The sequence below is a fragment of the Pongo abelii genome, chromosome 3, assembly GCF_028885655.2.
Source record: "Pongo abelii isolate AG06213 chromosome 3, NHGRI_mPonAbe1-v2.0_pri, whole genome shotgun sequence".
Classification (NCBI taxonomy): domain Eukaryota; kingdom Metazoa; phylum Chordata; class Mammalia; order Primates; family Hominidae; genus Pongo; species Pongo abelii.
The window spans coordinates 53,688,334-53,760,422 of record NC_071988.2 but is presented as its reverse complement, the minus strand read 5'-3'; the positions used below and the strand labels follow the sequence as shown (position 1 = coordinate 53,760,422).

The 72,089-nt window shown below is 34.9% G+C and overlaps 1 long non-coding RNA gene across 11 annotated transcripts; it reads right to left on the bottom strand.

Annotated features, from left to right (window-relative positions):
- Nucleotides 1-17,743: 17,743 nt before the first annotated feature.
- On the bottom strand, nucleotides 17,744-68,571 carry LOC134761271 (uncharacterized). Of its 11 annotated transcripts, none has more exons than XR_010139680.1 (9): nucleotides 68,414-68,559; nucleotides 49,227-49,328; nucleotides 47,334-47,543; nucleotides 32,503-32,639; nucleotides 28,496-28,640; nucleotides 25,965-26,060; nucleotides 23,826-23,952; nucleotides 23,334-23,454; nucleotides 17,744-20,847 (listed from the first exon to the last, which is right to left on the bottom strand). It is a non-coding gene; the product is annotated as an uncharacterized LOC134761271 (long non-coding RNA). The 11 variants fall into 11 exon arrangements; XR_010139673.1 differs by lacking the exon at nucleotides 25,965-26,060 and adding an exon at nucleotides 42,354-42,648 and having other exon boundaries at nucleotides 47,334-47,405; XR_010139676.1 differs by having other exon boundaries at nucleotides 47,334-47,405.
- Nucleotides 68,572-72,089: the final 3,518 nt, after the last annotated feature.

The window sequence follows — 72,089 nt, the reverse complement described above, 5'->3', positions numbered from 1 at the left end:
ATTTTATGAACTTTTTATCTTGCTTTAATATTTATATTTTAGAAATACTTCAGCTGAATGCTTTAAGATATGGAGAAAAGAAATTTAGGTTTTTTTTTTCTTTCCAAGTTTTTTGTTGTTTTTGTTTTCTTTTAGAACCAAGATCTCATTCTGTTACCTGGCTGGAGTGCAATGGCTTGGTTATGGCTCACTGAAGCCTTGAACTCCTGGGCTCGAGTAACCCTCCTGCCACCTCAGCTTCCAGAATCACTGGGATTACAAGCATGAGCCACCACACTAGACAAGATTACAATTTTTTAATATTGATTTTTGGTAATTTGTATTCAGAAAATTTTCCTTGGCATGTTGTTTGCCTTTCAGCTCAGGTATTTATTTTTCTCTAATTAAAATTTTGATTATTACTTTCCTACTATTTCTTTAAGATTATTATTCATTAATGCCTCATAATTGAGAATTACATTTCTACTTTGTATATACATATTATTATCACTCATAATTCCGATTACTTTGTCATTTTCTATTGTATCAATATCCATCTTCGGTTTGACTTTTAAAATACAGATTGCATATTCTTTTGTGTCAAATTTGCTTTCTGTTGACTTTTAATGTAGAATTCAGTCTTCCTACTAAAATTTTACAGAATTTGCTGGCTTTTATTATTATTGTTTGTTCTCATTTCTTCTCAGGCTTTTCTTTTGTCTTTTTAATCTGTCCTACATCATAGTGAATCTTTCTTATTTATAGAAACACCATAGACTACTATTGTACAGAGAAAACAGAACTTGCTATTGCTTACCTTGGCTTCTGATTCTGAGAAAATTAGAGAAAAGCTTTCTTTACAAGTCTTAAAATTAGTCTCGTTTTCCGATTTTTAAGATGCTTGATGACACAAAAATGCTCTCTGGCTTACAATTTTCTCTTTATCCTTATTTATATGTGAAATAGAATAAATTTATCCAGTGCTTTACATTGTTGTCAATCTGCTTCTGAGCATGCCTTTTCTGGGAGAATTCTCTTATCTAAAGCTGGATCCCAGATTTCTGTGTGTAGCCTGTGGTAGAAATCCAGCAGGGGTTAATCTATGATAGTGATAAACTTGGACAATGTGCTAGCATTTCCTGCCCCATTACTTGTTTATAAAAATTTATGAAGAACATGAATGCCCTGAAGAATCAAAGGCTATTAGTAATGACTTTCCATAGACGAAGTACAGAGAGCACAACTTTGATTCAGTATGTACAGCTCCCAGGGAATTTTAGTCTCCATTTCTTGTTGTAAAATGTACAATTATACATTTTCTTTTCTTCAATAACATGGTAGAGATTACAATTTGTATTTTCTGGTGGATTAGAAATCTATTCTCAAAAAATGAGTGTCCCAAATCAAGTAAATGTAGGCTTTGCACTTCCAAGCCTAGGGTGAGAAGAATGATGTGAGGTGTGTCTTCTTCCTCCGAAATTGTTTAGCATGTATTTCCTTCCTTCTGATACTAGATGCAGCATATTTACTGTTTTGCTTATTCTATGAGCATTATATTATGTGACAATTATTCTCATAGTGTAGCAGATTCAGATTCTTTTTGTTATTGCTGTGAAAAAAATTTATTTGTTTTTATATCAGCAAGTTTTCAAGGATGTTTTTGTTGAAAGAAATCAAAGAATAGTTATTAGACTTCAGAATGTTTAGACCTGAAGTCTGCCTAAGTTTTTGACAAGCTAACATTTCTCCTTGTGACAGGTGTCCTGAATTTCAACATAAGTACATCTGTTCATTGCCACAAAAGGTGTTACATGGGGTAATGGTAAAGAACAGACAAATAAAAGCAGATTTGTCCAATAGTACTACAAATACTAGGAACCATATGCTCCCTAGAATAAATAGCATTAATTATACCAGGAGCATTTCAATTTTTACAGAGTAAGCCTAATGTCATAGAGTGAATGCTAATTGTTCCTTGTGCAGTAGAAGTTCCTTGTTTGTAGGTTGTGGCTTCCTATGATGTCCAGTTTCCCTTCCTGAATATAAGCCTGTCAGTGAATTTAAGCACCTCTTAGGAAATTAAATATCTTGATCATGACAATGAAATCACTTTATTTGACCTTTTGATAGTGTAGCAAAATGGACTGTCCAGAAAGTAGGGAATTTCAGACTGATTGCATCTTGGCTGTATCTTTCTATTGATATTAACTAGAAAAATGAAATTATCACTGCCTTTTACCATTGGTATAAGTAGAATATCCACTTGTGAATTTGTTTTCAAACATAAGTTATAGCAAATATTGAAAAGAATTTTATGTAACAAAATGTAGTGTTTAAATGTACAGCAATGCTAGAGGTAGAAAAATACTTTTGCCAATATTGTGTAGTAGTCATAAAATCAAAATTAGCAATTATGTTATTATACCTATTTTCTCAAAATATAGTGTTATCATATGTATTTTAATATAAGCATTATAGGCCAAGATCTTTACTATTAAATATAGTTTCTAACATAACATACTTTTAAATACAATTACATGATTTGGAGATTTTCTAAATATTATATTTTCCTATGTATTTCTTAATCATAGAGTGTTCTTTTGAAGTTGTGAAAAGTAGAGGTCCTTTGATAAATTGATGCAGGGGAAGTAAGCCTCAAAGTGGAGCTTAGCGCACTGGGTTCTTGGCTTTGCCCAGGAAAGAATTCAAGGGCAAGCCAATGGTAGAAGAAAACAGCTTTATTGAAGAGGCAGTGTTACAGCTTTGTGACTGCTTCTGCAGAACGGGAATATTATGTAGGCAGAGAGTAGCAGCTCAGGGAAGTTTTGCAGTCATATTTATACCCACTTTTAATTGCACACAGATAAAGAGGTGGTTTATGCAGAAATTTCTAGGCAACATAAGGACACATGTACTTACGTTGAATCTGTAGGGAAAGAGTAGTAACATTTGGGTCATTGGGTCATTGCCATGGAAAAGGCAATAACTTCTGAGTGTCACCACAGCAGCAGTAATTTGACATGGCACGATGGTGGGCGTGTCTGATTGAAAGCTGCTTAAGCCCTGGTCCTCTTTTTGCTAGTCCTTCATCTGACCCAGAGTCCCAGCCCTGTCTCTGGAGTCAAGTCCTGGCCCCTGCCTCAAAACTATTTGGAAAATAATGATAGATATTAAACAAGAGTTTTCAATATAAACTTGGATTGATATTTATTATTTTATTCAACAAATATTTTAGAGGTATAATGATTTTCTAAATTACATTTATGTTCTAAGTACTAGTCCTCCAAGAAGTGAAAATTTTCAATGAAAAGTGTAAACAGATATACTTATACAAGGAAAAAGACATACTTCTTGATAAGATAAGAAACAAATTGTCTTTTCTGTTAGTAAAGACCTTGGTATGTGAGAATAATTTTAATTTGTAAAACAAAATGAAATACTAAAAAGCAGATAAATCATTCTATTGCTTTCACAAATATAAACTATAATTACTGTTAATGGGCCCTGTGGCCCTAAATAAAGTAGATGGAATGAAACACATTAAGGATTATTTTGAGCTCTGGAAAATTACTATACATGTGAGATAACTTCAGAGTTTTACTTTCACTCTAATGAAATTTTGCAATTTGAATAATAAAACTATCAATTAGTATTTTATGCTTGGATTATATATTAATGTGTTGATTATTTAGTCCTGGGATGGGCAAACTACTGCTCACAGGACAAATTCAAACCACCACTGATTTTGTAAATAATGTTTTATTGAAACAAAGATACGTTTTCTCATTTAGGTTTTGTCTATGTGTATTAGTCTGTTATCATGCTGCTAATAAAGATATACCTGAGACTAGGCAATTTACAAAAGAAAGAGGTTTAACTTGATTTACAGTTCCACATGGCTGGGGAAGACTAACAGTCATGGTGCAAAGCAAAGAGGGGCAAGCCACATCTTACATGGATGGTGGTGGGCAAAGAGAGAGAGTTTGTGCAGGGGAACTCCTCTTTATAAAACCATCAGAACTCCTGGGACTTATTTACTATCACGAGAACAGCACAGGAAAGACTTCTCCTCATGATTAAATTACCTCCCACCAGGTCCCTTCCACAACATGTGAGAATTCAGTATGAGATTTGGGTGCGGACACAGCCAAACCATATCATTCCACCTCTGGCTCCTTCCAAATCCCTTGTTCTCACATTTCAAAACCAATCATGCCTTCCCAACAGTCCCCCAAAGTCTTATTTCAGTATTAACTAATATATGTGTATACACATATATGTGTGTGTATGTGTATATATACATATATACGACCTACTAAGTATTTGTGATGTGTTTTTATTCTTGAAATTACTTGGTGTTGAGCCTTTATGCATGTTTATGTTGTCTTAACTAGAAAAATCTCAAGTATATCTTTGTAATTTTAACTATATCTTTGTGAATGTTTACAATGTTTTTATTATTGGTGTCACTGCAGACATCCAACTAACATAGAAATAATGCACATGTATTTTTTTACATACTTACTGATTATGCAAGGAAATGTTGTTTAATATTTTACTGACTTCTGGAGGTAGTGGGGAAAAGTATCTATGATGAAATGGTACTCAGTTTTTTGAAGCTAAATGGATGTTCAAAAGACTCAACATGTTAGTAGGTTAAACTTATATTTACAAAATGCCAAGAGTGGAATTGCATATATTGACAAGGCATTTATTATTAATGAATATATTTTATTTTGTTTACATTGACAAAGGCGACATCAGTTTTCCCAGTTTCACTAAATATGTGTATATATATATATATATATATGTAGTACATATAGTCTACAACTTCTTTCTCTTTACATACAAACTGAAACTGAATCTAGCTATAAAGCATATTTTTTGGCCATTTTTCTCAGTGTTAAAATTGTGTTTGAATTTCAGAAATTGAATGGCACTGTATCCCTTGAACAAATAAACACATGAACTAAAATGCAAAGTAAAATTTACAATTATCTGATGAGAATTCTCTAAGTTTTATCAAATATGAATAATCCATATATTTTAATTATATGTGAAGAATATATATCAAATAATTCTGTAAAACAAATTACAGAAAATATATATTGAATGGCTGCTTTTTGCTCATATGTGTAAAATAAATTATTATTGAGTAAGTAGAAACTATTCATCTATGGTTGAAATCTGTTCAGATTGAGGCAGTGTAAATCCATGAATCAGTAAGCTGAATTAGAAACATACACACTCATTCAAAATTTAGGAATGTGCTAAACAAACAAGCAAGCAAAGAAGCAAACACTTGGGGTGTTACTAATTGACTTAATTTAGAATGAGGCTTAAACAAACATTTCAATTTCTTGAAACTGGTTTTAATTTAATAAAGCCTGTATCTTATTGCCAATTTATTATTATAGAAAGATGAACTTAAAAATATTATTAAAAACATTACAGAAAAGCATAAAATTCTACAATGGAGATTTTCTCTTCTACAGTTACTCTTTTGTACCTATGCTTTTAATGTATGGAACTTTTTCTTTGCAGACATGGGGTTGAAGGCACTAAAGCTTCTATTTTTAAAATCAAATATAAATATCTGAAATTACTAGTTCTTGGCTCTTTTCCTTCCTAAATTTTTTTCCCCTCTGGCTGAAATTACTTTTTTTTTGACATTTCTGTCTTTATTTGGAAAATTAAGTTAAAATTGTTATTGTGTTTAACACTACATTTTGCCACAAGAGCTACCATTGTGATTCTCAAACCCATAACAAAAGATATAAAACATGACAGTGTCTTCAAAAAAGCAACTGGTTACAAAACAGGACCAAAAGGAAAATTCCCATTTTGGTCTCTGGTCCAACAGTAAATACACCTTCTAATGAATATATATCATTAGATGTGAGATTTGTCAAAATCAGTAATAAGAAAACCAGCTGATCTTAATTACAATTTACAATTCTTGCTCTATTGGTGTGTATTACTCAGTGATACAATTGCTACCTCAAAGTGCTAGTCACTTAGGATTTGGCTAGTTACAATGCAAAAGAAAAGACACAGTAAAAAAATTCCAATATGGAGGAATCTTCACAGGTAAAAAGAATGGAGACAGTCTGGAACTGGGACAGTCTGTGTGCTGCTGGTAGGGTGCCTTTCTTAGAGAAATGAAATTTCCAGTTGATCCATGTGTCCAGTGCATTCTCTAACAGAATCCACATTCTCATTCATATTCATAAGTCTTGCTCGTTCCATTCATTTGCATACAGAAACTCTTCCCTGAGTTCACACAGGTCAGCGTTATAGATGATGCAGTTGTTAGAAATTCTATCGGCTCATGGAAAAGGCAGAACTTTGCAAAAGTCCATGGAAGTTTGTTCCTTAACAGGCCAAATTGCTACAGGTGTAAATTCTTGACTGACTGACGGCAGGTAGAGAGTTTGCTGTGTTCTCTCTTGGGGAAGGGCTTCTTACAGATCCAAGGGAGAGTCCTTGATGTTTCCAAAGTATGACATATGGATTTCTTTAATTCAGCTTAGGCTGAAGTTGGCTGGTGATTTCCATGCCCAGTCGCTTTTCGAGTTTATGCCATCGGGGGCCCTCCACGCTCACAGCTCTATCATGGCTTAGTTTGGGGCCATTCTTAAAAACAAATAAAAGGACATAGAAAACATACCCAGAGTGCTGCACTTTCTTGCAATTCATCATGTGTACTGCTCCAAGAAGTCAAATAGAAAACAGGAACAAGACTATTCAAAACAAAAATAGGTATTTTTCGTTGTACAAATGCTACTGAATAACTTGTAGCTTTTTTTAAAGTGTCAAAAAATCTCAGAAATGGCATAATTCAGAAAGCTTATCAAAATAGTCCTTCTTTCATGGTAAAAATGTGCTTTGTTGGTTCAATTGCTATAGAAGTCCACGGTTTTAATACTAGACATAAAGCAAAAAAATAAAAAAAGCTTTATTTTGAAGGAAAAAAAGTTATATCTGCTCTAGGCTAGGTTTTCAGTAAGAGCAGTGAGGGTAGTATTTTTTGTTTGTTTGTTTGTTTGTTTTGTATTATTCCACCAAGATTCCGAAAGTGTTTTTCCTGGGCTTTGGGTGTGTTTTATTCAGTAGGAAACCCGAGCAGTGAGGGTCATGTTTTGTTTTGTTTCTCTTATACCACCAAGATTCCTGAAAGTGCTTTTCCTGAGCTTTGGGTGTGTTTTATTCAGTAGGAAAATATTTTTCCAACATCTGCAGTGGAAGGCCAGGGTGGAAACCGCTCAGGGCACCAGGCCCCTTTCTCTGGGGGAATATCATTTCTATAGTTTGTTACTGGCTGAAATGTGTATAAGTTTTATTGGAAATACATAATTTCCAATGCATTTTTTTCACGGTCTCTTTAAAAGCAACTTTATTGTGCATGCTTGTGCATTTAAATTAATAGTAATAGTAACCTCTTAGATGGAAATAATATATAGATAAATATGTCCAACTACTTTGTTTCACCATAAAGTATACACAATATTTTCATTAATTTTTACCATTTAAAATGTTGGAAGTTATGCAAGTTTGTTTCTTTAAGTGGCTATATATTCAATTGCCACAATCCAATGACAATATGATGATAGATAACATTTATTGAGTACTAACTATGTGTTCAGACTCTTGGTTAAATGAATATTATTTAACTTTGTTTAATCCTCACAATCAATGCAGGAGTGGATATCAGCATTAGAGTTTCCTAGATGATGAAACTGAGGATTAAAGTGAAAAAGTTCCTTGATTAGGATTACGTAGTTTGTAATTTATGGTGTTGAAGTTCAAATCCAGGCAGATAAAACAAGTATACTTTTAAATGCCACGAAATTTTCTTTCCCAAGTAAGTTTGGATGACAACCGAGGACTAAGAAACGCATGAAAATAGTGTTTCACTGTTCCAGCATTTTGATGGAAACACATACACACACACACACACAATTTAAATGATATATTTATTGTCACAATTTTTGACAGATCTTGCTGGAGTGCAGTGGTGCTCTCTTGGCTCACTGCAACCTCCACCTCTCGGATTCAAGCAATTCTCCTGCCCCACTCAGCCTCCTGAGTGGCTGGGATTACAGGCACCACCACCATGCCCAGCGAATTTTTATACTTTTAGTAGAGATGGGGTTTCGCCACGTTGGCCAGGCTGGTCTCGAACTCCTAAACTCAGGTGATCCGCCAGCCTTGCCCTCCCAAAGTGCTGGGATTACAGGTGTGAGCTACTGCACCCGACCAAAAATTATGTTTCTTATTCCTTAAATTCTTGAGATGAAAATTTATTTCACAGTATAGATTTCAAGAAGGTACATCAGATAATTAACTGAAATATCTTTATGCTATAGAAAATCACCTAATGAGTAAAAAACAAATCTTAATTATTGCTTTTGTTTTTATGTGTGTGTCCTGTAGAATCAAGTGCACATTTTTAACTTGAATGTGCCTAGTTTTGAGAGTATAGTATATTTATGTGTTAATTTACTTTTATTCTCCTCTAGTTAGTAACCCATTGATTGTGACTAATATTATTTTAATGAATGTTGAATTTGAATACATAGCAAAGTGCCAGAATATAATGAATGTTTAATAATTGTTTGCAAAATGAATTCACATGCATACTTTCTTATAGTAATAATGGTCAGGTTTACATACCTCTATATTATCTTCTACATTAATAAATATATATTTAGTTGAAAAATCAAAGCTTTTGTGGATTATATTCTTTAAAAATTAAAAGCACTGAAGTATATTTATCTAGCACCCTCTATGGTAAACTATATCTATATCCTGAATTAGTGCATATTTATCTATGAAAGAATATATAGAGTTGAAACAGCTATTTTTCAAAATTTAAGGAAAGCATATAGTACTACTTTAATGTAAATTGCATTGTCTGTGAAACAGTGCCATATTTTAAATTAGGCCACACAAGAGCAAGACTGTACCTTCTTTAATAAAAAACAACAAAATTAATTAATCTTATAATGAGTAATTTTAGTGGCATTATATAATATTTTACATAACAGTTAAATAACTCAGTCTGAATAAAATCTATGTGATTAATTAGACAAAAGGATTGCAAATATATAATATGTAAAATAATATTCAAGATTTTTAAAATATAAAAATAGGATATATTATAGCTTAATACTTCTTAGGATTTCATAAAGTTTTTTGTTACAGAAATTTCTTCAGTAAGGTTGAAAGTGAATGGGAACTTTCTGAAAGTCATGGTGTATTTATGATGGCAGCAATGGAAATGAATCAATGAAATATCTTTAAAAAAAAGATTTCCAAAGAAATAAGATCAAATGAGCAAATTCTCAGATGTTGAACAGAAATAAATTCTGGTGCATCATCCAAAAAGATCAAAGAAAAAGCTCTCTCTAAAGTAAACAGAGTGATATTTTTGTTTGGGTGCCATAACTTTTCTGGTAACTTGTCAGCCTTAATAAGAAGGTGTAAAAATCTCTCTGCATGACACAGAAACATCATTCCTAAACCTGAAGCAAAGTCACGTTGAGCAGAAAACAGTTTTAAAAGAACTCAAAGAAAGATCAGAAAAAATTGCCTATATCAGTGTTCAAATTCTAAGAAAGAAGCAAAAATGTTTTAAGACTTAGGGATATTATAATTTTCAGAACATTTATCATTTTGGTCAACTGAAAATTTTCGTAAACTATGAGTAGGCAATTGCTCCAAGCATATCTCAGTGCCAACAAAATTCGACTCCAATAATTCAGAAATGCTATGCATTAGATTAAACTCTAAGAACAAAAAATTATATTTTTATTACAGTAGAAATGAAACTACAGATGAATACAAATTTAGAAAGAAAAGTCCTACTTACTTAAGTTTTACACATATGTTTAAGAAAATTGATGCAGAGGTAAGAAGTATTTTTAAAAATCATTGTTAACCCAATGTATTTGAAAATAATATTTGACTCATCAATATTCTGAAGTCAGGTTGGTATTAATTATAATTGTACCTAGTTTCTCAAAACCTCTAAGCAAATGACGTGTCCAAAATAATTATTTTTATCTCTCCTCTGTAAATTTGTAAAATTTACTTAGAGATATCAAAAACATGTTATGGAAACTAAACTTAGGCCTTTATTTTAGACTAATATATGTGTATTTAGAACTATTTTATAAAATTCTCATATGAATCTTGGCTGAGGAGGAACCAGTTTCGATTATAAAGTTTTGAATTAATTGATTCCAATATTGTATAAACAGATTCTGGCTACATGATATTTATTCTCAACCATGTCACTGGCAAAAATTGAAGAAACAAAATAACACCTGTGCTAATGGTGACGCAGTAAAACTGACAATATTAAATCATGCTAGAGAAAATATAACATATATATATATATATATATATATATACACTTCGAATGCTGTAAGTAAATCTGTCAGCAATAAAAAATGTGTTAGGCTATAATAGCTTGTAGTATTCTAATATTACTGCTGAGAACAACAAGAAAGTCGCATAACATATTTATCTATCCTATTTTTAGGGAAATAAGAGAACTGTTGAAGCAGTGAAAAGTTGAAGGGCAAAGAGTTTGCAGAGGGGAGAATAAAACAGAAGGATTCTAATTTTTTTTTCAGCCATTTATTTTCAAGGGAATTTCTCAAATCTGGGAAAACACACAAGATTAAAAATTGTGTCCTTCACCCTTTACCACAGGGTCGCTACAGAAGGACAGTAACACTGACAAAACTTTTGGTTACATTGTGGTGTCACAGTAAAAAAAGAATTATTATTGCATAGGTGCTAAATCCATGATCGCTTTCTCCTGAATAAATCTGCTAAATTGTGAAGATAACAAGGTTAGAAGCTAAGGCACAACCAGTGAAACTAGACTGAATGTATTATCAAGCTTGTGGGAATCAGAAGACAATACAGATAGAAAAATAATTGCTAATGGAGCCCAGAAAACAGGATATCATTTTAAATATACAATTTTATACATAAGATAACATAAAGATGATGTAGGTAAACCTGAATTAAGAGAGTATTTTTCAAACTATAATCCAAATGACATATTTCTATTTCTGATTTTTATAAAGCAATAAGGGTCTAGCTACTTAACAAACAAAAAGGTTAACACTCTCTAAAAGAAGAAACTACCATTTAGACTCTACAATTATATATATATAATATATAGATAATGAAAAAGTTTATGGTAGCACTACTGTATATCAGAAAAATTGGAAGCACTCAAATCCTTATCTACAGTTTACATATAAATCAACTTAGCCATACTCATATTTTTGAATAATATACATCAGTGAAAGTGAATATGATACAATGGTACAATAAGTATGAGTGAATCTCCTCAGCAGAAATCACACACATATCTCATAAACATAACCAAAAGCAGATGTGCATTAACTGTATAAATCAAATAACAATGCTTATAGATGCAAGAAGAGAGAAAAATAAGTTTGAAAAGTAAGAAAAAAAACCCTTAAAAAATTCAGTCTAGACAACAGACTAAATTATATATGTTAATTTATATGAGTTTCTGCCATATGACAATACTTAGAATGATATATGTGTCACACAAAAAAGCCAACATTCTACTCTCAGGTATATGTAAAATTTGAGCTACATACATACAGTCATATTATAACATTATAATTGCTACAAAGTGCTATTTGTCAACGGATTGTCCAATGGTAGATATCACATTCCAACAACAGATACATTCATTAATTACTAACTGATTTATCACATGGAAAAACTCATTGCAGTGTAATATTGCTAATTTTTCAATAAATTGTGTGGGATTCTATTTTTAATAAATGGTCATTTGTATATTAATATATAAAATAATAGATATTCTTTCATTTTGCACAAAAGTTCTGACTGATTAAATACTGAAGTTTAAATATTAAAAACTTGAGTTTCTAGATGTAAACCTGAAAAACAGCCCTAAAACTTGGCATGCATACATATTCCTTTGGAAGTATCCAAGATACACTAAATAAAGAGAAAAATTATAACCATTACTACATACGCATTATGAGTTTCCACTTACCAAACTACACTTGACTAAATGAAAACCAAATAATGAGTTCATCATATTTGTAATACCAATATTTGAAAAAATTTAAATACTAAATAATGTACAAACTAATAATGAAATAATGAATGAGCAGAATACTTGAACAGACACTTCACAAGGAGAGATATCCAATTTCTTATTTCATGCAAGCTAAAAAACATTGAGATATTAGCATGCATTTATTAGACTGGCTAACAGGAAAATAAATATACAATGGTAAGTCTTCTTGAAGATTTGCAGAAATTAGAACTCTTACTTTTGAAAGAGTAAATTGGATCAACTAGATTGGGGAAGTGCCAATACAGTATCTATAAAAATTAGCCATACACGCACATATGGCCCAGGAATTTCCCTCCTTGGTACGTGCTAAACTAAAAGCATGTTACTATGTTAATTGAACAACATAAAAACTAAAGTTTATGTTAGCACTATCGTATATCAGAAAAACTGTAAGCATCCAAATGCTTATCTACAGTTTACAGATAAATCAACTTTGCCATAATTATATCCTTGAATAATAGACATTAATGAAAATGAACATGATACCATGGTACAATAAATATGAATCAATCTCCTCAGCAGAAATCATACACAAATCTCACAAACATTACCAAACACAGACGTGCATTAACTGTATGAGTCTACATTTATAATGTTTTTAAAATATGCATAACTAAACTGTGATGTTAGATGTCTAGATATTGTTACACTTGTGGAATTTGACGATTGAAGACACTTGGGGAGCCCTCTGAATTACTTTAAATGTTCTTTTTCTTGATCTGTGTAATAATTACTCAGGAATGTTTACTTTGTGAAAATTTACCAAGCTCTGCATCTATATATTGTTTTCTTTTTATCCGTGTATGTTACACATGCTACAATGAAATATTAAAATAATGCATGTGTTTTTAAATTAACAATACAAGTTCTAGGGATCATTTCCAATTGTTTCCATCAAAACCACTCCAACAGACCTACTGTACAAGAAATATTTTAAGAAATTTTTTAGACAGAAGAAAAATGATACAAATGGAAATATAAATCTGAACAAAGAAAGAAAGAATATTGGAAACAGTAAGTACATAGAAACCTTTATATTCTTTTTGTCAATTATTCAAATCTGTTTAACATATAATTAAGCAGTCTAAAAATAGTCACTATATAGCGTGGAATTTATTACACATGTGGGAGAGGAAGAATGAAAGCATACAATTATAAGGTACAGCATCACTTATTGTTAGACTGAGAAAAGTTAAAGATGCATATTTTCAACTGTAAACTAACAATTAATATAATAAGGATTATAACACATAAGCCTGTGAAAACATTGAAAAATAAGAACAACATATTCAACTGTCTCATAAAAGGAGAGAACAAATTTGAAAAAAGCACATATGAGTAAAATTAAATAGATTTAATCATAATAGCAATAATCACACAAAGCGTACATAGTCAAAAATCCCAATTGTCAATATCCAAACTATATATTGCCTATTAAAGCACTCTTTAAATCTAAAAACACAAACAAATTTGAAGTGAAATCTCGGTTAAAGATTTACAATAATAAACTTAACTAAACAAATTGGAAATTGCTAGATTAATATGAGATATAGTAGATTTTAGAGATAAATATCACTAGGAATACAGAAGTTTATTGCATAATTATAAAAGGGTCAACTCATTGAGATGATGCAATCATCATAAATGTTTATGCCCATAATAACAAATCTTCAAAATAAATGAAGCAAAACTCTATAAAACTATGAGGAGAAACAGTAAATCTGTAAGTTGGAGTTGGAGATCTCAATACCCTTCGTATTAGTATTTTCACACTGCTATAAAGAACTACCTGAGACTGGATAACTTACAAAGAAAAGACGTTTAATTGACTCACAGGTCGACTGGGAGGCCTCAGGAAACATGCAAAACATGCAATAATGGCAGAAGGGGAAGTGGAAGGAAACTGGTCTTTCCATGGCAGAGCAGGAGAGAAAGAGTGAAGAGGGAAGTGCTACACACTTTGAAACCATCAGATCTTGTGAGAATTCACTCGCTCTCATAAGGACTGCAAGGAAGAAATCCTCACGTGTGATCTAATCACCTTCTACCACACCCCTCCTCCAATTAAACATGAGATTTGGGTGGGGAAACAAATCCAAATCACATCACCAGTCTTCTCTGTATTTCTTGAATTTGCATGTCAACCTCTCTAGTGAGATTAGGGAAATTTTTATGGACTGTATTTTCATGGACTATGTTCTCTATATCGGCCCCTCCCAAATCTCATGTCCTTCTCACATTGCAAAATACAATGACCACTTCTCAGCAGTCCCCAAGTCTCAACTCATTTCAGCATTAACCCAAAAGTCTAAGTCCAAAGTCTTATCTGAGACAAGGAAAGTCCCTTCTGCCTATGACACTGAAAAAAAGCGGGGGAGAAAAAGGTAGTTACTTTCAAGATACAATGGGGGTATAGGCATTGGGTAAATGTTCCCATTCCAGTTAGGAGAAATTGGCCAAACAAAGCCACAGGCCTCATGCCAGGCCAAAACACATCAGGGCAGTCATTAAATCTTAAAGCTCCAAAATAATCTCATTTTACTCCATGTCTAACATCCACGGCAGGCTGATGCAAGGGGTATGCTACCAAGGCCTTGGGCAGCTCCACCCATGTGGTTCTGCAAGGTACAGCTCTCCTCTCCCAGCTGTTTTCACAAGCTGGTGTTGAGTGTCTGTGGCTTTTCTAGGTGCACAGCACAAGCTGTAAGTGAATCTATCATTCTGGTGTCTGAAGAATAATGGCCCTCTTCTCACAGCTCCACTAGGCAGTGCTCCACTGGAGACTTTGTGTGGGTGCTACAACCCCACATTTCCCTTCTGTACTTCCACAGTAGAGGTTCTCCATGAGACTTCTGCCCCTGCAGCACACTTCTGCCTGGATGCCCAGGCATTTCCATCCTCTAAAATCCAGGCAGGGGTTCCCAAACCTCAACTCTTGCCTTCTGCACACTTGCAGTTCCAACACCACGTGGAAGCTACAAAGGCTTAGGGATTGTACCCTTTGAAGCAATGGCCTGAGCTGTACCTTGAACCCTTTTGGTCCCAGATGGAACTGCAGCAACTGGAATGAAGGACACCATGTCCAAAGGCTGCACAGAGTAGTGGGGGCCCTGAACCTGGCCCACAAAACCATTTTTCTTCCTAGGCCTCCTGGCCTGTGATGAGAGGTGCTGCCATAAAGGTCTCTCACATGCCCTGCAGACATTTTCCCCATTGTCTTGTCTATTAACATTTACCTCCTCCTTACTTATGAAAATTTCTGCAGCAGGCTTAAGTTTTTCCCTAGAAAAATGGGTTTTTCTTTTCTACCATATAGCCAGGCTATAAATATTCCAAATTTTTATGCTTTGCTTCCCTTTTAAATATAAGTTCCAGTTTCCGATTATCTCTTTGTTCAAACATACGAGTATGTGTACATGCTCAGAACAGCCAGTTCACCTCTTGAATGCTTTGCTGCTCAGAAGTTTCTTCTGCCAGATGCCCTAAATCATCTTTCTCAAGTTCAAAGTTCCATAGATCTCCAGAGCAGGGCAAACTGCCACCAGTATCTTTGCTAAAGCACAGCAACAGTCACCTTTATTCCAATAAGTTTCTCATCTCCATCTGAGACCACCTCAGCCAGGACTTCATTGTCCATATCACTATCAACATTTTGGCCAAAGCCATTCAACAAGTCTCTAGGAAATGACAAACTTTCCTTTATCTTTATGTTTTCTTCTGAGCCCTCCAAACTGTTCCAATCTCTGCCCATTAGCCAGTTCCAAAGTCACTTCCACATTTCAGGTATCTTGATAGCAATTCCCCAGTTTCCTGGTAATTTTCTGTATTAGTCCATTCTCACGCTGCTATAATGAGCTACATGAGACTGGGTAATTTATAAAGAAAAGAGGCTTAATTGACCCAGTTCCACAGGCTTAACAGGAAGCATGACTGAGAGGCATCAGGAAACTTATAATAACGGCAGAAGGGGAAGAAAGCACATCTAATCATGGCAAAGCAGGAGAGAGAAAGAGAAGGGGGAAGGCCATACACTTTTAAACCATCAGATCTCATTGAGAACTCACTCACTGTCATGAGAACAACAAGGAGGAAATTCACACACATGATCTAATCACCTCCCACCAGGCCCCTCCTCCAATTTGACATGAGATTTGGCCAGGAACACAAATCCAAAGCATATCACCTTCTCTCAATTATACATAGAACAAGTAAACAGGAATCAAGAAGACTAGAGAAGACTTGAAAAACACTATCAAGCAACTTGGCCTATTGACTTTATAGAAGATACCATACAACAACAGCAGACTATAAATTATTTCCATGCGTACACAGAATATTTACCATAATATGAATCATAAAATAAATATCAATACACATAAAAGGATTCAAATCATAAAACGTGTTTTCTGATCACAATGTGATGAAATTAGAAATAATATTAGAAACTAGAAAAAAGTAACAGAAATATCTCTGGAAAATTCCCAAGTATATGGAAAATAAATAGAAGTATATAAAGGAACCGAATAAAACTCTTCTAAATGACATAAAAAACACACTTTCATTCATGAGTAAAAAAGAAAATTACATGGAAATTAGAATCTAGGATTGAAGCAAAATGAAAGCAAAACATTGAAATTCTCAGAGTGTGCAAAATTGGTAAACTAGACTTCATCAAAAATGACTTCTGATATTCACAAGGCACTATTACATAAATAAAAGGCAAATCATAGCCTTGGAGAAAGTATTTGTATATCATATATCTCATAAAGATCTTGGATCCAGAATATATAAATAACTGCCAAATCTTAGTAATAAGAAAGCAACATAGTTTTTATTAAATTGTAAAATAGTTAACAGACACTTCTCCAAAGACATAGAGATGGCAAATCGGCACACAGAAATGTGCTTGACATCAATAGTTATGAGTGAAATGCAAATTAAAGCCGCTCTCCTTTTAGGGAGGCTAAACTTAAAAACACTGACCACATCGAGTGTTTGTAAGCATGTAGAAAAACTGGAATCCTCATACACTGTTAGTGGGAATGAAAAATAATGCAAATACTTTGGAAAACAGTTTAACAGAACCTTAAAATATTAAAAACATACTTACCATCAATCGAGCTATTTCATTTCTAGATATCTGCACCCCTCAACCACAACAATATATGTTATACAAAGAATAGAAAACCAATGATTACAGCAGCTTTATTTATAATAGTTTCAAACTCAAAACAACCAAATGTCCATCAACATTTGGATAAATAGATAAATTGTGGGATATTCATAAATAAAATATTACCTTAGCAATAAAAACAAACTATTGATATCCTAAAAAATATGTATGCACCAAAAATAACTACTGAGTGAAAAAAATAAGATCTTTAAAAAATTTATCCTGGTTATAGAAAATTCTAGAAATAGCAAACTGAGTTTTAGGGACAGAAAGCAGGTTATTGATTACCTTTGGACAGTGGGAGGGTCAGACAGGAATAATTACAGAGTAGCATGTGAAAACTTTTAGAGATAATGGATGTTCGACTATCTTAATAGTGGTAATGTTTTGATGTGTAAATACATATGTCAATACTTAGTAAGTTGCCTACTATATAATTACAGTTTATTGTATGTCAATTACACCTCTTTAATGTTATAAAAAGAAGTCAATCACCTGTACTTAAAATTCAAATGCAAGAGCATTAATTTCTTCACTGTTATTAATGGCAAAAATAAAAAAAGCTGAGTAACCATCAATAGGGAAATATTTAAGAAAACTGTGATTTATGTAACTTGTCATATAGTATGTAGCCCCTAAGTCAATGAGCTCTTCTTAAAAGAGAAAAATCAAGACACAGAGATTAAAATGTGATTTATTTTTTAATTGGAAAATTAAAAAGTAGTCAAGATATATTAACATACATACTTTTAAAAATATTTTTTAGCTAGTGGGGTAGTCACTAGCTAACCCAACATAAAAATAAATCAGAAGAATTAGCTGGAGAAATGTTAAAGTGATGGTTGGCTATGACTCCTGGTGCTTTCAACACAAATAGGTGTACAAAAGTTAATCTATTCATATTTTATTTATTGCTACAACTGTACTTCTGATGTTTCCAAAACAGCTATATCTTTCTGTATTAGTCTGTCTTCATACTGCTATAAAGAACTGTTTGAGACTGGTAATTTATTAAAAAAAGAGGTTTAATTGACTCACACTTCTGCGTGGCTGGGTTTGCCTCTGGAAACTTATAATAATGGTTGAACGCAAATGGGAAGAAAATCACCTTCTTCACAAGGTGGCAGGAATGAGAAGTGCAAGCAGAAGAAATGCCAGATGCTTATAAAACCATCAGATCTCATGAAAACTCATTCACTGTCATGAATAACAGCATAGAAGAAACTGCCTCCATGATCCAGTTACCTCTACCTGTTTCCACCATTGACATGTGGGGGTTATGGCGATTACAATTAAAGGTGAAATTTGGAAGGCGACACAGAGCCAAACTGTATTATTCTGTCCTTGGCCCCTCCCAAATCTCATGTCTTTTTACATTTCAAAACTAATCATGCCTTCCCAACAGTTCCTCAAAGTCTTAACTCATTTTAACATTAACTCAAAAGGCCACAGTCCAAAGTCTCATCTGAGACGAGGGAAGTCCCTTCTGCCTATGAGCTTGTAAAATCCAAAGCAAGTCAGTTACTTCCCAGATAGATACAATGGGGTACAGGCTTTGGATAGATAGTCCCATTCCAAATAAGATAAATTGGCTAAAACAAAGGGGCTACAAGCCTCATGCAAGTCCAAAATACAATAAAGCAGTCATTAAGTCTTAAAAGTTCCAAAATGACCTCATTTGACTACATGTCTCACATCCAATCACACTGATGTAGGAGGTGGGATACCACAGCGTTGGGCAGCTCTGCCCCTGTGGCTTTGCAGGATACAGCCCCTCTCCTGGCTGCTTTCATGAGGTGTCGTTGAGCATCTGTGACTTTTCTAGGCGTACGATGCAAGATGTTGGTGGATCTACCATTCTGGGGTCTGGAGTTTGGTGGCCTTCTTCTCACAGCTCCACTAGTCAGCGCCCCAGTGGGGACTCTGCACTGCCCTAACAGAGGTTCTCCATGGAGAGCTCTGCCCCTGTAGTACTCTTCTGCCTGGACATCCAAGAGTTTCCATACATCCTCTGAAATCTAGGTGGAGGTTCTCAAACCTCAATTCTTGACATCTGTGCATCTGCAGGCCCAAAACCACATGTAAGACACCATGGCTTGGGGCTTTCACCCTCTAAATCAATGGCCTGAGCTGTATGTTGGCCACTATTAGACACAGCTGGGATGCAGGGCACCAAGTTCAGAGACTGCACAAAGCAGCAAGTCCCTGGGCGTGGCCCACAAAATTATTTTTTTCTCTCCTAGTCTTTCAGGCCTGTGATTGGAGGGCTTGCAGTGAAGACATCTGACATGGACTGCGGACATATTCTCCATTGTCTTGGTGACTAACACTTGTCTCCTTGTTACTTATGCAAATTTCTGCAGCAGGCTTGAATTTCTCCCCAGAAAATGAGATTGTTCTTTTCTATTGCATCATCAGGCTGCAAATTTTCTGAACTCTTATTCTCTGTTTCCCTTTTAAATGTAAGTTCCAATTCCAAACCATATCTTTGTGAATGCATACAACTGAATGGTTTTAAGAGCACCCGAGTCACTTCTTGAACACTTTGCTGCATATAAATTTCTTCCACCAGATATTCTAAATCATCTCTCTCAAGTTCAAAGCTCCACAGATCTCTAGGACAGGGGCAAAATGCCACCAGTCTCTTTGCTAAAGCATATATAGCAATAGTCACCTTTATTCCAGTTCCCAACAAGTTCTTTATCTGTATCTGAGAGCATCTCAGCCTGAAATTTATTGTCCATACCACTATCAGCATTTTCGTCAAAGCATTCAACAAGTCTCCAGGAATTTCCAAACTTTCCCACATCTTCATGTCTTCTGAACCCTGAAAATGGTTCCAACCTCTGCCCATTAGCTAGTTCCAAAGTTGCTTCCATTTTCAGGTGTCTTTACAGCGGTGTCTTTACAGCAGTGCCTCACTCTCCTGGTACCAATCTTCTATTTTAGTCCAGTTTCACACTGCTATAAAGAACTGCCCAAGACTGGGTAATTTATAAGGAAAGAGATTTAATTAACCCACAGTTCCACATGGCTGGAGAGGACTCAGGGAACTTACAGACATGGCAGAAGGCAAAGGGGAAGCAAGTGCCTTCTTTGCAAGGCAGCAGGAGGCAAAATGCTAGGAGGGGAAATGCCATATGCTTATAAAAAAATCAGATCTCATGAGAACTCACTTACTGTGAGAAAAGCATGAGGAAAACTTCCCCCATGATCCAATTACCTCCACCTGGTCCTGCCCTTGACACATGGGGATTATAATTTGAGGTGAGATTTGAGTGGGGAACACAGAACCAAACAATAACACTGTCCTATATATAGAGTTTACTCAAAGCATATAACCATGTCTTTTAAATTTTTGGTCTTCACGCTCCTGTTAGGTCTCATCTTGACAGTCTCATCTCATTTATAATCTGTAGCATTTCTTAATTTATGAGAAAAGCTGCTTCCATGAGTAGCTTCCTGTCTTCGCTTCTTTTGAACTTCAGTGTTTTCCCCATCACCACATTCAACTTTTTTTCTCACACTCCTACAACATGTCACATACACAGACTTTAGAACACATTCCACCTCTTCTGCCTAGTGATTTCATTATTCTATAAACGGACACTTGTATGTTCTGAGTATTTGTTTTTAAGCAAGTAATTGTTCTATTCAAAATCAAATTATTGAGGACCCATGAAAGACAGAAAATGAAAATATTGCAATGTGATATTTAAACACAAACTTACCTGATGTTCATATTTCAATTAACACCTGTAAATTCACCAACAGAAAAAGTGTCTGATATTGTCCTTCACTATTTTTTCACGTGTCATTTTATTTATTTATTTATTTTTGTTATTATATGTATTTTTTATTATACTTTAAGTTCTAGGGTACATGTGCACAACATGCAGGTTTGTTACATATGTATACATGTGCCATGTTGGTGTGCTGCACCCATTAACTCGTCATTTACATTAGGTACAGCTCCTAATGCTATCCCTCCCCCCTGCCCCTATCCCACAACAGGCCCTGGTGTGTGATGTCCCCCTTCCTGTGTCCAAGTGTTCTCATTGTTCAATTCCCACCTATGAGTGAGAACATGCGGTGTTTGGTTTTTTGTCCTTGTGATAGTTTGCTAAGAGTGATGGTTTCCAGCTTCATCCATGTCCCTACAAAGGACATGAACTCATCCTTTTTTATGGCTGCATAGTATTCCATGGTGTATATGTGCCACATTTTCTTAATCCAGTCTATCGATGTCGGACATTTGGGTTGGTTCCAAGTCTTTACTATTTATTGTGGCACATGTCATTTTAAGTAAAGAAAGACGATGTTCACAATAAAAAAATGAGGAGAACTATTTTGCCTTTGGTGACAAAATGTATACTTCAAATTATATTTTGTTAATTTTAAACTTCTGGCACAATTTACCTTTTTTCCAATGATAGATTTGACTAGTTAATATCAATAATAAAATGTAAATTTAGAACCTTCCTGAGTCATTGAATCAAAGGGATTAATTACCATACTCCAAAATATACTAGGTTATCCAAGGCATTAAAACACCTCTAGGGGAAAAAAAACCACAAATAAATGGAAGCTCAGAGGAAGATATATAGACTCTTAAGTCTTTCAATTAGTAATCTTTCTATGAAAATTTTAATTATATGTTATTAGGGAGTCAAAAGTTACACACAAAGTTTTGAGTGTATAGGGAAGTCAGTGCCCTGAAACTCCAAGTTATTCAAGGGTCAACTGATATATACTGTACATTCAACTGTATATATCTACACACACACACAAATACACACACACACACACAGTTGAATATACTCTATATATTTTTTTGTTTCTTGTACTTCCCCACCATTTAACTCTCCCATCAAACCCTTCTTCCCTTTTTCCTCACCTGATATCCATTCTATAACTTCTCAACTACCATGGAACTTTCAGTATATTTCAAAACATCTCCAGACATTGAGAAAAGTTATTTTAAAGCATTATCCAAACAAGATTGTTATAAATTTGCTTTGTCCACTGTTTTCAGAAATATCACATTAATATTGATTGACAGAAATTTAGGGGCCAGTGAAGAGCCCTGTGGAGTCCTCTTAAATTCCTCACTGTATGTCACTAACAAATCAGCTTATATAAGATCAGACATGAACCAGGCAAAAGTGTCAAAAATATCGACAAATTTTTAGGCTGAGGTGTTTTTAAAAATGTAATCATGTCATCAAATTGTGCTTATACCACATCACTTTTTAAAAAAAGAAACAATAGAGGCTTATGTGGTAGCACAAAACGATTGATATGCAACTTATCCTTATCCCAATTAATTCCAAATATAAAAGTTTAAGCAGCTTATACTCAATTATTTTTGAGATGGAGTTTTGCTCTTGTTGTTGCCCAGGCTGGAGTGCAATGGCACAATCTCAGCTCACTGCAGCCTCCGCCTCCTAGGTTCAAGCAATGCTCCTGCCTCAGCCTCCCTAGTAGCTGGGATTACAGGCACCTGACACCATGTCCAGCTAATTTTTTTTTTTTTTTTTTGGTATTTTCAGTAGAGACAGGGTTTCGCCATGTAGGCCAGACTGGTCTCGAACTCCTGGCCTCAGGTAATCCACTGGTATCAGCCTCCCAAAGTGCTTGGATTATAGACATGAGCCACTGAGCCCAGCCTCAAAATTTTTTTATGTTGAAAAAAATAATAAGAGACAGAATTTTAAAATCTCACTTACATTTGTACTTCTGAAAACAAAGGGTCTGAAGTGTTACTGTGTAATTTTCTGATTACATTTTGTTTTCCCTAATTGATACAATTCATTGCTCACATTAGTTTTTAAGAGATTGCCAACCAAAGCCATTATTATTCACCAATAATCAATTATAAGTGTTCTAATCACATTAAGTTTTCCTTTATTTTAAAGAAAGTTATAGAAGTTAAATTTTACATGCTGTTTTAATTCTGGAAAATTTCACACAATTTTGTCAGACAAACAATTTCACAAAATGTTGCCTGTATACCTGCCTCATGGAGAAATGCCAGCATCCTTTGCAAATCTGACAGGAGATTTGCAAATAATTCTTATAACTTTCTCAATATCAAGAGTTGTTAGTCAGCTGCAAAAGTGTTCTTCAGTCTACCCTGCAATGATAAATGGCAAAGTGATGGTGCATACAATGGCAGGATGATCAGTAGCCTGAAGAAGCGTAGGAATGTAGTAAGTCATCATTTCCATTTTTATTAGAATCCTTTTTTTCCCCAGAGCATCATTCCTTTCAGCATTAGCCAAGTTGCTTTTGCACTCTAAGTCCTTGAGCAGATATAATTTCCATGTCACACAGTGCTCCTTTGTGAACTTTTACAAAATTTAATCCAGTAGTATTTTTAAAGTGCTTTCACACTTATTTTTCCCAAAATGATCATATACTGCGACCAGAATATAAAAATATTTTTTCTTTAAAATGTATAAAGTATTATGAGTTACACTCAAATTGGTTGAAACAATTATGTACCTTGTACAATACATTGAATGTCAGCTCATGATTCCTCTTCTATCCTATTTGGTTTTTAAAAATTATTTACTTATTTATGGTTTCTTCATTCATTTGTTTCTGCATTCATTCATTGGATGTAAGGCATCTAAAATGAAGTAATTATTTTGAAAATGAGAAATTAATACCTGACATGTAATGAATACAAATTAAGCAAATGACCATTTTTTCCCATTTATTACATTCTTTTCTCCTAAAAGCAGTCTCACGTTAGCTCTGATCTTGCCATGAACAACTGAACTCAAATGAAATGATCTGTTTTGTAAGTTATAGTTTTCACCTCTTCTGTGTTAAATTAAGATGTCATTTCACTGGAGTGCTTCTGTAATTTCCCCACTGGTCCTAAAATGTATAAGAAGTTATGAACATTTTATTAGACTAGGGACCATTTTTCTAGCATTTACCTACTGCATGTAATCTTGGGGTAAATGCAGTTTTGTTTTGCTTAATTATCTTAGCATGACTGAAAATAAGCAGAGACATTGGAACTGGATTTAATATTAACTCCATGATTTGAAGATAAATGTAATTTTGTAATTTTTTTTACTTTGTATTTTTTCTTCTACAAAATGTGCATTTATAATATCTAAATGTTGAAAGAATTAAATATAATATCAGAATGTTGAAAGAATTAAATAAGTTTATGTATGTAAAGTGCCAACATATTTCGAATTCCCAGGGAATCCGTTGAATAGTTATTTGCACAGCCACTCAAAGTGCCTCATCTATAAAACTAACTAAAATTGCCTCTCAGGAGTGAGAACTGAATATGATTGTGTATGTATAGATGACATATAGACTAAAAATTGCTAGGTGGGTATTGATAATTGTTATTCTAAGAAATATCTGTGTGGTCTGAATAATAAAATTGTCAACTTCATTTTAACTTTTATGTATAGAAATTTTATGCATAACCAAATAGGAAAATTGCCTATATTTGATAGCTTTTTGTGTGAATTAGAAAACTAACATCAATAATACTGTAACTATACCATTTGTTGAGTATTGTCAGTTAATCTAATTTCTAGGCTTATAAATATTGGACACTAATACCATTAGATTAAAATTATTCTTAAATAACATTCGACTGTTTGGGGGTTACTGCTTTCAGTATATAAATGAATTGTTCTCTTGATGCTTAAAATTCAAATTTTCATGTCCTTTTCCATATTAAATTAGTTTCTAATAATATATTTAGCAGAAACTTTTTGACAGTTGTTTCTTTATTAACATACACTCTCTTAATACCTTCATCAATCCAAGGAATTATATTACCCTCCAAGTCGATAACACAGGATAGGCAACACCATTCCTTGCTAAAATAATGTTCTTAGAGTGCCTAATAAGGCACATTCTTATGAGTAAGCTCAATAAATAGCAAAATATTTTTGGCAATTATGTGCTTAAATTGTCTCAGTAACATTTGTGTTGTACTTGCCTTAGATTGCTTTTTACTTTATATTGACTAGTATCATAGTCATTCAGAAAGACTAAATGGAAATAATTAGAAGTGCCTCTACTCAGGAATATAGTAAATTAAAAAAAATACAGCATTCCTTGAAGGATTGCAGAGATTAGTGCCACCATTAAAAACTTCCAAGATGTAAGGGTGGTGATTCCCGCTACATCCCCAATCTACTCTCCTATTTGGCCTGTAGAGAGAAAGACAGTAAATTACCATAAGTTTAACTAAGTGGTGACTCCACTCGTAGCTGCTCTACCAGATCTGTTTTCATTGCTTGAGCAAATTAGCGCATCCTCCGATACCTGGTATGCAGCTATTGATCTGGCAAATGCCTTTTTCTTCATACTTGTTTATAAGGCTTCATACTTGTTTACAAGCAATTTGCTTTTAGCCATTAAGGTCAGAAATAGACCTTCACTGTCCTACTTCAGTGGTTATATCAACTCTTCAACTCTGTCATAATTTGGTTTACAGACATTACCTTTCTCTTCCACAAGACAATACAATGGTCCATTACACTGATAACATTATACTGCTAGAGTCTACTGAGCAAGAAGTGGCAAACACTCTAGACTTATTTGTAAGACATTTGCATGTCAGAGGGTGGGAAATAAAGCCAATTAAAATTCAGAGACCTTCAACCTCAGTGACATTTCTAGGGCTCCAGAGACGTGGGGCATGACAAGATATGCCTTTTCAGGTGAAGAATAAGTTGTTGCATCCCACTCCTCCTACAACCAACAAAGAAGCACAGTGCCTGGTAAGCTTATTTGGCTTGTGGAGGCAACATATTTTTCATTTGAGTGTGTTACTCTAGCCTATTTTTCACATGACCCCAAAAGCTGCCAGTTTTGAGTGGGGCACAGAGTAAGAGAAGGCTCTGTAACATGTCAAGGCTTCTGTGCAAACTGCTCTGCACCTAGGGCATATGATCCAAAAGATCCAATGTTTCTTAAAGTTCAGTGGCAGATAAGCATGCTGTAAGAAGCCTTCAGCAGGCCCCTGTATGTAAATCACTGCTTAGGACTTTAGAATTTTGGAGCAAGTTTCTCATGCCATCATTCGTAAATAAGACTCTCCTTTTGAGAGTTAGCTCTTGGTCTGCTACTAGACCTTAGTAGAAACTGAATACATAGACACCAAGTCAATGCGTGATCTGAGCTGCCTATCAAAATTTAGTGTTATCTGACCCACAAAACCATACATGTTGGGGGAATGTCCATAAATACTCCATTATCAAGTGGAAGTGTTACATGTATGATCAGGCTAGAACAAGCCCTGAAGGCACAAGTTAGTTACATGAACAAGGGGCCCAAATGTTCATGGTTTCCACTCTTGCTGCATTGCCTTCTCTCTCAGTCTGAACCTATGGCCTTACAAGGATTATCCTACAATCAGTTGACAGATGAAGAGAATAATGGGGCTTGGTTTACAAATGGTTCTGCATGATATGCAGACACCACCTGAAAGTGAACAGCTGCAGCACTACATCAATTTTCTGGGACAGGCCCTAAAGGATCATGGTGAAGAGAAATCTTCCTGGTGGGCATAAGTTCAACAGGTGTACCTGTTGTGCACTTTGCTTGGAAGGAGAAATGGCCAGATGTGTGATTATATATTATTCATAGGCTGTAACCCATTGTTTGGCTGGATAACTAGAGTTTAGGAAGGAATACAATCAGAAAATTCATGCCAAAGTAATATGGGGAACAGATAAGCAAATTAGAACTCTCTGAATGGGCAAAAATGGGAAGACAATTTTGTCCTATGTGAATGCCCACCAAAAGGTGACCTCAACAGAGGAATATTTTAATAATCAAGTGGATAGAATTACCCATTTAGTCAATACCAGTCATCCTTTTTCCCCAGCCACTTCTTTTATTGCCCAATGAGATCATGAACAAAGTGGTTACAGTGGCAGAAATGGAGGTTTTTACGGGCTAAGCGACATGGGCTTTCAGTCACAAAGGCTGATCTAGCTATGGGCAAAACTGGAGATTTGGAAAACAATTGTTAAGACATGAAGTTTGTGTTTTTACATTATACTATATTTATCAAATATATGTGTAAATACATCATGGTATATGGTATATTATAAGTATATCTTATATTACTTATAATATTACTTATAATAAGATATATTTGAAATAATTGACTGTTGTGAGGATTGGCAAGTGTTAAATCAGTGGGACAAGCTGGCAGGTGGTAAACTCTCTAATAGAGGCTGCTGCAGTCTTAGGGTAGAATTTCTTCTTCCTTAGGGAAGCCTCAGTTTTGCTCTTGAGGCCTTTCAACTGATTGAATAAGGCTTGCTTACATTAACTATATAATCTTTAATTGGAGTCAATTGATTGTAGATATAACCACATCTATGAAGTACCCCCACAACAATACCTAGATTAGTGTTTAAGATACTATATCTAAATTGACACATAAAACTAGCCATCACAAATACTGAATAAATGAGTTACTAAGTATAATTTTTATGCATTTTATATTTAAATATATGCACTAGAATTTTAACAAAATATTTTAAACCATCCTAAAATTATATGATAGTTTAATGAGTCATATGCAGCTTACCAAGAAAAGACTATCAAAAGATATAATTCTTTAACTTTTTTAAAAAATTTAATTTTTCTGATCTTAAATTCAGCAATATTACAATGCCTTCTGTTTGTGTATGGTAAAGCTTACAACAGTGTATTTCCTTTTTATTTTCCTGGCCTTTCTTTATTGTTGTCATACAAGTTAAGTCTTATATTTTATTTTATAAGACACCAAATAGATTACTGTTATTTTTGCTTTTTTTTTTTGAGACGGAGTTTCACTCTTGTTTCCCAGGCTGGAGTGCAATGGCTCGATCTCGGCTCACCGCAACCTCCACCTCCCAGGTTCAAGCAATTCTCCTGCCTCAGTCTCCCAAGTAGCTGGGATTACAGGCATGTGCCACCATGCCCAGCTAATTTTGTATTTTTAATAGAGACAGGATTTCTCCATGTTGGTCAGGCAGGTCTCGAACTCCCAGCCTCAGGTGATCCGCCTGCCTCGGCCTCCCAAAGTGCTGGGATTACAGGCGTGAGCCACTGTGCCTGGCCTTATTTTTGCTTTTAATAGGCAACTTTCAAAATAATTTAAATAATTTTTAAATGTTATATTTACTCACATAGTTAGGATTCCCATTGCTCTTCTTTCGATTTGGTAGACACAAGTTTCCATTAAGTTGCCTTTTTTCTTTCTTGGAAAGACTTTCTTTAACATTTGTAATAGTACAGGTCTTCCAGTGGTTAATCCATTCATCTTGTGTATAACTGAAAAAATATGTTTATTTCAATTGTATTTTTAAAAGATGTTTGTGATGGGTATAAAACTCTAATTTGATCATTTCCACCCACTAACCCACCCACCCTTTCATTATTCTAAATATAGTGCTGTACTGTTTCCTGTCGTGCAATTTTTTTCAGGCAAGAAACTTTCCAGTTTAACTTTATTTTTCTGTGGGTAATGTGTCTTTTTTTTTTTTTTCCCCATCTCTGCTTTTAGGAATTTTTTTTCTTTATCACTGACATATGTAATTTGTTTATAATGTGCCCAGCATAGTTTTTTTTTTCAGGTTTTATGTGTTTGGGATGGCTGACCTTTATTATCTGAAGGCACGTATTTTCACCAAATTATTTTCTTTCTTCAAATATTTCTTATGTTCCCCCTATTTTGTGTGACTACAAATAACATATATGCAAGCCCTCTTGATGTTGTTCTACAGCTGTCACTTTAAAATGCTTTTACATCTCTTCTTTCCTTTCATTTGAGATAATTTCTATTCTATGACTTCAAGATCACATATATATTCTTTGACAATGTTTAATAAGCTGTTGATATGAGCACATTTTTCATCGTGAACACTAAGTTTTATATACAGAAATTCATTTTGGGTCTCTATATGTTTGGAGTTTTTATTTAACATGTATAATCCTCCTCTAACTTATAAAACATATTGTCATTTTATATATATAATATATATACATATATATATGCTGAATAATTAGTGTTGTCTGCTATCATTTCTGGGTCTGATTCAATTGACCTTGTTTTCACCTCAGTATATGCCATATTTATACGCTTTGTTGTTTGACTGGTAATTTTTCATTTGATGCCAGATATTGAAAATTTTACTTTGTTGTGTGCTGGGTATTTTTGCATTCTACAAACATTTTGAGCTTTGATCTATGCCACAGTTAAATTACTTGCAAGCAAGTTTCCTTGTGTTGAGGTCTTCTTCATGAGTTTTATTATGTAGGGCCAGAGCAACATTTATTTTAGGGCTAAATTTTCAGCTCCTATTCTAAACAGTTTGTGCAATACCCCTAAGAATTATAAGGGTTTTCATGCTCACTTGTCGGAAAAACAATTATTTATTTTCTTTTGTGCATTGTTCCCCACAGATCTTTTGGATGGCTCATTGTTTCTTTTCCTATTTTCTCCTCCTCTTTTTGATTCTCTCTTTATTTTTCTCCCTCCCACCTCTCTCCTGTTTTCTGTTTTATATTTTCCCCCTGTGAACTGCAGCTTCCTTTTAGACTTCAGACTGTCAATTTTGTTTGCTCATTTCAGGAAAAAATCTGGGCTCCACTTCCTCCCTCCTGCGTCACGGCTTGGAAATTTTCTCTAGCAGATAAACTGAGTTAATTGTAGGATTTGGCTGTTTTGTTTTCCATATCTCAGGGATCATTGCCTTATTGTCTACATCTTGAAAATGGTTGACATACTTTGTCTGTGATTTTGTTTACTGCTTTTAAAGTGGAAGAGAGATGCATTTCCCATTACTCCATTTGAGTCACATGAGTTTAGCATGGTTTGTAAAGTTTATGATAAAAATTGTCTGCGTGGTGATTTCAAAAATTTCAGTATTACATTTCATTATGCAGTCTGAAATCATTCGTCTCATATTCAGAGATAAATAGATTTAAAGAATCCATGAGTTATCTTTATTGGGATCAGTGCTTTTTAAATCTTGGCTAAACAATTTTTTTCCTACAGAAAATGGAAATTTCTACTTAGATGTTCTCCTTTTAGGATAAAATTATTTTTAAATGGTTCAGTTAAGCTTTTAAGTTTCATACTGTGACCATAAACAAAAATTTAAAATGTCTGTCTCTATTCTTATTTGCCCATTTTTTTTTTTTTTTTGCTACTCTACTTATCTGTATTTACTTTGTATCAGCATTAGTAGTACTCAGGTTCTATCAAGTAAGAATCAATTGAATAATTGTAATCAATATACTATAAATATATCCTAAATGTAATAAAGCACAATTTAGAAAAAAAATTCTTATGAATGGGTTTCATTGAAAGTAGGTCATTTTTTCTTTGCTGGATAGTACATTTTTCTAGTATTTATAAAGCTTGCTCTGCTGGCAGTTAATTCATGGCCCCAAAATACAGAATATAAATTACTGTTCTTGTTGCATGGAGCAGAGAAACATCTGCTGGTTATTAACATAACATTTGAATCTGACAGAATTCAGTTCTGGTTTGTAAAGTTTATTACAAAAATTGTGTGTGGTTAATTCAGAAGCTTTAGTGTTACTTTTTATTGTGGTGTTTAAAATTATTCTTCTGAAAGTTGTGTATTTTTTTTCTTTTACAATTTTAAAAGTTTTTCTTTTTTTTTTTTTTTCTTTTCTTTTGAGACAAGGTTTCACTCTGTCACCCAGACTGGAGTATAGTTGTATGATCATGGCTCACTACAGTGTCAACCTCCATGGCTCAGGCACTTCTGCCCCCTCAGCCTTCCTATTAGCTGAGGACACAAGTGTCTCCCTATGTTGCCCAGGCTGGTCTCAGAGTCTCAGACTTCTGAGCTCAACCAATCAAGTGTGACCCACCATGCTCAGCAAAAAGTTTCTTTTTTGAATAATTTTTGACATTTAAAATAAGGTTATTAAAACCACAAACTACACATCTATGAGGGCTATTTGGTTTTTAATTTATTTTAGTTATTATTTATATATTTATATCATTATCTTTGTTGATGAGTTGTAAGATGACTTAATTTTGCTCATTTGCAAACCCCTCAGGACTTCCTAAGGAGAGCTCTCCTTAGAGAATTCCCTTCTTCTATTATTGGTGTCCGTGTTGTATCTTATACTCCTGATGCTAAGCACCTCCATGTAAGCATGGCCTTCTTTATCTACGGCAGGAAAAATAGAAGGAAAATACTAATATAAATCTTCATCTTTTAGAAAATCTTCTTATCTTTATGAAAACAGTTGACAAGGTGACCACTTGCAAGATGTCACAAGTAAAAGTCAAAGACAAAACCTCATGAATATTTTATAGACATACTACTGTATTCTGTACTACTAATTTGAACTCTGTTCTAGGTACAATATACAATCAATGCTAACATTTAAGGATATTATCAACAGAGGCAGGAGAGAAAAATGTGTGTTTTCACTCAAGGTTTATGTCTGGCATTCTTAACATTTTTCTTGAGGTATTTGCCCCAATATACTAGAAATATGCAAATACTATGACAATTTAAGAAATATATGGGTGTTTTCAATATTCTGGAGCCAAGACCATACTCATGTGCATAAATTACCTTCTATAATGTTTATCTGTTATTAATCTAAAAAAATAAATACACCTATCTAAGTTGTTCCTAGAAAGGGGAAAACATAATCACTTTATTATTTGACAATAAGATAACTGCAATTGAAGCTGAAATGCATTGAATGTTTTTAAAGATACATTTCTCAAGATTTAGATAATTTTTTAAAAATTAGTTCTTCTCGGCTGAAATCAGCAGTCGTAAAATCATATAATCAAGGGAAGCAAAGTTTAAAAAAGGCCAAGATTCACTTTAAAACAATATATCTTTTAAACGACACACTCAGGAAAAGTTATCTCAGTTCTATTTCAGGGCTTTCCAATTTGAGTCCCCTTCATATTACATATTATGTTTCTTCTTCCATTAATTAGTCAACTTATGAAAGTTTAGATCACCCTCTTTGTCACATTTCCAAACAACCATTGTCAATTTCTGCTTCTGACAAAATGAAGTAGATGCACATATTCTATTCCTTCTACTAAGTGCAATTAAAATTATTGTACATTACATGTAAAACAAATGTTAAGAAGCCTCTGAAAAGTGGAAAGAAAAATGCTGACCAGTTAAGGAAATCAGGACCTGAGGAATCATTATGGCGCTGAGTTTCCTGGGTTTTCTTTTTGCTTCATTTTTCTACAACGTGTAGTTGAAGCAGCTGGTGAATCAGAATAGCCAATGGACACAGATAATAAAAGCCCTACTAGGACAAAGAAAGCAATCAGGAAAAGACAGTAAACTTTTGTACGATAATTGTTTTAGTCTAGTCCAATACTGCATGGAAAACTGGGTGTCAGACCCAATGAAACATTCATAGACTGAATGGTGATCTAGATCTCTACCCTGTCAATGCTGTAGAGAGGTGGCCCAATACTCTGCTGTTACTATCAAAGAAGACAATCAGGGTGCCAGAATTTTCCACCCTGACTGCAGGTAATATACTGCTTCCTTTCAGGGAATCAGTGGAGGCCACAAAAGGAACCTGGGGTCCCACCTTCACTGGCAGTAAGGTGTGCTCCTACCCCTCACTTCTCGGGTAGTGTAAGGGGTTGCTTAGTGGAGAGTCAAGATTTTCACAATTGCGCATCAGTAATGAGGCCATTCTCACTGTAGTGCCAAAGAAATCCACGTGGGGGCCGGGCACGGTGGCTCACGCCTGTAATCCTAGCACTTTAGGAGGCCAAGGAGGATGCACCACGAGGTCAGGAGATCGTGACCATCCTGGCTAACATGGTGAAACCCCGTCTTTACTAAAAAAAATACAAAAAAATTAGCCAGGTTTGGTGGCGGGCGCCTGTAGTCCCAGCTACTTGGGAGGCTGAGGCAAGAGAATGACATGAACCCAGGAGGCGGAGCTTGCAGTGAGCTGATATCGCATCACTGAACTCCACCCTGGGCAATAGAGCAAGACTTTGTCCAAAAAAAAAAATAAAAGAAAGAAAAAAGAAAGAAATCCATGTGGGGACTAAAAACTCCCACTCCTGCAATGTGGCAACAAGGACCTCCTCACCAGGGTGCTGATAAAAGCAGAGTGAAAAATCTACATCTGTTTGATGGTAATAAGGTAGAATTCCCCTTTCTCTTGCTGTTAACAGTGTTAGAAGCCCGTTTGTAAAGGCTTAACTGAAATAAAATCTTAAAATATGAAATGTCAATTTTCAATCAAAAATCATTTATATCAAGAAATAAGAAAACCTCAAACTGAAAAAATCAATAGGTGCCCACAAAAGATGACCGATTTTGGTTTTATATAACAAAGATTTTAAGACAGCTATAATAAGAAAGCTCCAAGAAACACTTTATAACATGCTTGAAACAAATGAAAAGCCTTAACAATAAAATGGAAAATCACATCAAAGAAATGGAAGCTATAAAGAAGAACCAAAAGAAGAATATTGGTACTGAATAAAGCAATAAACAAAATAGAAACTTTTTGAATGGGATCCAGAGCAGAATGGAGAAGATAGAGGAAAGGATCCATGAACAAGAAAATAAGACAATATAAATTACCTAATCTTAACAACAGATTTAAACTAGACTGAAATAAATAATAACAGAGACTCAAGGATCTGTGGGATAACAATAAGAATCTAACGTTCTAACTTTTTCTCTGTGAAAGTCCCTGATATGATAATGAAAAGACAAGCTACAGATTGGAGTAAAATATTGCAAGTTACATACCTGGTAATGGACGAATATCTGGAAAATATTTTTAAAAACTCTCAAAAAACAGTAGTAAAAAAAAACTAACTAGGACAATTAGGAAATGAGCAAAAGACATGAGGAGACATTTTACCAAAGATGCGTGGTACATCCGTAGATGGCAAATAGGCATATGAAAGGTATTCAGAATTGTTAGCTATAAGGACATCCAAATTAAAAACCTGTTAGAACTGCTAAAATAAAAAATAGTGACACCACCAAATGCTAGCAAGAATGCAGAGAAACTGGATTATTCAGACATTGCTGATGGGAATGTAAAATGGTGCAGCCACTCTGGAAAGAAGTTGAGCAGTTTCTTAAAAACCAACATATAAACATAGAAACCAACAAAAACCATGAAATTACCATACAGCATAGCTACTGCACTCTTGGGTCTTTATCCTGTAGAAATTAAGACTTAAGTTCACAGAAAAACATGTACATGCATTTTTGTAGCAGCTTTATTTGAAGTAGCCCAAAACTAGAAGCAACCAGTTTGTCCTTCAACAGGTGAATGATTGATCAAACCATGTTGTATCCATAACATGAAATACTACTCTGCATAATAAAAAAAAATCAAACCATTGACATGCACAATAACTACCTCCAGATAATCATGCCTGTGAAAAAAATGCTAAAAGTTTATATACTATATAATTCCAGTTATATACCATTCTTGAAATAGCAAAATTATGGATATGAATTACAGAATAGTGATTACCAAAGATTTAGAGGGTGGTATGGGTGAGACAGAAGAGGGTGTAGTTTAAAGGGCAAGATGAGAGATTCTTATGATAATGAACATTTTCTGTATTTGACCATATCAACCTCACTATCAGGTTGTGATGCTGTACTATAGTTTTAAAAGATGTTACCACTGGAAAAACTGGTTAAAGATACACAGAATCTCTCCATATTATTTCTCACAACTGCAAGTTAATCTCTCTATCTCTCTCTTTCTCTCTTTCTATCTATCCATCTATATATATGTGTATATGTATATGTATTTATTTGTAAATATATGTATATATTTCGTACATACGTATATATGAAAATGTATGAAATGAAAAAAGAGATGCACACATTGACCATTGTTCAAATGCTCATGTGAATATCTGCTTCTGCTTTTCATTGACTTCAGAAAATATACAATAAAAATATTTTTTCTCTCTCTGTTTTTTGTTTTGTTATAAAAAGTTATCTATTTTGAGTTTTTGCAGTATACTTGAAGAAAAATATTTACTAAAAAGAGTTACTTACTTGTTCAGCAGACAACAAATATGGAATATTTTGTTTAACTTGTGCCTTCAGATGTAGTAAAGAAGAACCAGTATTTAGCACTATTTGAACTCAGATAGTTTTACTCTAAATCTCAAACTCTTAACTATATGGTTTATTCCTTCACTCAATCATCATTTGTATTTTGACAAACTTACAAAATATATATCTACTCTAGAACTATTTATTGAGTTTCAGACCCATAAAACAGCTTCCTAATGAATATAAAGTAGCTACCAAAATCTTAGATGTTAAAGCTGGACTCATCAGAATATCAGAGTAGACTCTAATATCGTACTGGGTTTGTATCCCTGCTCTATCAGTTACTAGTTGTATAACTTTATATATTTTTTAAATCTAAATATCACAATTTCTTTATGTGTAAAAGAAGTGCAAAATTACTACTATTATACAGGACTTTTGTGGGAGTTGACTTAATATATGTTAAGCACTAAGTGCCTGGCACATAATGCTACATCAATGTGAATTATTTTTGACATTTTATTGTTATCATTATTAAGAGAAGTAGCTATATAATTATTTATTATGTCCCCGTTTTCTCCCTGTACCTTACTTTCATTATTTCTGAAGTCAGGGAGTGAAATGATCCTTAATTTAGTGGCCAAGTAAATCTTGAACATTAATCTTTTTATGTTCCATTGTAGCATGTAATCAATCTTTAAATATTGTCTATATTTTCTTCTTAATATATCTGAAATATGTTCTCTTCTTTAAATTGTATAATGTTAGCACCATTAGGTTGCAGACAATAGGAATTAATATTTGTTCACTAAATATTGCATATATTTCAAATTGGCAGGAGGGTCTGAAATCAGGCTTAGGAATGGTAAGAAAATAGATCAGTTTTAGGGCATTGAATGATAGAAACTCCTCAACAGCATCCTGGGGTAACCACCTCCAGAATGAATGAATGAACTCCACTATGCATGGGTTCTAATGTAGACAAAATGCCTTTAGGAGTTAGCCAGTTCCCCGGAGATATGATATCAGGGGCTCAAATGTGGTTGTATTTATTTACAAATTAAGTACTCAGCATCTTTGATAAAGTTTTTTTTGTGTGTATGTGTGTTTATTTTCCTTTCGTTTTTGATACTAGACATCTATAACTCTGTGGACACTGTTTGCAATCCCAATTCAAAAACTCTATGGTGGCTAAGAAAGGTGTTCAGTTGGTATCCAGTGAATGGGCCTCCCTCATCTTCAGATTAGGAAGACTTTTTCTGTAATATTTGTACTGGGTGAAACTTTCTCTTACTCTAGGCCCTTTCTGTGAGGCTATTTTGCTTACTGATTTTCAAAAATTCCCTGTCACCCATATACCAAATATGCTTCCTTATGGTTCCTTGTCAGTGCCTATAAGTCTGAACAGATACCAAACTTAGACAAACTGGATCTTTCAAGTCTACCCACTGAGAGGGTTTTACTTTTCCAGTGCCCTTTAGGACCACTTTCACCTGAGACTATAACACTAATAAAATACTGTCTGCTTTTCATCTAGTAAAGACTAGACGGGGAGGTTCTTATATATGAAAATGGGATGGAGATGTCTCAATGGCTGTCTGGGAAAGTTTTCATGCTTTACTTGCATACACATGAGCCATCAAGGGTGGCACTTCTTCCTTCACTTTCAGTGCTCTTTTAACACATATTCCACAACACTGAATTGCCAATGCATGTTAATCATAATAATCTACCATTCTTTATTAAATCTGTTTATTTGCAAGGAATACAGGGTGCCTGCATGTTTTAACAAAGGAATTTCATTAATACAATGTATCAGCATGACATCTTGTGAGATCGTGAACTTCTCAATGTTGATATGATTAAGTTGAGGCACTGAACAAGAGAATCAATATTGATAAAGATACTTTAGCAAGAATACACTATTATGTTTTCTAGATAAAAGCACCCTTTAAATATTTTCTCTTCAAAAAACGGAGTAAAAGCATTCCTTAATGTGGCATCCATACTGATTTATTCCAATTAAGGACCAAGTCTGCCATAACAGCTTAAATTTGAAATACTTAATTAAACTTCTTAACATTCATTATCACATTTCAAATTTCATTCTTTTTCTGGTATAGATAACTTAGAAAATAAATCAAGATTTATTAAAAATCACAACGAATATTTATTTCAAGTATTTGATGGTATGAACAACCAATTGAAAAGCAAGTCTGCAATAACAGCTTAAATTTGAAACAATACTTGTATTATATACTCATGTATTTAATGGTCTGACAACCTGCATACTGAACTTCAAGGATATATAATACTGAAGGATTTGACACTTTCTAATAGCTTTCCCTAAGAGGAAGTAAAGTAACAAGGGAGCCAAGAAATGTTTCAGAGTTCTGACTCGAAGAACAAAGAGCTGAGCATAGACAACTATAACAGAAGAACTGAACATTTATAGGAAGAAAATAGGCACAGAGGAAACAACAGAAAACTGGGGATATTTAATCAGAGAAAGCAGAGAAGAAAGGGAGAAGTAATATCAGATGTGATTTGATTGGGGATGTAAATAAATAACCAAATTTGAAGTACTTTGTAGTCTGAGTAAACATGTTTTTTCTTCATTCTAAGAGCAGCTATGTAGCAAAGAAAAGGTGTTAAGCACAAAAAAGTTTTAAAACTAATATGATCAGTTTGTGCTTTCATTTAATTACACATTATTCATGTCACAGTTTAGACACCACACCTCCTAACAAACTTCTAGTCTTTGTTACAAATGCACACAAAATATCGTTATTTGGTCCCATTATTTACATTAAAAGCACAGGTTGTTTAATCTTTCGTAGTATTTATTAATCAGTATTATAATTGTTTACCTTTTAAAATTTATTCTAGAACAAAGTTTCTTTGAAAATATAAATTGTGTCTTTCACATAGCATGGTTCACAGTAAGAACTCAATACATTCTTGTCAAATAAATGCTTAAAAGTCAAGTATGCTGCTCATTGTTGTCATATATTCTGTCATTACTGTCTCCTGTTAGTTATTCCTGTCAGTTATTGTCTCCTGTTAGTGAGCCCCTGTATTGCAGCATATGTTCTAATATCTGATGTCTCACATCTCTCTAGTAATCTAATGGTAGCAATTTTCTGCAACTTTGTCAGACTCTAAGCATTTCACTTGTAAGTGAAAATTATAAAAGAAAAATTAGTGCCAATATAATTTCTAAGTCTCTATGGTATGATTCAAAAGAGAAACTGATCATAACAATGCATCTTCAAGTGATACTCTCTATAATATCTTAATTATAATCTAGTCAATAAATGTTACTGGTTTCCAGTTTAGCAGTGTGTTGTATAAAGTTCTTATTTTGCTTTCTCACTAAAGTTAAAAGAGAAAATAAACAGTTGGAAACTGAGGTCACAGATTTCATTATAGAAGAAAAAATTAGTCAAGCTAAGAAGATAAGTGTCATGCTATGTTTTTACTTTATTTTCACTAATTTGTTTTTTGAAATGGGTCATATTTTTCTTTCAACTCTTTGTAAAATAACTGCAATTATACTTTACTATGTTCTATAGCTACCATTAAATTAGGTAAATTAAGAAACAATTTTCACTATTGCTTATTTTGAGTGATTTAACCACCTATCTTTCATTTTAACTGGTGCATTTTATTTTTTTAAAAAAGCAATATCTAATTTAAGATAACAAGTATATCAATTTTAATTTGTTTTATTTTCATGTTTACTCTTGCCTAATATACTCCAAAAACAAAATCTAAATGTGATTTACTTACAGTTTAATAAAGTATGCTTTATTTTCATATTGGATAACAAGGATTAAGATCATATAATTTCAAAATAATAGACTTGAAAGACTAGTAAACCCAAAGTAAAATCAATAAGCAAATAAATGACACTTCATCCCAGTTCCTGATAGAAGTCAGGCAGCTTATTAATTTCAAGTATATAGTCTACTTCATCCTAGCTCTACCCCACTTCATGTTTAGCTTTCCTTCCTGACTGCTGCTTACTATAGAAAAAATTCCACTATAAACAAAGCTTAAATATTACTGTCAATGAAACAGACATTGATCTACTACCATTTGCTGATAGAACAGCCTTATATATATTTCTCCACTAGCTTCTGCAGTTGCATAAGGTCTAAACTTTACAATAAGAAACTTATTTTATGTCAATAGCTACATCAGTGAATCACTTATTTTATAATTTATGTTGCTTCCATTTCTCTGATAAAACACTAACTGATACATGGCTAAGGTATATGACACAGTTTTTCACTAAATACATATATGCATATTTAAATATAAGATATAAATACATAGTAGCAACACAACCAAAAATGTCTCTGAGAATTTTAATCAATCATCATATCTGCGCATTATCAATGGAACAGTACTGAATGTAGATACAATTTACAAAATGCTATCATAAGCATATTTTGCATAATAATTGCCAAATAAAGTTCAGATTAGAAGTGTTCCTCTAAGTTAAACACGTAAGAAAAGTCTCTAATTTAATGAAGTTAAATTTACAGTAGAAAAACTGGCTCCAATTGAGTAATGAATTGAGCAATAAAATATATTACCATATCTTATAAAAAAATTGTAATTGAAGAATCATTTATGGATTAGAAATAGTGAACATTTTAAAATTTGGATGGTTCATTATTTATCCAGAATCCAGCTCCCACACCAACACAAACATGCAAAAAACACCTTCCTTTAGATTTTTTAAAAGACATTAAAAAGTCCCAATATTATAAAACATATTGAAGTATATGTTTATTACTGGTATCTCTGTGGGCAAAGTTGCTTGTAAAACAACAAAAACAAATAAACAGTGAAATGAAAAGTAAATGACTGGGCATGTAAAAAACATTACATTTTTAAAAAAACTGCTACACCAAAAATACCACTATTAACAAAGTTTAAGTATTACCGATAACAAAATGGAAAAGGCATAATTTATGAGACAAATATTACAATACTGAATAAGAACTTTCATATAGGCATTAAGAAGATTAAAGAAAGAAATCATCTTTTAAAAAATAACCCTTATAATGAATAGACAAATGAATGTTGATAAGTTGATTAAATGTTGATTAACATTTAAGACTAGTATAACATTAACACTATAATTTCTTTTTTTTTTTTTTTTTAAAACATACTACATGGATTTATTGAATTTTTTTCCTTGATGTAGTCTTAGAACATAAAAGGGATATACAAATATATACCTATATCTTTTTTTTTCTTTTTTTTTTCTTTTATTATTATTATTATTATTATCATTATTATACTTTAGGTTTTATGGTACATGTGCGCAATGTGCAGGTAAGTTACATATGTATACATGTGCCATGCTGGTGCGCTGCACCCACCAACTTGTCATCTAGCATTAGGTATATCTCCCAATGCTATCCCTCCCCCCCTCCCCCCACCCCACAACAGTCCCCGAAGTGTGATGTTCCCCTTCCTGTGTCCATGTGTTCTCATTGTTCAATTCCCACCTATGAGTGAGAATATGCGGTGTTTGGTTTTTTGTTCTTGCAATAGTTTACTGAGAATGATGATTTCCAGTTTCATCCATGTCCCTACAAAGGACGTGAACTCATCATTTTTTATGGCTGCAACACTATAACTTCTTAAGGACAGGAAAAGCAAAAATACTTAAAAATCACCATTATTTTGCCTAATATCTTAACTTTTCGGAGGTCTTACAGATATTCAGGTCATAATAATTATTTTTGAATACCAAGTCCCCAGCTTGTTTTTTCTTTTAGTAGGGCATTAATTCTTGAATATGTCCTCCATCTGTCTCCCAATCTAAAATATACATCCTAGCCTTCATCAAGCCCAGCCCCATGTAATAGCAATTGTTTTCCAGGTAAAGTGCTTTCTGGCACTAATTTGAGTAGTGTACAAAATTCTTGATTTTGTTCTTACCACATGAGAATCAAAGGATACTTAGAAAAACTAAACATGGCTGTCAATTATTCATATAATAAGCAACTTTTCAGGTTATTATGGAGTCAGCCTACAAGATCATTCCTTCCCAGAGACCTCACATAGTAAAGATACATCTGTGGGTCATAGCATTTCCCTTAATATGTCTAAGATACTTCATTTTGTCTAGAATATTAAGATAGTAAAAAACACAGATTTGCCTCCACTATGTTTACCTCTTCTTTTCTTAACCTAATCCTTTCCATGATTGAATCTCAACAACTCTTTACTAACAAAGCTTGCAACAAACTATACCCTAGTTCAAACTAAATAGTTTGCACTAGAACTATCTACCTAAATACTAATTTACAATTTTCAAAGAATGATAATAGATTGTTTCAAATACATACGTACATATATATATATATATATACACACACTCAACTTTCATAAATGCTGCCAAGACTTTAAAGAAGTAAAGAGAGAGATACCAATTTTGCTAATGTGAAAGTAGTTGTTAACCTTAGCAAGAACAATTTTATTGCAGGCACAGAGGCGGAAACTAGATCAGGCTGGTTGAAGTGTAAGGAGCAGGTAAAGAAAGAAAAAAACTAAAATTAAAAAAAAAATTAAAAAATTAAAAAAAAAATTGTCCTATGAAATTAAAGTGATATTTTTATTTCTTTTCTCCTCTGCCCACTCTCTCTCTCCTCATTCATTACTAATGACAGTAAAAATCTATAAAGCATTTTTATTCTAGTAGAAAGGATCTAATAGAAAAGTTAAAGTTAATAACATAGAACAGAAAGGCAGTATCACAAGGGAAAATATATTTGAGCCGATGAAAAGTGTTGGAATTGAAAGCAAATATTCAAGAAATGCCCTGTCACGGGAAGTCAGTGTAGTAAATTTGTATAATTGTATATGTCTTGGCATCCATTTTGAATATAGATTTAACTTGCTCATACTAGAAGCAGGGCTCAGTCACCTTTGACACAGTTTTCAGTTCTATATCACATCCAAAGAGCTCCAGAAAATGGCCAGAGATAAGGACTTAGAGGCATTTCCACCTAGTAGACTGAGCTCCTCCATTTCCTGTGCTTCCTTTAAAGGGATCATTCACCCATTTGCCCATGAACTTGAAATGACCACACCCTATTTTTTTATGTATACTGCAAGTTGCCATGTTCCCTCTCTTGCTTCCTGACTCTTCATTTCTGCCTTGCATGACTTGAGAATGGAGAGCTGTCTTCCCAACTCATTGCAACTTCCCTGCCCAGGATCTGTAAGTTCAAAAAAAAATGTGATAGTGTATTAAATTTGTACCTTCTATCAAAATACTAGGGGTTGCTGCAGGCCAGGTTTTCCCCAGGATGCTGGGGAAAACACAAGGTCAGACTCTTAGCTCCAGAGAAATGGTCAGGCAGGCATAAACTGGACACGAGTCAGGCAAAAATGTCTGCAAGGATAAATAAACTTTTCATGTGAGGAATGTCCTGGTCATGGGCAACTAAGCATTAAGACATCCACTAGTTAAAAGAAATATCCCATAAAAGGTACACTGAAAAAAGTCACATTCAGCTCCCCTTTATTTTCCATTAGGGCTTCGTACTCTGGTACTGGAATGCTAATTTAGTTGGTGGATCTCAAAACAGGCAGATACTCATACTTCAAGAAAAGTGAAGAAGCAGATGTGATATACTTAGTGGTAGAAATATTGGGGGTGTAATACCTGATAACTTCTATTTTCTTAATAGATTAGGGATATCTGAAGAAAGATCAGATGAAAAAAATTATTCCTGAGAGGAAAAAGAGCTAAATGTGAGAATTCCACGGCAATAGTAATTAGTATTTAAGTTTATGATGATAAGATGTAAGTAAAACCAATCTTTTCTCATTTTACTTTACTCAATAGTGTTCAAATGCTTAATTGTATGCAAAATAAAGGTCAATAGTTGAATTTATCCAGGTGAACAGGAGAAAAGTGAATGCTAGGGCTTAAAGAATTATATTTTCCAGGGAATGACTAAAATAATGGATAATGCAGTTTAGGAAGGGAAAATAGTTAATTGTAACGAGTTGTGACTGATGCTAATTATTAGGTAAATTATTAAAAGTGTTTGTGTGTGTGTGTACTCTATGCTGACTTATGTTATATAAATTACTGACATAAAAACATCATAGGGAAATAATATAATAAAACACTAACCTCTATACTATATCTGACCTTGCAAATAAACCCTACAAGATCAATTATCCTTTCAATTATCATGTATTCATCATCAAACTTCATCACTTTTTTGCAAATATATGAATGATACATGTGTTAGATTAAATGTCCCCCAAAACCCTTGTGTTTCCTGCCTTGATAAATCTTTGCTTTTCATCATAATTATCAAGTAATTCTGCAACAATAAAAAGTAAGAAAAACTACACATCATTTAGTAAATACAAGGTGAGGTACCCAGATCCCATCCCTCCAGGGCTGAGGCACTCATTTGCCCAGATGCTGGTGCGGTATTGGCAATATTGACAGCTGTTAGCCGAGTTCCTTGCTGGGAAATTTACTGGATTGAAGAGGCTACTTCACCTAAGTTTATGTCTCCGTGTAAAAGAGTTCAATGATTTCTTGATGGGCATGTAAATAGCCTGGCTCTTCATCCCAATTACAGACATGGCTAAAACTCTAACCCATCTCCATATTTTGCCATCAGATGAACCGAGAAATTTTAGGCAACTGCATTGTAGTTCAAGCTCTTGCTCTGCTTGACTTCACTTACTATACTTCCTGAAAGTTTTTGGTCTTTAACTTTTACAATTATTTGAATATCAATTTTCACCTCAGAGACTGCTTCAAGAGAAACCAGACATATGATTGCTGGTCCAAAGATTCGTCAGGATAAAGCAGTTAGAAAGTGGACTTTTACATGTGGTTTTGTAGCTTGTTTACCCAATGCCTCACTGGCAATGTTGTCCTCATCAGTTGTGATAGGTGGAGCATGCAACAGTAATATGTTTGTTAAAATTTTCATTAATGGTGACCTGCAATAGTTTATCAGTGCAAGAGAATTATCCTGAGTATAAAATATATTATGTACTTGAGAAATATGTGAGATATAATAATTATATGACACTTAAATCTTGGGAAATCCATGCTTTGCAGGAAAGAGAAACACTTAGGAAAATTAGTCATCCATTAAAAGTTAAGTTTGAAAGCCAGAAGATATCTCTGGCAACATACAGAGAGACTCCAGTATCCTGCACCAGAAAGCAGAAATAGATGAGGAGAAGGCAAAGAAAGAAATTATAAGACAAGCAGTTATAAAGGTGTTGTTTTATTCTCAATTAGGCCATCATGTATGTCTGATCAAGCCCCTGTTAAAAAGATGAAAGCCTAAGATTGGAGAGGGAATAACTGGATCAATGCAGATGAAAATATTAACTCAAATATATTCCTTTGAATCATTTTACCCTGGTGAATCAGCCAATTTCTCCCCGATAAAGACAGTGCTAGTACCTTGCCTAAGAAAAATATGGGCACCTCTACCTTGCAAAACAACACATATTTACCTTAAAAGGTACTTGTTTTCTTTTCTTGGTCAACAGATTAAAAACTAGAGCTGTTTCAAGATGTAATACAGCCAGGCAAGTTTGATATCTTCTATGATTAAAAAAGGTCAAAACTTTGAAAGAGCCACAAAACATTCAACATGCACCAGCAGGGGCAAAGAGAGTATAGCAAATCCCGAGAAATAGGGAGAATTAGATTTCCAGGGTTACCACATTATTAGATTAAACTATAGTTTTCAACAACAACAAAATTACAAGGCATACAAATAAGCAGGAAAGTATGACCCATTCAACGAAAAAAATAGTAAATCAACAAGTCTGTCCCTTTAAAACACCTGATGGCAGATCTACTAAACAAAGATTTAAAATAACTATTTAAAGATGTTCAAATAATTAAAGAAACTTAAGAAAATATTATTCAATCAAAAAATAAACATCAATAAAATAAAAAGAAATTGTAAAGATTAAAAGTACAAATAAAATTTTAAGAAATCACTAAAGGGATTCAATGGCAGATTTAAGAATCAGAAGAAAAAAAATCAGCATTCTTAAAGATAAAACAATAGAAATAATTAATTTGATGAGCAGGAGAAAAAAAATTGAAGAAAATTAAACAAAGTTGCGGAACACAATCGAGTGGTCCAAAATACACATTCTGGAATTCTTGGAAGGAGAAGACACAGAGACAAGGACAAAGAGAAAATTTGAATAATTAATGACTGAAAGCTTCCAAATTTCATAAAAGACAAGAATATAAACACTCAAGAAGCTTAAAGAACTGCAGGTAGGATGACTTCAAAGGAAACCACACCCAGACACATTATAAGCAAACTTTCAAAAAACAAAGGCAATTTTGAAAGCAGCAAGAGAGAAGCAAATCATCACATCAAAGTGACCCTCAATATGATTAACAGATTTCTGATCAGAAACTTAGGAGACCAGAAGGCAGGGGGCTAACATATAAAAAAGGTCTAAACAAATCTGTTAACCAAAAATCCTATCTTCAACAAAACCTTCTCTCAAAAGTGAGATAGAGATTAAGACATTCTGAATAATCAAAAACAGAGGAAGCATGCTACCAGTAGTCCTGTCTTTCAATAAATGTTCCAGGGAGTCATGCATGGTAAAATAAATAGCACCAGAAAGTAATTTCAATCTTTGTGAATAAATAAAGATTTGAATATAGGTAAGTAAATACACAGGCTATTATAAAGATTAGTATTATTGAAACAATAGTTTCTAACTCTACTTTCTGTTTTCACATAATTTGAGAGACTAATACATGTTTAAAACAATTAATGTGAGAGCTAGTATTATTGTAGCTATGGTTTGTTGTAACACCACATTTTGTCTTTTATGTAAATTAAGAAACTAATGTCTTTAAAAGAATCATTAGTTTATATTTTTGGACACACAATGTATGCAGATGTAATTTTATGACATCAGCAACTAAAGGAAGTATTGGAATTAAATTTGAAAAATTTAAATGAGTGTATTAACTTCAGTATGCTAAATATAATTCCTGTTGTAACCACAAAGAAAATAGATAAGTAATATATACAACAGGAAATCAAGTAGGAATTTGAATGTTTCACTACAAACACACACACACACACACGCACTAAAATGAACATATTTGCCACAGTGCCTCCTTTATCTATAGCTTCGAAATATCTCCTGTAGAAATGGCAAGATGGCTTTGAAGGTGCCTCCTTCTCCATAACGAAGGCAGAAAATCAAAATTGTTCTTGTTTTCTGAGGAGAATAGCAAAGATTTGTACCATTCTTAACAATCTAAAGGATACAGGGATGGTGAGATACTATTATATCACACTTAACTCACCAGTCTGTTTTATATGAAAAACCTGAGAGATCATTGGGTATGACAGTAGATTATCACAAATACAATTCATTTGTTCCCAAATTGCAGCTGCTGTACCAGATGTGCTCTCTTTGCTAAAGCATGTAACTACAGCCTCAAGTACACATGATGCATTTATTACTCTGAAAAATTCATTATTAACAATCTCTATCAAGGAAATAAATCAAAAACAGTTCACAATGGACACTTTGAACAACGATGAATATTTATATCTCATTTCAGTGCTATATTAACTTGCCACTGGCTTCTGTTACAGTATATTATAAAACAAAATGTCATTTGGGAACTGTGTGGAACATCACATTTTGTATGATATCTCTGTTTTCTTGTTAATCAGATCAGATAATTTAAAAAATGACTATAATTTAGAGGTCTTGGTAATGCAAATGCTGTGCACAATTAGAAAATAATTCCTATCAAGTTTCAGAAATCTACCACATCATGAGAATGTTAGTAGTCCCAGTAATCTGAGGTTACATAGATATGCCCAAAAGTGTAAAAGACAAATGGTTGTACCTCATTCTTTCCACCACTAAGTAGTAATCACCATGCTTCTCAGGCTTCTTTGGGTTCTGGAGGCAGCATATTCTGGATTTAGGGATACAAATTTGACTCACGTAACCAATGAACAAAAAGACTTGTGGGGCCAATACAAGCTGTAAGGTGGCTTAGAACCTCATTTCATCTCTCCTGCAGCTGTGCTGGCTTCTGTCTCTCTGCTCAGACCTATGATGACACAGGTGTTTCTTAGAATATACTGAGAAAAATGTAGGCTTCTTTAATAAGTGGACCCACTGAAATATGCCTACAAGCTCTGCCTCTCACAAAAGACTCCAGTTGCATTACCAGTTCCTTAGAGATGCCTCTGAAAGACAGCAGTGAAGGAAGCCCAACCCCCTCTCTCCTTCCCCCAGCAGGGAAGAAATTTGTATGATGCATTTCATCACCCACAAGTTGAAAAAGAGGCACATAGTATATGCAACCCAAAGTATATGGAATTAATAAAAAAAAAAACTCTCAGATTTTTTCCAAACTCAAGGCAATTTTTGGAGGTTATATTTGTGTAAATTAAAACATCTGCAGTTTTGATGTGCTGAGATTGAAAAAGAATGAAATAGGATGAAACCAAATCAAATACCTAGACTTTCAGAATTCATAGTTTTACACATAAAAGCCTTGTCATCTAAACTTAGTCTTTTATTCCCATCTCTTTAAAAGCCACTCACACATAGGTGTTCAGCCTCAATTTCAACATATGGAAATAAGGTATTTTCCTCCCTTAAATTTGTATCAATGACTGGATTATTCATTTTTACTCCCAAAGACATTACTATTTTCTAGACCACAAAAATTAAAACCTTCAAAATATATCTTCTTTGTTGTATGTCTTATTTTATATTTAGTATATGTGCTCTTTTCTGATATTAATGGTCTGTTAACATTGCTGATCATCAGGAAATCATCCATTGCAATGTGTGCAATTTATGCAGGCAGTAGCATCTGAGGTACACATTTTTTATGACTGAAAATGGTCACACCTTTCCTTCTGCTAGGATTTTTATACAGATATTTGTACTAATCAACTTAGCATGTGAATTAGTTTGTGATTTGCTGTTAAGTCTATACCTATTTTTAGTGCTCCTTGGCTTTCACATCCTGTAGAAATAGCTTGTGTCTAGGGTGAAAGGTGGTTTACCAGAGCATGATTTAAAAAATATATTTATGAAATAAATTTATGTTTATCTTTGTGTTGTGTCTCATAGTGGGTACCTTTGCAAGTTCTTGTTGCTCTCCTGTCCCTCTCCTAGCACTTGTTATTTGAAATTCATTACTTTGGCTGAGGGGCTTAATGGGGCCCCAGTATGTGGCTTGGTTTGAATCTTTGTGGTTGTAATAAAGTTATCCTTCCCATGGTATCACCACTTCTACAGTCTAGACAGTGGAGACTTCCTTTTCCTGTCCCTCCCCTGCCTGTACTACTTGGGGTCAGCACTTAAACTCACAATTCCTTCCTGAATTGTGCTCACTCTCCCTCTTCTTCCCTTCTCTCAACTGTAATAAGTATTCATCAATATCTTAAGGTCAGCAGTGTTCCATTTTGTCACCAATCAAGGTTTTTATTCCATAATGGAGAGAGAAAAAAATTTCTTCACTGCAGAAATTTCTGTTGAACAGAACTAATACAGAGTTCATTGCCTACACTGCAGCTGTGTTCACTTTTTGTGAACTCTTCTCTGTCTACCTGCTGAGTCCATGGCAATCGGCCTATAATGGGGAGTGCAGACTCCCCACTTTCGGGACCTTCAAGGATTTTCCCACTGTCTTATAAGCCCAAACACAGCCTTTTCCAATTTGTTACCTCTCTTAAATGAATTTTTTTTACTAGTATCACTTTTTACTAGTATCTACCTTCAGATGATCATGGGTGCAAATCTCCTTTCTCCCTGGAGATATTTTCTCTCCTTAGATTTTGGGCCAGTTGTTTGCTCTCTTTCCATAGGTTTTTCAAATCTATGAAAAATTTGAAAGAAATGTCAACAATTAACTGTGGATTTGTTATAAGGAAGCTACTCCTTCTCTCCAGATCCTAGGGTAGAAAACAACTATCTTTGTGTCTGAAGAATACTATCTTTTGTTACACATAAAACTCTACATATAGTATGTCTTCTCCTAGCACATTAAAAATGTCAGTCCTTTGACTATTGGCCTTATTTTTTTTTATATACTAAGAAAAAGTATGTGCTTCTACATAATCTCAAGATTATCACACTTAAGAAATTTAATAGAGCCTTAGAGGGCAGAACAAAATGACCCACCTTCTCACTGTGACCCCCTGAACACCACATTGAATAGCCATCCACACAAGAATGCACCTTCATAAGAGCCTAAAATCAGGTGAGCAATCACAGTATCTGCTTTTAACATCATATCAAGGAAAGAGAAACTGAAGAGGGTAGAAGGACAGTCTTGAATTGCTGATAAGACAGCTCTCCCATCTCCCAGCAAAAACGAGTGACTCAGAGACAGAATCTGTGTGCTTGATGGGTAGAAAGCTCAGTAATGATGCGACTTTGCATTGGAACTAGTGCTTAATGTTGCCCTGTCACCGCAGATTGAAATGCAGGACAGAATTCACCCAGAGCCCATAGGAAGAACATTTAGACCAGCCCTAGCCAGAGGGAAAGTTTCCATCCTAGTGGTTGAAACCTGAGTTCTAGCTAGTCCCACCACCACAGGCTAAAGCATTCTGGGATCCTAAACGAACTTGAATGGTGGCTGTGAGGACTACAATTTCTAGGCAAGTCTGGGTGCTGTGCTGGACTCAGAGCCAGTAGATTTGGGGTACATATTACCTATGAGATACCAATGGGGCAGCCAAAAAAGTGTTTGTGTCACCCCTCCCCCAACCCAAGGCAGTGTAGCTCACAGCTCTAGGAGAGACTCCTTCCTTCTGCTGGAGGATAAGAGAGGAAAGAGTAAAGAGGACTTTGCAACTTAGATACAAGCTCAGCCACAGTAGGATAGACTACCAGCCAAAGTCCTGAGCACTACATGCAAGGCCTTAGCTCCTGGACAATATTGCTGGACACACTCTGGGTCAGAAGGGAACTTGCTGCTTTGAAAGGAAGAACCACGTCCTTGCAAGATTCATCATCTACTAACTAAAGGGCCCTCAGGCCATGAATAATATTTGTGTTACCCAGACAGTATTAGCCACCAGCCTCGGGTAGGACCCAGGGCTGTTCTGGCTTCAGGTCATACCCAGCTCATTCTCAGCTGTGTTGACCTTGGCAAGAGCTTCTGTCTGCTTGAAGAAAGGAGAGGAAAGAGTGAGGTCTTTGTTTTGCAGCTTGGGTGCTGACTCAGACACAGTAGAATAGAGCACCATGTAGATTACTAAGATTCCTGATTCCAGACCCTGGCTCCTGGGCAGCATTTCTGAACTCACCCTGGGCTGAGAGGGAGAGTTCACTGCCCTTAAGGGAAGGACACAAGCCTAGTGTGATTTGTATCCTGCTTAGTGAAGAGTCCTTGGGCCTTGAGTGAACATTGGTAGTAGCCAGGCAGTGATACTGCAGGTATTCAGGCAAATTGCAGTATGGTCTTGGCTTCGCATATGAACCAGCACAGTCCCATTGGTGGTGGCCACAGTGAAAACTGATTGTTTTAACCCTTCCCACAACCAGGCTGCTCAGCACAGAGAGAGAGAGACTCCATTTGTTTGGAAGGGAGTAAGGGAAGAAAGCAGGAGTCTCTGCCTGGTAATCTAGGGAATTATTTTGAGTCTTACCCTAGATCACCATCTTATAAAGTTATAAACTTACAAATCTTATAAAGTCACAGCAATCCTGGGCTTTGGGTGCACCCTAATGTACATATGGGTACAATGACCAAAGACTTAGATCACAACACTCAATTCTCTTTGAATAATTGGAAAGGCTTCCCAAGAAGGACTGATAAGAACAAGCCTAGACTGTGAAGTCTACAATAAATACTGAACTCTTCAATGACCAGACATTGATAAACATCAGTACTACCTAGGAAGCATCATTACCATCTAAGAAAACATGACCTCACTAAACAAATTATATAAGGCACCAGCGACCAATCCTGGAGGGACAGGAACATGCTCCCTTCAGACAGAGAATTTAAAATAGTTGCTTTGAGGTAACTCAACAAAATTCAATATAACACAGAGAAGGAATTCAGAATCTTATCATATTTAACAAAGCGATTGCAATAAGTGAAAACAATCGAGCAAAAATGCTGAGATAAAAAAATTTAAATGACATGAAGAATGCATCCGAATCAACCACAGAATTGATCAAGCAGAAGAAATAATTATGAGATTGATGACAGGCTACTTGAAAATACAGTGAGAGAAGACAAAAGACAATGTACAAAAACTAATTAAGCATACTCACAAGATTGAGGAAACAGCCCCTAAGGGCAAATTTAAGAGATATTGGCCTTAAAGAGGAGCTAGAGAGAGAACTTGGAGTAGATAGTTTATCCGAAAGGATAATAGCACAGTGTTTTCCAAACCTAGAGAAAGATATCAACATTCAAGTATAAGAAAGTTATAGAACACCAAGCAGATTTTACTAAAAAAAGACTATCTCAAGGAATTTGATAATCAAACTCCAGAAGATCAATAATAAAGAAAGGATCCTAATAGCAGCAACAGAAAAGGAACAAATAACATACAATGCAGCTCCAATTCTTCAGGCAGAAGACTCAGTGGAAAACTTGCAGGCTCGGAGACAGTGACATCACATGTTTAAAGTCCTGATAGAAAAAAAAATACCTTTACCCTAGAATAGTCTATCCAGGAAAATATCCTTCAAACATGAAGAAGAAATGAAGACTCTTCCAGAAAAACAAAACCTGAGGAATTTTATTAACACCAGACCTATCCTACAGAAAATGATAAAGGAAGTTCTTCATTCTGAAAGAAAAGTTACTAAGAAGAAATAAGAAAACATTTGAAGGTACAAAACTCTCTGGTAATAGTAAATACACAGAGAAACAGAATGTTATTACACTACAATTGTGGCATGTAAATGACTCATATCTTGAGTAGAAAAAAATAAATGATGAACCTATCAAAAATAATAACTGCAATATTTTTTCCAAACAGACAATATATGATATAAATAGAAATAAAAAGTTAAAAAGTAGAGAAATGTACTTAAAATGTAGAGTTTTTATTCTTTTTATCTTTGTTTGTCTGTTAGTTTCTTTGTTTGTTTTTCCAATCAGTGTTGTCATAAGTTTAAAATAAAATCACCCCACTGCACTCCAGCCTGGGTGACACAGTGAGACTCCGTCTCAAAAAATAAAAAAGAAAAAAGAAAATATTCAAATAAAATTAAAGATGGAAAAGGAGACATAACAACTGATACTGTTAAAATTCAAAGGATTGCTGGAGAATACTATAAACAGCTATATACCAATAAATCGGAAGACCTAGAAGAAATGGATACATTCTTAGACACATACAACCTAACAATATTGAATCATGAAGAAATCCAAAACCTAAATAGACCAATAACAAGTAATGATATCAAAGCCATGATTAAAAGTCATCTAGCAAAGACAAGCCAAGGACCTGAAGGCTTTACTGCTAAATGTTTGGTAAAATTTTAAATACACAAAGATCAAATCAAAATGAATTAAAGGCTTAAATCTAAGACTTCAAAACATGAAACTAGTAGAAGAAAACTTGAGGGAAGCTCCCTAAGACATTGATCTGAACTTAAATTTCTTGAGTAATACCTCAGAAGCACAGGCAAGCAAAGCAAAAATGGACAAATGGGATCACATCAGGTTTAAAAGCTTCTGCACAGCAAAACAAACAAACAAAAAACAAAGAGACAACCCACAGAATGAGAGAAATATTTGCCAACTATCCATCTAACAAGAGATTAATAACCAGAATATACAAAGAGCTCAAATAACTCAAAAAATATAAGAATTCAATTACATAGGCAAAATATCTAAACAGACATTTCTCAAGAGAAGACATAAAAATGACAAACAGTTACATTGAATGGTGCTCAACATCATTGATCATTAAAGAAATGCAAACCAAAACTACAATGAGATATCATCTCACCCCAGTTAAAATGGCTTTTATCCAAAAGACAGGCAGTAATAAATGCAAATGATGATGTGAGCAAAAGGGAACCCTCATACACTGTTAAAGGAGATGTAAATTAGCACAACCAATATGAAGAACAGTTTGGAGGCTTTTCAAACAATGTCCAATAGGTCAAGTGTGGTGGCTCCTGCCTTTAACCCCAGAACTTTGGGAGGCAGTGGCAGGTGGATCATTAGAGCCCAGGAGTAGGAGACCAGTCTGGGCAACATGGGGAGACTTTATTTCTACAAATAATACAAAAAATTAGTCGGCCAGCGGATCACGAGGTCAGGAGATCGAGATCATCCTGGCTAACACAGTGAAACCCTGTCTCTATTTAAAAAAAATACAAAAAATTAGCTGGGCGTGGCGGTGGATGCCTGTAGTCCCAGCTACTTGGGAGGCTGAGGCAAGAGAATGGTGTGAACCAGGGAGGCGGAGCTTGCAGTGAGCCGAGATCGCGCTACTGCACTCCAGCCAGGGCGACAGAGGGATACTCCGTCTCAAAAAAAAAAAAAAAAAAAAAAAATTAGTCGAGAATTGTGGCAGACAACTTTAGTCTCAGCTATTTGGGAGGGTGAGACAGGAGGTCAAGGCCTCAGTGAGCTGTGATTGCACCACTGCACTCCAGCCTGGGCAATGGAGTGAGACCCTATTCTCAAAAAAATTACAAAGAGAGTTGCAATCCCACTGCTAGCTATCTACCCTAAAGAAAGGAAATCAGTATATCAAAGAGATACTTGCATTCCAATGTTTATTGCAGCACTACTCACAATAGCCAATATTTAGAAGCAACCTAAGTGTCTATCAACAGATGAATGGATAATTAAAATGTGATACATATTTGCAATGGAGTACTATTCAGCCATAAGAAATGAGATCCTGTCATTTGAAACAATATGGATAGAACTGGTTGATATTATATTAAATGAAATAAACCAGGTGCAAAAAGACAAAGTTTGCATATTCTCACTCATTTGTGGGAGCTAAACATTAAAACAATTGAACTAATGGAAATAGAGAGCAGAATGATGGTTACCAGAGACTGAGGAGAGTATTGGGGAGGGTGAGGGGAAATGAGGAAGTTAATGGATACAAAAATATAGTCAGGTAGAATGAATAAGGTCTAGTATTTTATAGCATGATGAAGTAACTTACAGTCAATAACAATTGATTGTACATTTAAAAATAACTAAAAGGGTGAAATTGGAATATTTGTAAGAAAGAAATGATAAATGCTTGAGGTAATGGACACAGCATTTACACTGATGTGCTTATTACTCATTGTATCCTTGTGTCAATATATCTCATACATCCTTTAAATACATACACCTGGCCCGGCTTGGTGGTTGGGGCCTGTAATCCCAGCATTTTGGGAGGCTAAGGCGGGCAGATCACTTGAGGCCAGGAGTCAAGAGCAGCCTGGCCAACATGGCGAAATCCCATCTTTACTAAAAATACAAAAAATTATCTGGGCGTGCGCTTGTAGTCTCAGCTACTCAGGAGCCTGAGGTATGATAATCACTTGAACCGAGGAGGTGGAGGTTGCAATGAGTTGACATCATGCCACTGCACTCCAGCCTGGGCAACAGAGTAAGACTGCCTTAAAAAAAATTTACTTGCACTTACTATGTACCCATAAGAATTAGAAATTAAAAAATAATAGTGATAAAATGTTAATATCAAATATAGACTTTCTATTCAAGTTTCTCCAATTATCTAAAGAATGTGTGCTTTTTAATATTCTTTATAACAATTTTGTTTTTTAATTCAAGAGCCAATCAAAAGTTTATCATTAATTTATAATTTTGAAATAATTTCCCTTCTTATATTGTTTCTTTCATGACATTAATATTTTTAAAGGGTACAGGAAACATTAAAATTGTTGTCTGAATAATAGCATTTCTGAAATTGAGGTTATTAAGGCACATATTTCTTAAGAAGGGCAAGGTTTAGAACTAAGGTATTCAATATGGTATCAACTACTCATATATAACTAGTTAAATTTAGATTTAAGTTAGTAAAATAAAATAAAATAAAAATTTATTTTTTCAACTGCACTAGACACATTTGAAATGCTGTATAGTCATTTGAAGCTAGTGGATATCATCTGGACAATGCAGATACAGAACTTTTTTTCCCACTGCATTAATTTTTGTTGAATATCACTTGTATAGGACATAACTATATTTTTGGTGGCTAAAGTGATACGAGTGCATATACATTTAGTTAAAACCTAGGTGTAGCCTGTAACAAAATGACTAAAAATATCGATGTTTATTCCTCTTTGATTTTCTGATTTGAATAAAAGAATTTCAATTCTGAAAGGGAATCTTTACAACGTTAGAAGCTTAATTTTGTTTTATCTTATTACTCTATCATTCTCAGCACATGGCTTTATCATTCGCATCTAAATACAAGATAGCTACCCCATTTACCATCATTAAATCTACACCCAACTCCTTGTTTCAAAGTGAAAGAAGAAAATGAGGGTGCTCCCAGTTTCGTTAAAGTTAAAAAATAAAAGTATGCATAGCTTTCTTTAATATTGCATTGGCAAACATGTGGTCACATAGCCTCAAATATCTCTAAGTATGCCACAAAATAATTGTCTTTAGCAAAGCAGCCCAGTGTCCAGCCAAAACTCAAGAGGTTCTAAATCTCAAAGGGAAAAATGGTGTTGGAAGATAACTAACTGTATCTGTTAATGTATTGTACTAAGAAAAAAAATGCTCATTTTATATTGCATCATTATAGTGTTCTGATTAGTATGGTATTAAATCCATAGTCTCAGGAACTAATGATATAAATCATGATGTTAAATATATTAATAGTTATTTTTTAGGGATGCCAAGATAATTGTTTAGAGCTTTGGGGTTTTCAGAGCACTTTTCCATGTTTATCTCATGTATTCTTTCGTTACTACAAAATCTGGATGATCTTTGCTCAAGGTTTAGCGTGTTCTGGGAACAGTTCAAGGTCGTCCAGATATAGAAGTAAGCAAAAGATACAATAATTATGTCACTATAAACATAAAAACAGCTACATAAGATATTTTCAGTTGTAGTTATTTATATCGATAAAAATAAACATATGAGAGTGTCTGGGGTCACTTTATCTAAGATACTCAGGTAAAGCCTCTCTGATTCAAGCCGAACACAGAAACATAAAATTATTTTCACGTTGTTCAGATATGACACAGGATTAGTTAGGGGAAAATTACCAGGAAGAGAGATAGTAGAATGCATGCAGTTAACTGATGGGTCATTACTCCATAAATATTCATAGATATGCATCTTGGGCACATTTCCAGCAGAAATGGCTTTTCCTAAAATGGCAGGCTAGACAAAGGGAAGAGGATGCCTCATAAGAATGCACATGGATGCACTCTACTGCCACACTGCAATAAATATTTACAGGTTATCTTAATAGGGTTTAAGGATTACCTAGCTTCCCTAGGATAGCCATATATACAGACCCAGAGAGAACAATATGGAACATGCATACCAAGGGCTAAGAACTAACTGCACTCCAAGAACCCTGGGAACATGTTGTATACCAAGAATGCTGACCTCGTGCAAAGGCCTTTTACCACCAACAGCTGACTCCATCCAATTGATGAGTTCTGATTAACTACCCATAGGAAAAATGAAACAAAACTCCAGGGACTAGTTTTGCCTACCACCTCTGTAGAGATTGCATTAAATCTGCTATTTCAGTGATGAGTTGTAGCCATATGTAAGTCTCCAGGGAAAAATACTCTTAGGGAAAACCAGTATTTGGCAATTCCAAAAGCAGATTTTGGAACTGATCTTCCTAATAAGGACACTTGTTAGGGCTGTGAATACCATTACACAAATTAAAGAAAAACAAAATCCAACTTCAGTTTAAGTAAAACCTTGCCCCATAATTTGTTTCAATCAGTAATAGTGAGCATTTCTTTAATTATAATTCAGGAAAAATAAGGTTCTAGGAATGTATTATTTACTATTAAATACTACTAAGTTAGACTGAAATAATTATCATGATATAGTTATTAACATCCCTATCTACAGAGAAAGACAGAGAAGTTTGGTATAATGATTTCACTAATTGTGAAGGGTTAAACTACTACTTGGAAACACTGTATCTGGTTCTAAATCCCTACACACCACTTATTTCCAGGAAGGAATAGAAGGGAATATGCTGGCTTTGTATTTCTTGGCACCATTCTCCAATATATTTTGTATTTGAAAGACGATTTGGCATGTCTCTATATAAAAATAATCCCAGGATGAATACATTTAACACAGTTTTCTAATAAATTACTTTTCAGCTTCTGCAACCATAACATACTAGCAACTTAATTCGTAAACTTTCAAGATACAGTGACTTTGTCCATAAAACTCATTTATGCGTTAATACAATATCCTCAGCAAGTTATGAACCTCAATAAAAGTGAGAGACTAAAGAATAATTAAAATAGTTTTTGTTTGTAAGGTGAGGTCTTTCACAGTAGAAATTATAAAATATACAATCTCAGCAAAAATATTTATTTATTGCCTTTTGTATGTTGTTATTAATTTGTATTATTTGTATCTGCTAGCTTAGAAAATGACCTATTCTGTCTGTGCACAGATCTTTCTTTCTTCTTATGATTTCACTACTTATTTCAAATACAGGGGGACATGTGAAGATTTGTTACACTGGAATATAGCATTATGCTGAGGTATGGAGTCTACAAAATCCCATGATCCAGGTAGTAATCACAGTACCCAATAGGTAGTTTGTCTTTTTTTTTTTTTTCCTTTTTCTGGAGAACGGGGTCTCGCTATATTGCCCAGGCAGGTCTCGAACTCCTGAGATCAAGCTATCCTCCCGCCTCTTGCCTCCCTGAGAGCTGGGATTACAGGCGTGAGCCACTGCGCCTGGTCAGCAATAGGTGGTTTTTTAACCCATTCACCCTCCACTCTTTATTATTCCAAGTGTCTGTTGTTCCCATATTTATGTCCATGTGTGATCAATGTTTAGCTGCCACTTCTAAATAAGGACATGTGGCATTTAAATTTCTGCTTCTGTATTAATTTGTTTAAGATTATGGCCTCCAGCTCCATCCATGTTGCTGCAAAGGACATGATTTCATTCTTTTTATGGCTGTGTAGTACTCTATGATGTATATATGCTACATTTTCTTTATCCAGTCTGCCACTGATGATCACCTGGGTTGATTCCATGTCTCTGTTATTGCGAATGGCACAACAATTAACACACAAGTGCATATGTCTTTTTGATGGAATAACTTACTTTTTTGAAGGGGGTATTTACCCAATAAGAGATCTGTTGAGTAGAATAGTAGCTCTGTTTTAATTTCTTTGAGAAATCTCCAGACTGCTTTCCACAGTTGCTAGACTAATTTACATTCCCACTAACAGCGTATGAGCATTCCCTTTTCTCTGCAGCCTTGCCAGCAACTGATGTTTTTTGACTTCTTAATAATAGCCATTCTGACATGTGACATAGTGTCTTATTGTGGTTTTAATTTGCATTTCTCTGATGATTAGTGACACTGAGCATTTTTTCATGTTTTTTGGTCACTTGCATGTCTTCTTTTGAGAAGTGTCTATTCATATCCTTTGCCTATTTTTAATAGGGTTATTTGTTTTTTGCTTAATTTGTTGCCTTTGTCAGATGCATAATTTGTGAATATCTTCTTCTATTCTGTAGGTCATCTGTTGCTCTGTTAATAGTTTTTTTGGTTTTTGTTGTTTTTTGTTTTCCTTTTCCCTGAGCAGAAGCTCTGTAGTTTAATTAGGTCCTATTTGTCTATTTTTATTTTTATTGAAATTGCTTTTGGAGACTTAGCCAAAAATTATTTGCCATGACTGATGTTGAGAAGAATATTTCTTGGATTGTGTTCTAGGATTTTTACAGTCTGATGACTTATATTTAAATCTTTGATCCATTTTGAGTTAATTTTTGTACATGGTAAAAATCAGGGGTCCAACTTCAATCTTCTGCATATGGTTAACCAATTATCCCATCACAATTTATCAAATAGAGAATCCATTCCCCATTTCTTGTTTTTATCAGCCTTGTCAAAGATCAGATAGCTGTACATGTGCAGCTTTGTTTCTGGGTTCTCCATTTTGTTCTATTTGTCTATGTGTCTGTTTTGGAACCAGTCCCAAGGTGTTTTGCTTACTGTGGCTTTATTCCTGGGATATGAAGCAAAAAATGTAATTTACCACATAAACAGAATGAAAAGTGAAAGCCATATGATCATCTCAATAGATGCAGTAAAAGCTTTCAGTAAAATCCAACATCTTCATAAAATCCTCTCAACAGATTAGGCATCAAAAAATACCTCAAATAATAAAGCCATCTATGTCAAACCCACAGCCAATATCATACTGAATGGGCAAAAGCTAGAAACCATTTCCCTTAATAACTGGAAAGAGACAAGGATACTCACTCTTACCACTCCTATTCAACATAGCACTAGAAAACCTAGCAAAAACAGACAAAAGAAAGAAATAAAAGGTATCCAAATAAGAAAATAAGTAAAACTATATCTGTTCACTGACAGTAAGACCCTATATCTAGAATATCTTAATCTTGCAAAAGGCTCCTAAAACTGATAAACTAGTTTAGTAAAATTTTAGGATACAAAATCAATGTACAAAAATCAGCAGCATTTTATACACTCAACAAGATCCAGGCTGAGAGTAAAATCAAGAACACATTCCACTTACAATAGCCACAAAGAAAATCAAATATCTATGAATACAGCTAATGAAGGAGGTGAACAGTCTCTACAAGGAGAACTGCAAAACACTGCTGAAGGAAATCAAAGATGACACAAATAAATGGAAAAATATTTTATGCTCATGGATTGGAAGAATCAATATCATAAAAATGGCCATAGTGCTCGACGTAATTTACAGATTCAATGCTATTTCTATCAAACTACCAACATCATTCCTCACAGAATTAGAAGCACTATTCTGAAATTCATATAAAATGAAAAGAGAGCCCAAATAGCTAAGACTAAGCAAAAAGAACAAAACAGAAGGCATCACATTACCCAACTTCAAACTACACTAAGCAAAGTTTGATTGAAAAAATATTTTAACTATTATCTTTCTTAAAATTTTAAACTTACTTTATCTCTCTTTAATGCAGTATTTTTCTTCAATTTTCCTCATATTTTCTGTCTTTCTAAAAGTTGTGATAAAATGTTCCACATATCATAATGAATCCCTGTTATTTGGTGGCTGTTGAGTTTTCTGGATTTTTGGAAATCAAGTATCATTACCTTAGACAAAGCAACATTATTTCATCAATATAAATATATGATCCTCAGTGCCTGAAATAAGAATCCCTGTGGGAGGGAGGGGCCAAGATGGTCAAATAGAAACAGCTCCAGTCTGCAGCTCCCAACGCAGAAGATGGGTGATTTCTGCATTTCCAACTGAGATTTCCAGTTCATCTCACTGGAACTGGTTAGTCAGTGGGTGCAACCCAAGGAGATTGAGCAGAAGCAGGGTGGAGTGTTGCTACACCCAGGAAGTGCAAGAAGCCAGGGGACCTCCTTCCTCCACCCAAGGGAAGCCATGAGAGACTGTGCTACCAAGCCAGGGTACTATACTTTTCCCACGGCTTTCGCAATCCACAGATCAGGAGATTCCCTTGTGAGCCTACACCACCAGGGTCCTGGGTTTCAAGCAAAAAACTGGGCAGCTGTTTAGGCAGGCACCAAGCTAACTGAAGGAGTTTTTTTCATATCCCAGTGGTGTCTGAAACACCAGTAAGACAGAACCATTCACTCCCCTGGAAACAGGGCTGAAACTAGGGAACCAAGTGGTCTCACTCAGTGGGTTTCCCTCCCATGGAGCCCAGCAAGCTGAAAACCACTGGCTTGAAATTCTCACTGCCAGCACAGCAGTCTCCAGACTGGGATGATAGGGCTCCGTGGGGGAGGGGCATCCAGCATTACTGAGGTTGTAGTAAGCAGTTTTCCCCTGACAGTGCTAAGGAGACTGAGAGATATGGAATAGGTGGAATTCACCACAGCAGAGCAAAGCACCTGTGGCCAGACTGCTTCTCTAAATTCCTCCTCACTGGGCATGGCATCTCTGAAGGAAATGCAGCAGCCCCAGTCAGGGGCTCACAGATAAAACCCTCATCTTCCTGGGACAGAGCACTTTGGGGAAGGGGCAGCTGTGGGCCAAGCTTCAGCAGACTTAATTTTTCCTGAATGTCAGCTCTGAAGAGGGCAGCTGATCCTGACAAGAGGGATCCTCCAAGTACAGCACACCAGCTCTGCTAAGGTACAGACAGCCTCCTCAAGTGCTTCCCTGACCCCCGTGTCTCCTGACTGAGAGAGATTTCCCAACAGGGGTCAACAGACACCTCAAACAGGAGAGCTCTGGCTGGCATCAGTCCAGTGCCCCTCTGGGATGAAGCTTCCAGAGGAAGGAACAGGCAGTAATCTTTGCTGTTCTGCAGCCTCCGCTGGTGATATCCAGGAAAACAGGGTCTGGAGTGGACCTCTACTTGCAGCAGACCTGCAGAAGAGGGGCTTGACTTTTAGAAGAAAAAATAACAAACAGAAAGCAACAACAACATCAACAAAAAAGACCCCACACAAAAACCCCATCCAAAGGTCATCAGCCTCAAAGATCAAAGGTAGATAAATCCACTAAGATAAAAAGAAAAAACAGTGCAAAAATGCTGAAAATTCAAAAAACCTGAAGCCTCTTCTCCTCCAAATCATTTCAACTCCTCTCCAGCCAGGGCACAAAACTGAATGGAGAATGAGATTGATGAATTGACAGAAGTAGGCTTCAGAAGGTGGGAAATGACAAACTCCTCTGAGCTAAAGGAGCATGTTTTAACCCAATGCAAGGGAGCTAAAAACCTTGATAAAATGTTACAGAAATTGCTAACTAGAATAACCAGTTTGCTGAAAAACAAAGCATGATAACTTCGTGAAGCATACACAAGTATCAGGAGCTGAATCAAGCAAGTGGAAGAAAGGATATCAGAGTTTGAAGATCACACTTGCTTAAATAAGGCATGAGACAAGATTAGAGATAAAAGAATGAAAAGGATTGAACAAAGCCTCCAAGAAGTATGGGACTATGTGAAAAGACCATACCTACAATTGATTGGTGTACCTGAAAGTGACGAGGAGAATGGAACCAAGTTGGAAAACACACTTCAGGATATTATCAGGAGAACTTCCCTAACCTAGCAAGACAGGCCAACATTCAATTCAGGAAATACAGAGAATACCAAAAAGATGCTCCTCGAGAAGATCAACCCCAAGACACATAATCATCAGATTATCCAAGGTTGAAATGAAGGAAAAAATGTTAAAGGCAGCCAGAGAGAAAAGTCAGGTCACTTAAAAGCGAAGCCCATCAGACTAACAGTGGATCTATCTGCAGAAATGCTACAAACTGGAAGAGAGTGAGGCCAATATTCAGCATTCTTAAATAAAATAATTTTCAACCCAGAATTTCATGTGCAGCCAAACTAAACTTCATAAGCAAAGGAGAAATAAATTTTTTTTACAGACAAGCAACTGCTGAGGGATCTTGTCACCATCAGGGCAGCCTTACAAGAGCTCCTGAAGGAGGCACTAATTATGGAAAGAAAAAACTGGTACCAGCAACTGCAAAAACACACCAAAATATAAAGATCAATGACACTATGAAGAAACTTCATCAACTAATGTGCAAAATAATCAGCTAGCATCATGATGACAGAATCAAATTCACACATAACAATGTTAAACTCAAAGTAAATGGGCTAAATACCCCAATTAAAAAATACAGACTGGTAATTGGATAAAGAGCCAAGAACAAATGGTGTGCTGTATTGAAGAGACCTATCTCACTTGCAAGGACACACATAGGCTCAAAATAAAGGAATGGAGGAATATTTACCAAGAAAATAGAAAGAAAATAAAAGCAGGGGTTGCAATCCTAGTCTCTGATAAAACAGACTTTAAACCAACATAGATCAAAACAGACAAGGAAGGCATAGTGGTGCACACCTGTAATCTCAGCTACTCAGGAGGCTGAGGCAGAACCCAGATTCATAAAACAAATTCTCAGAGACCTACAAAGAGACATAGACTCCCATAAAATAATAGTGGGAGACTTTAAAACCCCTGTCAGTATTAGACAAGTCAACAAGACAGAAAATTAAGGATATTCAGGACTTGAACTCACCTCTGGATCAAGTGGACCTAACAGACATCTGCAGAACTCTACATCCCAAATTAAGTCTTCTCAGTGCCACATGGCACTTATTCTAAAATCAACCACATAATTGGAAGTAAAACACTCCTCAGCAAATGCAAAAAAAATAAAATGGAAATCATAACAAATAGTCTCTCAGACCACAGTGCAATCAAATTAGAATGCAGGATTAAGAAATTCACTCAGAACTGCACAAACACATGGAAATTGAACAACCTGCTCCTGAAAGACTACTGGGTAAATAACAAAAATTAAGGCAGAGATAACGAAGTTCTTTGAAACCAATGAGAACAAAGAGACAATGTATCAGAATCTCTGGGACACAGCTTAACTAGTGTAAGAGGGAAATTTATAGCACTAAATGCCCACATCAGAAAGTGGGAAAGATCTGAAATTGACACCCTAACATCACAATTAAAAGAACTAGAGAAGCAAGAGCAAACAAATTCAAAAGCTAGCAGAAGACAAGAAATAACTAAGATCAGAGAAGAACTGAGGGAGATAGACACATGAAAAACCCTTCAAAAAAGCAATGAATCCAAGAGCTGTTTTTTTGAAAAAATTAACAAAATAGATATATTGTTAGCTAGAAAAATAAAGAAGAAAAGAGAGAAGAATCAAATAGACACAATAAAAAAGAGAATATCAGCACTGTTCCCACAGAAATACAAACTACCATTAGACTTTACTATAAACACCTCTACACAAATAAACTAGAAAATCTAGAAGAAAGGAAAAATTCCTGGACACAGACACCTTCCCAAGACTAAACCATGAAGAAGTTGAATTCCTGAATACACCAATAAGACGTTCTGAAATTGAGGCAGTAATAGCCTACCAACAAAAAGAAGTGCAGGATCAGATAGATTCATAGCCGAATTCTACCAGAGGTACAAAGAGGATCTGGTACCATTCCTTCTGAAACTATACCAAACAATAAAAAAAGAGAGGTTCCTCCCAAACTCATTTTTTGGGCTCAGCATCATCCTGATTCCAAAACCTGGCAGAGACACAACCAAAAAGATAATTTCAGGCCAATATCCCTGTTGAACATCTATGTAAACATCCTCAATAAAATATTGGCAAATTGAATCCAGCAGCACATCAAAAAGCTTATCCACCATGATCAAGTCAACTTCATCCCTGGAATGCAAGTCTGGTTCAACATACACAAATCAATAAACATAATCCATCACATAAACAGAACCAATGACAAAAACCACATGATTATCTCAATAGATGCAGAAAAGACCTTTGATAAAATTCCACATCCCTTCACGTTAAAAACTCTCAATAAATTAGGTATTGATCGAACATATCTCAAAATAATAAGAGCTATTTATGACAAACCCATAGCCAATATCATATGGAATGGGCAAAAGCTGGAAGCATTCCCTTTGAAAACTGGCACAAGACAAGGATGTCCTCTCTCACCACTCTTATTCAACATAGTATTGCAAATTCTGGCCAGGGCAATCAAGCAAAAGAAAGAAACAAAGCGTATTCAAATAGGAAGAGAGGATGTCAAATTGTCTCTGTTTGCAGATGACATGTTTATATATTCAGAAAATCCTGTGGTCTCAGCCCAAAAACTCCTTAAGCTGATAAGCAACTTCAGCAAAATCTCAGGATACAAAATCAATGTGCAAAAATCACAAGCATTCCTATACACCAACAAAACACAAGCAGAGAGCCAAATCATGAGTGAACTTTCATTTGCAATTGCTACAAAGACAATAAAATACCTAGGAATACAGCTAACAAGGGATGTGAAGGGTCTCTTCAAGGAGAACTACAAACCACTGCTCAAGGAAATAAGGACACAAATAAATGGAAAAAAAATTCCATGCTAATGGATAGAAAGAATCAGTATCATGAAAATGGCCCTACTACCCAAAGTAACTTATAGATTCAATGCTATTCCCATCAAGCTACCATTGACTTTCTTTGCAGAATTAGAAAAAAAAAAAAAAAAAAACTACTTTAAATTTTTGCCAGGCTCAGTGGCTCACACCTGTAATCCCAGCACTTTGGGAGGCCAAAGCAGGTGGATCACCTAAGGTCAAGAGTTCGAGACCAGCCTGACTAACATGGTTTAGACCAGCCTGACTAAAAATAAATTAAAAAAAATAGCCAGGCATGGTGGAGCACACCTGTAATCCCAGCTACTCAGGAGGCTGAGGCAGTAGAATCGCTTGAACCTGGGAGGTGGAGGTTACAGTGAGCTGAGATCATGCCACTGCACTCCAGCCTGGCGACAGAGTAAGACTCCATCTCAAGAAAAAAAAAATTATATGAAGCCAAAAAATATCCCATATAGGCAAGAAAATCCCAAACAAAAAGAACAAAGCTGGAAGCATCACACTGACTGACTTCAAAATATACTACAAGGCTATGGTAACTAAAACAGCGTGGTACTCGTACCACAACAGATATATAGACCAATGGAACAGAACAGAGACATTAGAAATAATACCACACATCTACAACCATCTGATCTTCGACAAACCTGACAAAAAAAAAGCAATAGGGAAAGGATTTGCTATCTACTAAATGCTTCTGGGAAAACTAGTTAGCCATATGCAGAAAACAGAAACTGGAACCCTTCCTTACACCTTATACAGAAATTAACTCAAGATGGATTAGAGACTTAAATGTAAAACTCAAAACCATAAAAACCCTAGAAGAAAACCTAGGCAATATCATTCAGGAGATAGGCATGGGAAAAGACTTCATGACTAAAACACCAAAAGCAATTGCAACAAAAGCCAAAATTGACAAATGGAATCTCATTAAACTAAAGAGCTTCCACACAGCAAAAAAAAAAAAAAAAAAAAAAAAACTATCATTAGACTTAACAGGCAACCTACAGAATGGGAGAAAATTTTTGCAGTCTACCCATCTGACAAAGATCTGATATCCAGAATCTACAAGGAACTTAAACAAATTTACAAGACAAAAACAACCCCATCAAAAAGTGGGCAAAGGATATGAACAGACACTTCTCAAAAGAGGATATTTATGTGGCCAACAAACATGTGAAAAAAAGCTCATGATCTCATGTCAGTTAGAATGGTGATTATTATGAAGTTAGGAAACACATGGTGGCAAGGCTGTGGAGAAATAGAAACATTTTTACATTGTTGGTAGGAAGGTAAATTAGTTCAACCATTGTGGAAGACAGTGTAGTGATTCCTCAAGGATTTAGAACCAGAAATACCATTTGATCCAGCAATCCTATTACTGGATATATACCCAAAAGTTTATAAATCATTTTACTATAAAGATATATGCACACATATGTTTACTGCAGCACTATTTACAATAGCAAATACTTGGAACCAACCCAAATGTCCATCAATGATAGACTGGATAAAGAAAATGTGGCACATACACACCATGGAATACTATGCAGCCATAAAAAATAATGAGTTTGTGTCCTTTGCAGGGACATAGTGAAGTTGTAAACCACCATTCTTAGCAAACTGACACAGGAACAGAAAAGCAAATATCACATATTCTCACTAATAAGTGGGAGTTGACAATGAGAACACATGGACACATGGAGGGAAACATCACACACATGGCCTGTCGGGGGGTGGAGGCCAAAGGCGGAGAGCATTAGGACAAATACCTAATTCATGAGAGGCTTATGGGTTGACAGTTGCAGCAAACAACCATGGCACATGTGTATCAGTGTAACAAACCTGCACATTCTGCACATGTATCCCAGAACTTAAAGTAAAACCAAAAAGAAAAAAAAGCACTCGCTATGGTTATGTACAATTATTCATAATATTTTTCAATTTTCAATTTCCTGAGTTACTTTATGTATCTATTCCTTATAATTTATTGATAGATTTACTTACCAAAAATTTATCATGTTAAGTTTCCAAAACAAATGGTAAATATTATGTATGATATTTCTTCATGTATTTTATACCTAATCTTGGAAGCACAGAGGAAAGGGCATGGTTTTGAATTCAAGATGTCTTGAATTTGCATCATGGCGCATCCAATTATTCTGTAAACTTGATCAAGACACTTAACCTCTCTGAGATTCAGTATACTAATATATAAAAAGGAATACTGATAATTCTGTCAAAATCATTGAAATATTAAAAATAATATATTTTGGTTTTCACATCCCATATATAGCGTGTGATAGGTATTATCTACTTTAAAACACACAGATTCAAATTTACATACTTTAATCAGTGCTAACTTTGTAGTCAGCATTTATGTAAATAATTTTCTGAAAAACAATATTTATATTATTAAATTATGTCTTACATATTGATTATAGCTGTTTTCTCTACATCCTAGGCTTCAGTTAATAAATGTGAGTAACGTAAAATTGGTTTTAATAGATTCTAGACTTTTAAGATTCTCACCCAGTTTCATTTTAAATATATATAACATTAATATATTTTTGGATTTTTATATATTAAAATGGCCAAAATAATTTATACCTCAGCATGTCTGCCATGCAGCACAATGTGTATGTATATCTAGTCAAATAAATATTTAATTACTTTCTTTTTCTTTTTATATACTTAGCTAAAATGAAAGTACATGTCCATGTAGCTACAAATATTATGATTTACTATCAGAGAAATTTTCATTATCTTTGAAAGGGGAAGTTGAGCCCTAGTCCTAAGCTCTGAAGATTGATGTGGATGGAGCACCAGAATCTGACTTACTTTGTTGGCATAAGGCAGAAGCTGAGTCTGAACTTCTCTAGGTACCTTTTGATGTCTCCATTCTTCTCTGACTTTTGAACCATTTATATGTACAACTTCATGACAAAGGGCAAAAGGCTGTGATGTAAGTTGGTTGTCTTGCTACAATTAGAGTTCATGAGAATCATAATTGAGTTCTACTCTGACCTCATTAGTTCTAGTTTTCTTTGTTGGATCTAATTGGTTCATACACTCTCTTACTTTCTGTATAGTTTCTCTCTGTAATTACTGCTACTCTTGGCCTTCAGTGACTTCAGGCTCACTATAATAAAAAGATAAAAGAGCTTTCTATAGATATCATCACTGGATCTCATAAATCCATAAGATCTAATTTCTATAATAAATACTTTATTTCATATCACTCCTAGTGGTTTTACTTTCTTAACTGAACTCTGATATACAAATTCTAGATATGTCCTGTAGATAGAAAAATCTATAAAGCAAAGTGATAAATAAAATTAAATAAGCAATGATAATAGAAAATGATAAAGGTTTATTATACAAGTCCAAACAATAAAAAAACGGAGACTGCCACCTTGACATAAAGCAAAGGATACTCAAGCCCCAAAACCCTAACTTCCTGAGAATATAGAATATGCTTTCATCTGAAGTGCACATAGCTCTTCCAGAAATTTTGATACTATTATATTTAGACAATAAAAAGTTTAACAAACTTTATAAAATAAAACCAGTAAAAATAAAACAGACCACAAATGAAAAAAATATATATATTTTTTTAAATAAAGAAGAGATTCTTAGACTTGTGGCTTTATCCTATTACACTACAGTGCTCATGCTAATAAGGAAATTTTTTTAAAGTGAAAGTTTATAAAAAGTAATGGTAGTCATTAGGGTTTCTGGCTCTGCATGTAAGGAGCGTCCAAGTCACCATCCATACTAAAACAAGTAAATATATGAACAGACTGAAGTATCAACAACTCTTCTTGGATCTTTAAGAGAGATGTGGATACAGGAAGAATGGCTGCAACCAAGACTGGAGAGTCAGACAGAAAAATATAGGAAATCATGGCTTACTGTGGCAGAGACTAACAAATGGAAATCACCGAGGAAATCAGTGCTGGGATGGGAAAACTTAAGCTGCAATTGACAAATTTCTGGAGACTCACTTAGGACAAGCTGTAGAGTTATATACCCCAAGGAGCCCCACAGTTTTGTGAGTTTTACCTCCAGGAACTTGACCAGCTTATCGTGGTATGTATTGGGGTGGGGGGATCGCTTTACGCTTCCGGCAAGGAGAGGAGAAAAGGAAGCATTTTAAGATACACCAGAACACCCTGTTCTTATTAGGAAAGTCTGTCTTAGGAAAGACTGTTTGACCAGAACCTATCCTGGTGGGATATTATAAAAGCCAAACTAACCTGGGAGAAGGGAAATACCCAATTCCAGTTGGCTCTAACCTTTCCTGTGGAGGAAGGAAAATACTGAACTCTACCCCACTCTAGCTATCAATCCCCATCTCAGGATAAAAGGAAAAAAATAAGAAATGCTTCCAGCTTTGTTCTTTTGGCTTAGGATTGACTTGGCGATGCGGGCTCTGTTTTGGTTCCATATGAACTTTAAAGTAGTTTTTTCCAATTCTGTGAAGAAAGTCATTGGTAGCTTGATGGGGATGGCATTGAATCTGTAAATTACCTTGGGAAGGATGGCCATTTTCATGATATTGATTCTTCCTACCCATGAGCATGGAATGTTCTTCCATTTGTTTGTATCCTCTTTTATTTCCTTGAGCAGTGGTTTGTAGTTCTCCTTGAAGAGGTCTTTCACATCCCTTGTAAGTTGGATTCCTAGGTATTTTATTCTCTTTGAAGCAATTGTGAATGGGAGTTCACTCACGATTTGGCTCTCTGTTTGTCTGTTATTGATGTATAAGAATGCTTGTGATTTTTGCACATTGATTTTGTATCCTGAGACTTTGCTGAAGTTGCTTATCAGCTTAAGGAGATTTTGGGCTGAGACAATGGGGTTTTCTAGATATACTATCATGTCATCTGCAAACAGGGACAATTTGACTTCCTCTTTTCCTAATTGAATACCCTTGATTTCCTTCTCCTGCCTAATTGCCCTGGCCAGAACTTCCAACACTATGTTGAATAGAAGTGGCGAAAGAGGGCATCCCTGTCTTGTGCCAGTTTTCAAAGGGAATGCTTCCAGTTTTTGCCCATTCAGTATGATATTGGCTGTGGGTTTGTCATAAATAGCTCTTATTATTTTGAGATACGTCCCATCAATTCCTAATTTATTGAGAGTTTTTAGCATGAAGGGTTGTTGAATTTTGTCAAAGGCCTTTTCTGCATCTATTGAGATAATCATGTGGTTTTTGTCTTTGGTTCTGTTTATATGCTGGATTACATTTATTGATTTGCGTATATTGAACCAGCCTTGCATCCCAGGGATGAAGCCCACTTGATCATGGTGGATAAGCTTTTTGATGTGCTGCTGGATTCTGTTTGCCAGTATTTTATTGAGGATTTTTGCATCAATGTTCATCAAGGATATTGGTCTAAAATTCTCTTTTTTTGTTGTGTCTCTGCCAGGCTTTGGTATCAGGATGATGCTGGCCTCATCAAATGAGTTAGGGAGGATTCCCTCTTTTTCTATTGATTGGAATAGTTTCAGAAGGAATGGTACCAGCTCCTCCTTGTACCTCTGGTAGAATTCGGCTGTGAACCCATCTGGTCCTGGACTTTTTTTGGTTGGTAAGCTATTGATTATTGCCACAATTTCAGCTCCTGTTATTGGTCTATTCAGAGATTCAACTTCTTCTTGGTTTAATCTTGGGAGGGTGTATGTGTTGAGGAATTTATCCATTTCTTCTAGATTTTCTAGTTTATTTGCATAGAGGTGTTTGTAATATTCTCTGATGGTAGTTTGTATTTCTGTGGGATCGGTGGTGATCCTAAGCCAAAAGAACAAAGCTGGAGGCATCACGCTACCTGACTTCAAACTATACTACAAGGCTACAGTAACCAAAACAGCATGGTACTGGTACCAAAACAGAGATATAGATCAATGGAACAGAACAGAGCCATCAGAAATAATGCCACATATCTACAACCATCTGATCTTTGACAAACCTGAGAAAAACAAGAAATGGGGAAAGGATTCCCTATTTAATAAATGGTGCTGGGAAAACTGGCTAGCCATATGTAGAAAGCTGAAACTGGATCCCTTCCTTACACCTTATACAAAAATCAATTCAAGATGGATTAAAGACTTAAATGTTAGACCTAAAACCTTAAAAACCCTAGAAGAAAACCTAGGCAATACCATTCAGGGCATAGGCATGGGCAAGGACTTCATGTCTAAAACACCAAAAGCAATGGCAACAAAAGCCAAAATTGACAAATGGGATCTAATTAAACTAAAGAGCTTCTGCACAGTAAAGGAAACTACCATCAGAGTGAACAGGCAACCTACAAAATGGGAGAAAATTTTCGCAACCTACTCATCTGACAAAGGGCTAATATCCAGAATCTACAATGAACTCCAACAAATTTACAAGAAAAAAACAAACAACCCCATCAAAAAGTGGGCAAAGGACATGAACAGACACTTCTCAAAAGAAGACATTTATGCAGCCAAAAAACACATGAAAAAATGCTCACCATCACTGGCC